Consider the following 72,089-nt stretch of genomic DNA (forward strand, 5'->3'; position numbering starts at 1 on the left):
AGAAAATCCCTCTTTATGTAGCAAAAACCCTTCTTGATTGTTGTAAGCCTTCCAGTAATACATAAACTCTATATTTAAGCTTTCTCCTTTCACCACTCATCTTCTACCTTAGAAACATCAACCAACCACCATGCTCAACCACTACCAAGGTCTCTTACAAATCATTCTCCTAAATCTCGGCCTAACTACACCAAAACAAATTATGCCATCTCATTTGCTAAACCTTTCGTTCTTTAGCTCTCACACCTCAAGCTCTCATGCCAAGCCTATTTGTTGTAACTCCAAGTATTTGTTAGTTTAACAAATCTTCCTCAAAGCTATCAGAAACACTTCATAAGGGAAAGAAATATTCAACTACTGCGGGAAGCACCTCAACAGCCGTGAGAAGCACCTCAATAGTTGTGGGGAGCACTTCATTAGGGTGGGGTGGATCAAAGTAAATGTTGATGGGCCATTCAAGGCTACAGGCCATGCAAGTTATGGTGGTGTATTTCAAGATTCTCAAGGTATTGCTTTGGGTGCTTTTGTGTCATCCATGAATTTTTGTAGTTCAATTGCAGCTGAGGTTCTTGCTATAATTGAGGTTATTCAAGTTGCCTGGGTGTGTGAATGGCATCACACTTGGTTGGAGACGGACTCAACTACAGTGATTCACTACTTAAACTTTCCTAGTTCTATTATTCCTTGTTATTTGCATGTTGATTGGAGCAATTGCTTGTGGCAGATTAGGCATATGCATGTTTTTGTTTCCCATATTTTTCGCGAGGGCAACTATGTAGTCGATGCCTTCGCTAACTTTGGTGCAGATCACGATGCATATTACTGGGAGTCCAACGTTCCTTCATGTGCAGTGTCTACTTATATTCATGATCTTTCTGCTTCTACCAACTATCGTTTCAGATGATTTTTTTTCATATGTATTCTTTGTAAGTGGGGTTCCCGTATTGTGTTACTTGGTATGTTATTTCCATCAATGAGGTTTGGCTTTATGTCCCCCTCATTTGTATTTCTATTTTTATCTTAATAACATTATGGGGTTGATTAAAATAAATATAAAAAAAAAACAAACTAAAAAATGGGGAACGTGAAAGTTTTGGCTCGCCTCTTTAATTTCATATGCCCATCAAAGCTTTCAACACAAAACCCCCTAACATAAATGGCGACTTGACTAGGGACTAGGCCATTACTCTTACAGTGGCTCCCTTCCTTCACAAATTTTTGATGAACAAGCTACCAAGAAAATTAAAGATAAGAGCACCTCCCTTTCAGTTTTGTTTTGGTAATTTCTTTTTCCAAACAATCATATGCAAATATTTCTTTCAATGTCCCTTTTATCTGTAACTTAGATCTATATTGCCAAGCTAATTGCAATCTTATGAAAGAGTTAATGGGTGCTTGATTATATCAATGCTTTCATGGCACTGAGGTGCCGAAAAACTCCAAAACAAGCTTCATAACCAATTTTATATCCAAGTGATATAGAATCTTCATGCTAATCAAATTAAAGAAGTTCACGAAAAAGTCAAGGCATACAAGGGAACGAGAGGAAGTTAGCGATTACATATGCCTCTTCAAAATCGTGAGCTGCATGCCTCATCATCATGATGTTGTTATAGTGAACCAACTAGAAGAATTGAAAGATAAGGGTCTTCTCTCTTTAATTTTATTTTAGCTATCTCCTCTTTGCAACGACTATGCGCTTCAATTTTTCTCTTATTCTATTTTAGATTCTCATATTCATGCAAAATAAAATCTTACGAGAAAAATCACAGGGTTTTGCCAAATTGACACTTTCATCTTAATCAAGGTTTCCTTTTGAGACATCACCATGACGCTGCCCGTCCTTGATGTTTCATGTGCTATCGCTGAAGTCCGTTGAACTAGGGCCATTACTACCGGTGTTTCTGCTTATTACTTCCCACCATCCAAAGACTCACTAATTTCCTTGTCACGCTTTTGTAAACTGTTATATTTATGCTTGCTTATATTTTGTTAACTTTTTATGGAACACTGCACAAGCATATTGATTATAATTTCTTGACGAGTACTAGTTCTTATCTCATGTAGACTTGAAATGACTACAGCTACTGATTCAAATGAAACAAATTCATAAAATCAAGAATAACATGCTTAAATAAGATTGAATTAGACTGAGCTAATTTTAGAATTCTAGTTGTGTCGTTCCATCGACGTGCTCGTGCGTTTTCCGGTGACATGGTATTTGTCATATACTTGCTTTTCTTCGGAATGCTTTGAGCCTCGTTCTCACAAACTGAGGAAATAAGGCACGTGAAAGTTTTTGCTTGCCTCTTTGTCTCATTTACTTTTCATTTAGTTTGATTGAAGAGCAGAAAAGGTTATGGGAAAAGAATCCTTGCAGTATCTTTTTCCTGGAGATCCGGAGGATTCCGTGATCATGACCGTTCATCGTACATCTTGCGGTCAGAAATCATTTTAAATTTAAAATTTAAAATTAAATACAAATAGTACCTAATGAAAGCTGACCGCATAATATACGATGAACGGTCACGATCACGATCACAGAATCTCCCGGATTCCTTAAAAAATAATCCGACAATCATCCTTTTCCAAGGTAATGTACTATCGTATAGGGAATTGTTGCTGTGCATTTGATTTGAGATTGAAAATTAAATGACACAGACGACCCTATAAAGTCACCAAGGACGACTGAATTCACTAAGGGGGCGTTTGTTTGCCCTCACTAAGTGGGACTGGACTAGACTGGACTAGCTGTTAGTCCAATACTGTGTTTGTTCCATGCTGGGACTAACATTAATGAGACTAAAGGAGACTAGCATGGACAAAACCCTTCACTAAGAGGTCTTAGTGAGACCCCCCAATAACCATGGGACTAGCTAAGACTATCCTCTCTCGTCCTCGTCATGCTCAACAACCACTCCCGATAGACTCCTCGTCATCTCCGGTCACCTCGATCATAATAAAATATTAATAATTTATATATTAAATAATATAATATTAGAATTTGTTATTATCTAGTTTTTTAGTCTAACACTGCATCAAACGCTTCACTAAGTTAGTCCAGCTTAGTCTAGTCTAAGCCAGTCCAGCTTAGTCCTTGAAGCTAGTCCAGTCCGAGATAGTCCGGCGCAACAAACGCCCCCTAATAGTAATAAGTAAGTTGTATTAAAAGTTTTGGAATACGATCGATAAAGATGTAGTGACGGTGGTACATAAGAAGATTTAATACCACTTTCATGGAAGCGATTATGGGAAGATGATCGTTACTAGATGGTCACGTAATAATGCGTCACATGTTGCTTTTGTGCATTGTGGTTAGGGAAAGTCGTAGCTTTATGTAGTATCACTTTGAGTTCAAGCCTACTACCCAATTGACATACTTGATACGAGTGCGAATGTACATAGCTGCTTTTTTAAGGCTCTCATTTTAAGGATCTGTGAGTCCTTATTTGGATACTATAAGATTAATCTAAGAACTCATATGAAAAAAGAGCTAACATGTTCTCAAAATGAGGACCTTAGGAGAGTAGTTTTGTGTGAATGTAGCTAATTCCTATGAACTAATTTTTTTTTTTCAAATGATAGGATAGTCAACACTCCTTCATATAAATTACCAGAAAGAAGATTCGAATATGAGACCTTGGTACAAGGGCTAAGGCTCTTTACCAATTGGACTACAAGTTACTTGCATCGAATGAATTAACATCAAATTGATGGGGAAAAATCATGTTTAAAATCATAGTTGTTATTAACACTCTAGAAAAGTCTCATAAGACTCTTTGGGCATAATTCTATTCTATTAAGAAAACCCTCCTTGTCAACTTTTTTCCCATTTTTTTTTTCAATTTTGCCCTCACTTTTGATACAAACGATTGACAAAATGATGGCAAAATAGTAATTTTATACATTTTGACAAAATGACAATCATATTCCTATTTTTCCTATTTTACCCTCTTTTTTTTTTAGAAAATGACAATCATATATTTATTTTTCCAATTTTACTCTCACTTTTGATACACAATATTTATATAAGGAGGACAAAACAGTAATTATGTAATATTAAAAAAATATGCACTTAATAAGAGAAATTGTTTACACACAAAGTATATGCTCTCTGCTAATAACACTTTAAGATAAGCTCATAACAACACGCTTTAGATTCTGGCTTTTGAAGGTTTCCCCAAATACAAATTCCTTCTCTAATATTTTGTCTTCCATTTTGAACAAAAAAATATTCTTCTGTCTCTGTTCAATAAATAAAGAAAAAATTTATAGCAATGATCTTTCAATATTAACTCAATTAGAGCAATGGTCATTTAACTAAAAATTCACAACTATTGGTCCCTTAACTTTTCAAAACGTCTAGCTATATGGTCTTTTGCGTCAACTCCGTTAGAAATTCCGTCATAATGAGTCATGTTGAAAGAATCATTGCTACAATTGGATTAAAATTGAGTGTCTATTGTTTCAATTGGGTTAAAAGAGTGGATCCAACAATATTTCTTTGTAAATTTGTAAGGTTTAAATAGCAGATGACGTGTTGCATAAAATAGCAGAGATGGTAGTCCAAATAACAAATAACAAAAGCCAAAATACTTGAAAAAGAAAAAGAAAAAGAAAGGAGGAAAAGAAATGGCTCTCACTCTGATCTTCACCTCACACTCCTCTCTCCTCTCCAAAACCCTCATCAATTCCCCATCCTCATTTCCAACCCCTAATTCTCAATCTCTCTCTCTCCTCTCCCCAAACCCTAAACATAAGCTCCCCTCCCTCCGCCTACGTTCCTCTCTTTCCGACGACACCCCCACCGATGGCGACCGCCCCACCAATATCACCGACGAGTGGGGCGAGAAGACCGACCCCGAGCTGGAGCCGCTGTCCAAAATCTCCGAATCGGACCCTCCGCAGAATGAGGACGAGTGGGGAGGCGGAGGAGATGAGGTTGTGGAAGTTGGGAATGGAAGTGCAGCCAAAGCTGAGGTTGCGATTGAGGAGAAGGTGGACACTAAGCTTACTGAGCTCAGGAGGGGTTTGGTAGACACGGTCTATGGGACTGAATTTGGGTTTCGGGCTGGGTCTGAGGTGAGAGCGGAGGTTATGGAGTTCGTAAGTCAGTTGGAGGCGGCAAATCCCAACCCGGCTCCGACGGAGAATCTGGGCCTTCTTGATGGCAACTGGGTTTTGCTGTAAGTTCAATTTTTGTGTTATACTATTAGTGCACGCATAAAACTAAAATTACCGACACTTAGATGGATTTTAATTTTCAAATGACATTTTTGAACTCAATAACACAATTCTTTAGAAATGATATGAAATTTGCATGTGGCCAAATTGCCATTTGACTCATACAGAGTTCGTTATACAAATTTGAAGTCGTTTTGGAAAGATTAGTGAAACATGGTTAACAAAGAAATGCATTTCCTATGACCAGTGTATTTTTGCTTACCACCCTTAAGTGGTGGTCGCATTGATTGTTGTTAGATGACTTAGATATCGAGATTTGTGTTATACTCAAGGAAGAAAATATCGGTAATATCGGAAATATCGGTAGTCCGAAAACACGGAAATATCGATGGAAATATCGGGATAATATCGATATCGATAAAAATTACATGGAAACCACGAAAATTGTAAGAAAAACTTGGAAATTTTTATTGAAACTTTGCAGGATGTTTATTTAGTCAATTATCTATTAGTTTATCACAAAAAATTGGAAGGAAATGCATTGCATGATGGATTTAACTGATTTAAGTTGATTATATAGCGAGCTGACAAACATTGTGAGTGTAGAAAATATGTAGTAATTAATGAAAGAAATTTAAGCACACCAATTGGGGCTTATTGCGGCAAGTTTTTTAGATATGACATCGCATCAAGTCGTCTTTTGTGTTAATTTGTAATCTTAACTGGTTTTGTTGTGTTGTGTCAATTAGTTAAATTAAGCGGTACATCCAATTGGGGCTTATAAACATTTTAATTCTCTTTAAAAATCTAAGGGCATTTAATAAGGATTTTAAGTGATTCTTTAAAGTTTAAGGGGTATTCGATCATGATTTTTAAGAAATTCATACATTCCAAATGTATTCATTTAGAAATTGATTCGAAGAGATTTTTAAAAAGTTGGGAAACTCGAAAAAATTAGAAATATTTCACATAATATTTTAAACATTCTCAAATCGCTTCCTGAAAATTTGAGGGAATTCACTTAAAATTTTACATAAAAGTTTTAAAAATTATTAAACTTCATCAAAATTCATAAATTTTTAAATCTATTATAATCTTTAAAATCAGAATGGAGTAAAAAATTTGGGGCCTGAAACTTGGTTAAATCCCTAAAGTGCCAATTGAAAAGCGTAAGAAGAGAAGACAGAGAGAACAAGAGGCTCCCCGTCTTCCTTTGTGCTAGTAATCCATGGCGTCAACGAGTCAACGATCCCTCCTCCTCATCGCCCTCCTCTCCCTCTTCGCAATCTCCGCCACCGCATCAAGGCCCTGCAAAACCCTCTTCGTTTCCTCCTACTCCTTCTCCCTCCGCCGCCTCCCCTCCTCCTCTTCCTCCTCCGGCTTCATCACCATCGTCACCGAGATTAGCCAGATCCGCCCCGTCCACCTCCACCCCACCCGCTTCGACGACGGCTTTGTCCCACACCCTCACCACCACGACGCCAGCGAGAAGCGAACATCGGCACCCATTCTCCTCCTCCCCACGGAGCCTGCCCCGCCGGCGCCGCGCTCGCCTCCGTCTCTGTTCCACGTCTGCTTCAACCCAAGACCACGCCTGCTTCGCCGTGGGGACAGACCACGAGTTGTGACTTCGACAACGGCAGGGGAATCGGCAACGACAGGGGAATCGGCGTCGTTGAGGCGCAGATCTTGGGTTTGAGCATGGATTGCAGAGAGATCTGGGCAGCTGGGGGACGACGACGACGGATCCACGACGATTTTTCGATAATATCGAAAATATCGCGATATTATCGATAATATCGATAATATCGCGATATTTTGACGATAATGATACGGATATGTGGGAAAATATCGGTACCTCAGAAAAACGATAATATCGGCGAAATATCGCCGATATTATCGATATTTAATACCATGGTTATACTCATGTAACGGCAATCAATGTCTGGTGGTGCTTACACCGCCTGGGGGTGATACAAATACTCGTTCTTCTTTAAATATGAGATGACATGTGCATTTCTATAAAAGTGGTATGTGACATATCCAAGAGTTTTCTTATGGAAATTTGAAGTCATTTTAAAAATGAATTAAATAAAATTTGTAAAGAAAAAAAGGGTGCAGTTACGGGAGTGTATAAGAAGTGGGCTGTTGGTGTATGTGGATAGGCAAGATGAAGTAAAAGGGTTAGGGCTGTTGGCGAATGTGGATAAAAGAGTGTACAATAGCTGATTAGTCATCATTATTAGGGCTGGTTTGGTATTGCTGGGCTTTGAAAAAAAGCTGCTTCTGCTATGTTGTGAGAATAAGCAACTGTGAAATAAAGCAGCAAAGTGTTTGGTAAACTTTTTTGTAAAAGTACTACAACAACAACAACAACAACAACAACAAAGCCTTTTCCCACTAAGTGGGGTCGGCTATATGAATCCTAGAACGCCATTGCGCTCGGTTTTGTGTCATGTCATCCGTTAGATCCAAGTACTCTAAGTCTTTTCTTAGAGTCTCTTCCAAAGTTTTCCTAGGTCTTCCTCTACCCCTTCGGCCCTGAACCTCTGTCCCGTAGTCACATCTTCGAACCGGAGTGTCAGTCGGCCTTCTTTGCACATGTCCAAATCACCGGAGCCGATTTTCTCTCATCTTTCCTACAATTTCGGCTACTCCTACTTTACCTCGGATATCCTCATTCCCAATCTTATCCTTTCTCGTGTGCCCACACATCCCACGAAGCATCCTCATCTCCGCTACACCCATTTTGTGTACGTGTTGATGCTTCACCGCCCAACATTCTGTGCCATACAACATCGCTGGCCTTATTGCCATCCTATAAAATTTTCCCTTGAGCTTCAGTGGCCTACGACGGTCACACAACACGCCGGATGCGCTCTTACACTTCATCCATCCAGCTCGTATTCTATGGTTGAGATTTCCATCTAATTCTCCGTTCTCTTGCAAGATAGATCCTAGGTAGCGAAAACGGTCGCTTTTTGTGATCTTCGCTAGATTGCTCCGGTCATTAGTGTGAATAAGTATATAAATGGATAGAGATAGGAAAGCAAACACAAGATGTACGTGGTTCACCCAGATTGGCTACGTCCACGGAATAGAAGAGTTCTCATTAATTGTGAAGGGTTTACACAAGTACATAGGTTCAAGCTCTCCTTTAGTGAGTACAAGTGAATGATTTAGTACAAATGACATTAGGAAATATTGTGGGAGAATGATCTCGTAATCACGAAACTTCTAAGTATCGGAGTGTGGTGTCGTCTTGACTTGCCTTATCTGTCTCATAGGTAGATGTGGCATCTTCTCTGGAAGTACTTTTCCTCCATCCAGGGGTGGTATCTTTAACTGGTGGAGATGCACAAGGTAATGTATCAATTTCACTTGAAGCTTACTTGTAGTTTCAGGCTTGGTCAAGCGCGATACAAACCATGTAGTAGGAGTCCCCCAAGTCGCCGAGCTAGGGGGTCTGCTGAAAGAGGTGACAGACAAGGTAAGCAATCAGAGCTCCGACTGATTGTTCACCTTCTCCCCATCTTGCAACAGCATGAAGGATAAAGAGAAGAAAAATGAGAAGAGATGATATGAGATACTTTTGCTTTTGAAGAAGTAACTTTCCACAGGCTTATTCTTGAACTGAGCTGGAGGGTTTTCTGGTTTCCTCCAGAGTATAAGGCCGACTGAAGAATTTGAGGGTCAAAACAAGTCCATCAAATCTAGAGTACGTTCCACCCTGCTGATATGGGATACTTTTGCTTTTGACAGAGTAATGGATGTATCGGCACGTGTGCTGTTACGCTTGTCTCCACATGCTTCCTTGTATCCTTCGCACTTGCCCTATCTGTTCCTCAAGCAGATGCGGAATCTTCCTTGGAAACATAAGATGTTGAAGATGAGTACTCGAGAGCAATGCCAGGTAAGTAATCAGGTAAGGGGTTCCAGGCAGTCAGTTCCTGGCTGGAAGCTTGATTCCAAGTGCTGACTGATTGCTCTCTTTCTCCTTGTCTTGCAGGTAAAAACAAGGCCAAAGGAAAAGATAGGGAAAAAGCATGATATGGGATACTCTTGCTTTTAACCCTGATGATATGAGATATTCTTGCTCTAGTATAGCTTGTTTGCAGAGGTATTATCGGGGGGAAAGAAAGCTGAATATTTCGAAAGGCTTCGTTGGGAGTGCCCTCTCAGATATGATGAAGGGTTGAGCATTTTTGCAGGTCTGCCTGTCCGTTGGGGATGGAGGTTGACATATATAGGCGTCTCCCTAACAACAAGTAGTAATGCTATTCCTTTACCCTGCTTGGTCATAGCACGGTAGTGGGAGCTGTCAGTTTCACATGTTTTAACTCTGTCAGAGCACTTTGAAAAAGTGGTCTGTGGTATCTGGCTCTCGAGATTCGGAGAACGATGCCTCTTCGATTTTTGAGAAAGCAATCATGCTGGGGGTCTGGCTCTCGAGATTCGGAGGGCGGTGCCTCTTCGATTTTGGAGCAAGCAATCTTGTTGGGAGTGTTGTCTCGAATTTGAGTAAAGGTTGGGCATGTTTGCTAGTCTACCTTGCCACGAAGCACAAAGGTTGACACACAGGGACTTTCCAATTATCCAGCAATGGTACTGTTCCTTTACCCTCTCTTCGATTTTGAGAAAGTAGTCATGTTGGGAGTCTGGCTCTCGAGATTCGGAGGACGGTGCCTCTTCGATTTTGGAGCAAGCAATCTTGTTGGGAGTGTTTTCTCGAATGTGAGTAAAGGTTGGGCATGTTTGCTAGTCTACCTTGCCACGAAGCACAGAGGTTGACACACAGGGACTTTCCAATTATCCAGCAGTGGTACTGTTCCTTTACCCTTGTGGGTAATATTATGGTAGCTAGACCTTCAAAATTTATGTGTCTAAACTTTGTTAGTGCTGTTTCTTTGCTATTCTTTTACCTTTCTTGGTCAGAGCGATGTAGTGGGAGCTGCAAGCTTCACGTGCTCAACTTTGGCAGAGAACTTTGACAAAGTTATCTGTGGTACCCATGAGCTATTGTTGCGTGTGGGAAGTGGGTAATTGAACAGTAAGATTCATGTGCTTTCTACTTCACTAGAAATCTTCGACAGAATGCCCATAATTTCTGCAAAGCTGAGTGTGCGTGTGACAGGTGCTGACAAGGCTAGAAAAGTAGGTGCCTCTTCGATTTCTGAGATCGGCCCTCGTGGTCTCTGAGCAGCCCAGCTTTTGAGAAAGCGAGCACCTCTTCGATTGATTCGGAGAACGATGCCTCATCGATTTTTGAGAAAACAATCATGCTGGGGGTTTGGCTCTCGAAGATTCGGGGAGCAGTGTCTCTTCGATTTTTGAGAAAGTAATCATGTTGGGAGTCTGGCTCTCGAGATTCGGAAGGCGGTGCCTCTTCGATTTTGGAGCAAGCAATCTTGTTGGGAGTGTTTTCTCGAATGTGAGTAAAGGTTGGGCATGTTTGCTAGTCTACCTTGCCACGAAGCACAGAGGTTGACACACAGGGACTTTCCAATTATCCAGCAGTGGTACTGTTCCTTTACCCTTGTGGGTAATAATATGGTAGCTAGACCTTCAAAATTTATGGGTCTAAACTTTGTTAGTGCTGTTTCTTTGCTATTCTTTTACCCTTCTTGGTCAGAGCGATGTAGTGGGAGCTGCAAGCTTCACGTGCTCAACTTTGGCAGAGAACTTTGGCAAAGTTATCTGTGGTACCCATGAGCTATTGTTGCGTGTGGGAAGTGGGTGATTGAACAGTAAGATTCATGTGTTTTCTACTTCCCCAGAAGTCTTCGACAGAATGCCCATAATTTCCGCAAAGCTGAGTGTGCGTGTGACAGGTGCTGACAAGGCTGGAAAAATAGGTGCCTCTTCGATTTCTGAGATCGGCCCTCGTGGTCTCTGGGGAGCCCAGCTTTTGAGAAAGCGAGCGCCTCTTCGATTTCTGAGATCGGCCTTCGTGGTCTTTGAGCAGCCCAACTTTTGAGAAAGCAAAAGCCTCTTCGATTTCTGAGATCAACCCTCGTGATCTCTAAGCAGCTCAGCTTTTGAGAAAGCAAACGCCTCTTCGATTTCTGAGCAGGCGCCTCTTCGATTTCTGAAGCTCCGTCGAGTGCAGATTTTTATAGGGGCTGGCATTAAGTTCTAAAGCACACTTGAATCTCCACCAGTAGAAGCTTCATTCTTGCACTTCTAAGATCTTGATTTGTCCGACCTCTTCTCTCTTCAACACCTTTGAAAATGTCTGGCCCCTCCGACCGTCGTTTTGACTTGAACCTTGTTGAAGAGGCAGCCCCGCCTTCTCCAGACAACATATGGCGCCCATCCTTCGTCTCCCCTACTGGTCCTCTTACCGTTGGGGATTCCGTGATGAAGAATGATATGGCCGCTGCGGTGGTGGCCAGGAACCTTCTCACTCCCAAAGATAACAGACTACTTTCCAAACGGTCTGATGAGTTAGCTGTTAAGGATTCGCTGGCTCTCAGTGTTCAGTGTGCAGGTTCTGTGTCTAATATGGCCCAACGCCTATTTGCTCGAACCCGCCAAGTTGAATCATTGGCGGCTGAAGTGATGAGTCTCAAACAGGAGATTAGAGGGCTCAAGCATGAGAATAAACAGTTGCACCGGCTCGCACATGACTATGCTAAACTATAAAAAAAAGTTGAAGCTGAATGTTTACCAAATACAAAAAAGCTCCCAGCTTTTTTTTATACCCACTTTTTTCAGAATCACCTTAGTACCAAACTAGGCCTTAGTCAATGTCTCCATCATGTCATAGAGCTTTTTTTTATACCCACTTTTTTCAGAATCACCTTAGTACCAAACTAGGCCTTAGTCAATGTCTCCATCATGTCATAGTTTGGTTAAGCTAAAAATATGATCATGCATGCTATAAATTTGTTAGGCTGATCGTTACCTGCATAAGTTTTCATAAAACATTTTACACACTTGACATGTAGGCGTTGGAGTTGGAACTGATTATCTTAAGTTTATTTCAAATTTCATTTTAATACAGTAATAGAACGTGCTTCTCTTTCTTGCTGTTTTTCACTATGCTGATTCGGTTTTCGGTTGGACTTGAAAATCATATTGAAATTGTGTTTCTTATAGGTGTCGCAACAATTTGAGTTGCTGATCTTTTAGTTTGTGATTTGGTGGTTTCCGCATTGGGTGCAAAGAAATTAGGCATGAAAGTCCTTGGTCGTTGCATCTCTTTACAAAACGTTAGAAAAATAGGTTTTGTTTTTCTCCTCCTTTTCCATAGTGGTGTAATGGTCATCCTTCAAAACACCCCATTAGTTTTATAGGAAATTTGATTTAATTCAACAAATAATTTTGTATTTTGTCATAGGTCAATTGAATTAATTCTCCTCTTGGACTAAGGTATAAAAAGCAATTTTCCTCTCAAACTAAAGTCAATACCACTTGCTTAAATTTCTGTTCATTCAACTTTCTCTTCGTTTGATTGACTATGCTATTGTTATTGACCTTTCCTCTCTAATCTTATTGGTATGGAGGGAGGAATCATCCAAGATTTTTTTTTTTTTTTTTTTTTTTAAATAACAGTCATGCTCCTCTGAGGTTGTTGGTTTAAGTACTAGTTTGCTCTTAAAGAAGGTTTCTGATTTTTGTGGTGCTCTCTTCCACCAATTGAACCTTTCAAATGATGTCCAAAGTTGTGGCATAGTAGGGTTACTCTTCAAATGTGTATTGTAATGTGCTTTAACTCTATTTATTTTCTTGTTTTTGGTCTTCCATTTTTCTAACTGAATTCCAGTTTAACGTTTGTCATGTGAAATATATGTATATATAAAGACATTTGTGTCAGTTTGTTGTCCTTAATCTTTCATCTCTTTTAAATATTAAGTGAAGTTACAACTTTAAGATTTCATTACTACCCTTTTCAACTTCAATTTTTTTCTGTTTTGGATGACCCTAACAGCCTTGCGTGCATCCAAAACTGAACCAAGAGTCAGTGGACAAGTTAGTTGGAAGCTGACGTATCTACACGTGTGGTAGCTACCAAATGTATCTGAAACAATGTGTTACCATTGATGGAAACATTTCTATAACTGGTTGCTTTTCACCTTGATGTCTTGAAACAATTTGATGATTGTCCTTTTGAAAGATTGAAAGATTGAATGGTTCATGGTTTTCTGTTTCTCTTTTACCCTTAAAATCATGGAGCAATGTAATTCCCCGTTCTCTGAAGTAGTACTTTGGCATAAAACAGAGAGTTTCTATTTCTTTGATCTTGTTTATCTGTTTTCATCCCTATAAATCAGGTACACTGCATCTTCCGAGCTGTTGCCACTTCTGGCAACAGGTAGTACACCCTTTTTGAAGGTAAATAAAATAACCCAAGCGATCAACCCAAGCAGCTTGACTATTTTGAACTCCACCACGTTGTCCAGCCCTTTCGCTAGTTTCTCATTCAGCGCATCTGCTAGTTTTGAAGTTAGAAGTCCTTCAAGAATCCAGGTATCACTTGCACTCGAAATCAGACTGAATAACATGAAGTTATTACATGGGTAGAGATGTGTACCAGAACCTTACTGGTTTACTTCTGTACATACTCAGGTTGAATTCAAGGAAGGCAGCTTTCAGCCTCCGGAGATTAAGTCAAGCTTTGATCTCCCGCAAGAAGTGGATGTATTTGGGCAGAAAGTCAATTTATTGCCCGTCCAGCAAACTCTCAGTCCTTTGCAGGATGCTGTTGCAGGTATCTCTAGGACTATTTCTGGTCAGCCACCGCTTAAGGTTTCCATTCCAGGTGAGCGGACGAAGTCTTGGCTTGTTATTACATACCTTGATGAGGATCTCCGGATCTCAAGGGGGGATGGTGGTCTTTTTGTGCTTGCTAGAGAAGGGAGCGCGCTTTTATATCAGTAACGTGGTACATTCAGTTCGGTTGTGTAATGGATACGAGGTCATATACGTATAGTCACGTTTTTTTTTGTCTAATTCGTGTACGAAAGGAAAATGATGGTATATTTATGATGTAGCTTCCGCTTCCAGTTTGCATTGCTTAGAGGCCAACGATAAAAACGCAAAATAAGGAATAGCTTGAGTCCTCGACTAATAAGGTGAAGCAAAACAAATATAGTGAGCTATTTTGTTCAGGGATTTTTATTCGTATCAAATATTTAAATATAATAAATAAATCCTCTTAACAAACTAGCGGAAGATTAAGCAAAGAGGAAACTGAGAGAAAAGTTTAGAGAGTGTATAAACTGTTTTCATTACTTTGTGAAAGGTAGAATACAACTATTATCTCTCTAACTATAGTAACTAGAAAACTTAATGACCAAGTAATCTTCTAACTACCAAAAGATACAAGATTGTGACACATGTACATCTAGGATTATGACAGATGTTCAAGTACATTCTTACACTTAATACTCTCCCTCAATCTCAAGTGGGAAACCCCAGCTTGAGATTGAAACAATGTTGCAAGAACAGTGGACCATGTAAGCCTTTAGTCAAGATATATACAACCTGATTCGAAGTAGAAATATATTCAACAAGTAAATCACATTTCTGAACCCGTTCACGAACGAAATGGAAATCCATATCAAGGTGGTTGATCTTGGTATGAAACACATGATTAGAGCACAAAGCTAAAGTAGAAACATTATTGCAGTGTAAGATTGGAGGAGAAGGCAAGAAAACATGCAAGTCCTTGAGAATTAAATGAATCCACGCCACATCAGCAGTTGCATTTGCCAAGGCTTTATTCAGCTTCAGTAGAACTCTTGGAAACACTCCATTGTTTCTTCAATTGCCAGGACACTGGATTTTGGCCTAAGAAGACAACATTACCTGTGGTTAACCTCCTGGTATTGATATCAAAGGCCCAATCAGCATCACGATATGTTGTTAAGTCCATAGAGTCTGTAGCAGAGAATGTAATACCACACTGCAATGTTCCCTGTAAGTACCTTAAGATTCTTTTGACCAAAAACAAATGTGTATATGTAGGAGTAGCCATAAATTGGCAAGCATAGTTAACTACATAGGCTATATCAAGTCTAGTAAAGGTAAGGTACTGAAGAGCACCTACCAAACTTCTAAATATAGTAGGGTCAGCCAAAGGTATCCCTTCATCCTTCAAAAGCTAAGTGTGGTTTGCAGGGAGTAGAACATGGTTAACATGACTCCATAGATGCTTTCTTGAGTAAATCCTTCACATACTTTGATTGAGAAATGAATAGATCCCCATTATTCTTGTAAATGACCTGAAGACCTAGAAAGAAAGTTAAAGGACCCATGTCCTTCATATCAAAAACTTCACCTAATTTATCAATAACTGATAGGAGCATATTTATGCGACTGAGTTAACTTGTTCTCATGCATTTATGTTGTTATTCCTTAGTTGTTTTAGTGTTTAAAGTCATTTTCGTGCAATTTTAGGTTCTAAGGACAAAGTATGCAATAAGGTGCATTTTGGTGCATTTTGGAGCAGTTTTGGGCTTGGAATTGATAGCACATGCATGGAGCAAAGTGGTTGGACGAAATTAAAGATCTAAAGAAGCTAGGAATGTGCCAAGGAGAGGAAGAAAATAAATAGAGGACCAAGGAAGACAAGGAAACCACCAAGAAAGAGGAAAGACTAGTCAAACTTGCCTTATCTTGTCTTTATCTTTTCTAATCTAAATTACCAAAGATTCAGTCACACGAAAGGTTTCTAAATACTTTGGGACATTTCATTACATATTCTACAAGTCCTAAACTTGCCTTAAAAGTCCAAGCCATATCATCCTTCACCATTTCTCTTCCTTGCCGTGCAAGGGAGCCATCCCTTTCCTATTTTCTGCCATAAATCATTCCAATTCCCACCCATGCCGTGCATCATCACCTTTGTCCCCTCCATCATTTCAGATTTCATGCATAATTACATTGAATCATTACACTCAATTGCTACACCATTCCTTGTTCCCTCCATCATTTCAGATTTCATGCATCATTGCACTCAATTGCTACACCACTCCATGTTCCCCTCTATTGCCATGCACTTCCTCTATAAAAGGAAGTGTGTGTAACATAAATTTAGTTCAGTTTTTGCTTGATCATTCATCGCAATTTCAATACAACCTTCATCCAAACACATCCATTCATCTTTACATCCATTCCTCCATATAAACAAACCTTCAAACACTCACCAACACCTTGTGCCGTAGCAAAGGAAGGGAAGGAAAGTGTTTGGACATGCTTGCTGTCTAACTTGGATCGTTGGAGCGTTTAGGTGTTTTCTTTCTTTTGTTTCTAATGTTTAAATTCATTTCCTTTCGTTTTGTTGTAAATATGAGTAGCTAAACCCCTCTTGGCTAGAGGTGATTTCAATGCCATGATTATGTGTGCAATATAATTTGATAAATTCCAGTTATGAACTCTTGAATCATGAATGCAATTGGCTTAACTATTTGATTGATAACTTATTTGTATTTGTTAATTAAGGGTCGACACTTAATTGGCATGCATAAATCCGTTGCTAGAATATAAGGAAGTTTCACATAATCGTTACAAACTTATATTCACATGTAGTGAAGGTCGCTTATAAACGATCGCGTTAAGTTCAATTCCTAGCATAAGCGACATGATGTCATAGTTGCAAGTGCTTTGTCAATGCTTATGATTTTCATTAAACGTAATGATCTTTGATTGTATCTCTACTATGATGTCATGTGGGGAACTTTTGAAGAATATTTTGGGTTGTCGAATGATGTCATCCAATCCAATAAAACAAGGAAAATCTGAGAGTTAACTAGTGATGTCACGGTTAATTTGGAGCATTATTGTTCATAATTCAATGAAGTAGTAACTGGAAATCGAGTTATTTGCATACATGTCATGTGTGGAGAAAAAGCCTCTAGCTATCCCATCCATCATCTTATTTCTCAAAATTATTTTACAATCTGTCTAGTTTTTCATACTTGTTTGTTTGTTTCAACTTCATCCAAATCAAAACCCCCTTTTTAGTTTCTTGTTTTAAAGTGTTTCAAATCTATTTTAACTTGTGTTTTGAAGTGTTTTGATTCAAGTGAAAGTCAATTTTCGTCCAAAGTCATTCCTAGTGTCTAGTTTAAGTTTATTTGGTTGTTTTAAGCTGTTTTGAGTATTTTAAGTTTGCTTTGAGTCTTGTGAGTCTTGTTAAGTGTTTTTAAGTTTAGTTTTATGTTTTTGAGTCAGTTTAGAGGTTATTAGCAAGCCCTCCTAATCCCCGGTCCAGAACGATCCTTACTTATACTTGTACTACAATTGTCAAAAGAGGGTTAAATTTGTGTGTTAAGTTAATTTTCGCATCAATAACCTCCTGTACTAAACCAGTATTTGATCCAGTGATGATAATATCATCAACAAAGAGAAGTAGAATCACAACTTCACTATCCTAAGCCTTAATAAACAAGCTAGTGTCTGAATTAGAAACCACAAAGCCTAAATTTGGCAAATAATTAGTGAATTTAGCATTCCAAGCTCTTGGAGCTTGTTTAAGTCCATAGAGAGACTTCACAAGCTTACAAACATACTGAGAATGAACTGAATCTTGGAAACCCTGAGGCTGCTTCATAAAAACTTCTTCTTGTAAATCTCCATGAAGAAAAGCGTTTTTGACATCTAATAGTCTTAATGGCCAATTCTTTGATGCAACAATAGCCAGAACAATTCGAACTGTTGTGTGTCTTACCACTAGGCTAAAAGTATCATCATAATCTAGCCTATGCTCCTACTATAACCTTGAGTAACTAAGCGAGCCTTATACCTAGAAATGTTTCCATGTTGATCCTTTTTGACTTTGTAAACCCACTTACTACCAATGATGTTCTTGTTAGTAGGTGGTAGAACTTCTACAATGCAGTAAACTCTTCAACCATTGCATTCCTCCAATGATCATGAATAACAACTAATCTAAAGGAAGTAAGCTCCACAAAATCTTGAATACTTAAAACAACAGTATAACCCTTAATATCAGATGAAGCATTGGCAGATAACTGAGAACAATTAGAAGTTGTAGCAACAAAAGAGTTATAATTTTTCCTTACAATGGGACCTAACTTAAGTCTTGTTAGCATAGGATGATGAGATGCAATTATTGGAGAAAGAAAAGCAGCAGAATCAGCAGAAGTGACAACATAAGCGTTACTATTATTAGGAGAGAGATGTACCTCAAGGTGTGCAAGACTTTGGACAAGCAACAAAGTATGTGAGCTTTGAGAAAAAGTATGTTGTGGGAAGGCTTGTAGTGAAGAACTAGTATCAAAACCATTATTCAGATTTCTTGAAGAAGAAATCTCCTGTGAATATATTGCAAACTCCCTATGTTGTGCAAAAACTAAAGAACTCAAATCAGTCATGAGCTGGGACTGAAATTGAACTGTTATTCCTCTCATAGGACTGCTGTGAATTATAGACATGTGGAACAACAATAAGAATTAAAATAGGATGGTGCACTGAAGAATAAGACTGTTGTGAAGATGCAACTTTAGGAGTGCACTAAGAATAAGAACTACTATGAAGACTGTTTAATCATGCGCAACATGTCTGGAGATGAATAACCTCTTTTTATCTCTATGATAGCATACAACTCCTTTGTAACCTAAGGCATATCCCAAAAATGTACATTGATCAATTCTAGCATCCAATTTGCTAGAAGTATAGGGCCTAAGATATGGATAAACTACTGTACCAAATATTTAAGCCCTTTCAACTCTAATAGAATTCCAAACAACTTAAGAAATGGAGACTGCAGACCAAAACCTTTACAAGGCATTTTATTGATGAGAAACACAGCATGAGTCCAAAAATTATATGGCAAATGGGCAGTAGACAACAAAGTAACAGCAGTCTCTATAAAATGTATATGTTTCCTCTCAACCACTCCATTTTGCTGAGGAATGTAAGGGTAAGAGACTAAGTGTAGAATACCATTGGAAGCAAGAAAATTATTGAAATTCAAACTCATGTACTCACCACCACCATCTGATTGAAAATACTTCACATTTGCTTGAAAATGGTTCTTAATGAAAGCATGAAATTGCTCGAAAACAGACTAAACTTGAAATTTATGGCACAATGAAAAAATCCATGTAAATTTGGAGAAGTCATCAATGAAACTAACATAGTATTTATATCTTTCAAGTGATACAACTGGTGATGGCCCAAACATCACTACTTATCCTTTTAAAGGGTTTTACAGACACATGTGAACTAGAAGAAAACATTTGTCTAGACATCTTGCCACTGAGACAAAACTTGCATACATGTTTCTCTACATCAACTTTATAAGAAATCTTGGATACATAAAGCATACTATGTAAGATCTCATTACCAGGATGACATAGTCTATGATGCCACAATGAAGCCTTGATTACTTGCCCAAGAAAAGCAGTTGGTGGTGTCTGCAACAACTTATTATAGTTGAAAAATACCTGTTTTGGAATGTAATACAAGCCCCCATTACTTTGTCCTCTCATTAATATTGTCTTTGTTGCCTTGTCCTGCATCTAAAAGCCAAATTCGTTAAGGATGACATAACAATTATTATCTTTGCATAGTGTATAAACTGACAATAACTTGAAGCTAAATGAGGAACATGTAAGACAGTTAACAAATGCAATGGTTTTGAAGTAGTGGAAATAAAGTTTGAACTAGTATTTTTCACTGGGGACGCTTTCCATTTCCCACTATTATCTTTTGATCTCCCTCAAAAAGTGTGACCAAGTTTAAGTCAGCCATATCTCCCGTCATATGGTGTGTAGCACCTATGTTCATGATCCAAGCATGATTAGCATTGAAATCAGAAAATGCACTTGCATTCATGGCAGTGAGTGATAGAGGTGGATTAGCACCTTGGAAAGCATAGTTCCTCATGTGATAACAATTGAGTGCTACATGACTTCGTTGTCCACAAATCTGACACTCTGGAATTGAACCACCATAGACAGGTTGTTGTTCATTTCTGTAAAAACAGTTTGGTGCAGTGTGTCCACGTTTGCTGCAAATTTGACACTCAGGTATGACATTAGATCTCTGACCATTATTGCCATTCAAGTTAGACCAAAAATTACTAGAAGAACCTCCACTAGATGAACCATTCTTAGATTGATAACTACCTGAGGAACCAGAAAAGCCTCCATTGCTTCCATTGCCACCATTATACCCTGCATTGTTCCAAGGTCTATAATTGTTTCTTGGACCATTAAAACCCCCAAATTTTTTATTTCCACCTGCATTGCCATTGTAATTATTCCCAGCAATGCCATTGTAGTTGTACCCTGAAGATCTTTGATACTGACCAACAAAGCCAACATTGCCATTGAAGTTAGAACCGTTCTGAGTTAAAAGACCTCCATAATGTACTTGTCTATTTGCTCCAGTGTTGGATGATTCACCCTGATAGAAATGTCTCTTATTTCCATTGTTGGAAGACTCCCCTACACAATACATACCTGACATTGGAAACTAAATAAAATAAGGTAACTCTTCTGCAGTCCTCTCAGCACTTAGCAGTTGTGCACGAAACTCCTTAAGAGTAATAAGTGATTCTTGAGCCACAATGACAGTTCTAATCATATTATATTCTGCAAGTAATCCAGCTAATGCAGCCACAATCAAATCATTCTTAGAAATGTTTTCTCTTGCAGCAAGTAACTGATCTTTAAGATGCTTGAGTCTGAGAAGATAATTTTCAATACAATCAGTCCCCTTTTTGATGGTATGAAGCTCAATTTTCAGATGATTAATTCTTATCCTAGAGACAATAGCATATCGATCATACAAATGTGTACATGCTTCATAAGCTGTTTTACTCCCAACTACATATTCAATAGCCTCATCTCCCAATATTGCAATTAGAAGACTTAGTAAAACCTTGTATGTCTTAATCCATTGTCTATATGCATCAGTAATCTCCTTAGTAACACCAGCATCAAATGAAATCACATATTTAGGAGGACATACATTTATACCATCAAAGTAATCAAACAAATCATATCCTTCTAACACATAACAAAACTGAAAATACCACTTAGCAAAGTTATCTTATTGTAAACACAGAGTAAGCATTCCATGTAATCCATCATTCTTCAAATGTGTAGATGCCATATCAACAAGTACAATATAATGCTGAATCAGAGAAACAATTTTACAGTAATAGGCTTTGTGCCACACAACTCATAATCTGCAACAAATCAGAGAGCTTCATGCTTGAAAATCTTCAAACAAAAGAGCTTTATTCCCTAATTTTACCAAATTTCAAGATTTTAACAATTTCAAGAAGCTTTGTGCTTAATTGCTTCTTGCAATCACCAATTTTAACAATCCACATATAGAAAACTCATCACAACAACAATTCATATAGCTTCGTGTCAAAATTTTCAAGAATTCAATAACTAAGGGCTTCGTGCCTAAAAAATTGCAACAAGTTTCAGATCTACAACTATTACTTCGATTGTAGATAGAGAAAAACACTTTTGGAAAGAAAAACTTGATCCCTGTCACCGAGCACCGCCATTAACACCGATCACCGCCATTGTTGCAAAAAAAGAGATGCAAACTTGCAGAAACTTTCAGCGAGACTCCAAAATTCTTCCTGTTCTCTCCTCCAAGCTCAGGATCCTCTGAAACCTAAGCTCCGGATACCATCTTAACAAACCAATGGAAGATTAAGCAAAGAGGAAACTGAGAGAAAAGTTTAGAGATAGAAAGTGTATAAACTATTTTCATTACTTTGTGAAAGATAGATTACAATTGTTATCTCTCTAACTATATATAGTAACTAGAAAACTTAATGACTAAGTAATCTTCTAACTACCAAAAGATACAAGATTGTAACACATGTACATCCAGGATTATGACAGTTGTTCAATTACATTCTTACACTTAATAAATCCCACCAACCAAGACTCAACCTGTAACCAACCAAATCCAATTATCTGAATCAACCTCCCACCATAAGTAAACGGAAGTGATCGTCCCTCTCTTCATTTATGGTGCCTTTAAATTCAACAGTCAAAGTTGAATTACGAATATAAACAAACATGAATTGAAGTGAGAAAAAATGAGTGCGGAAATCATTTTTTATTAATGATTGCAGTATATTTTGAAGGAGAAGCCCAAAGTATGACAATTTACATAAAACATATTTATCACTATTGTGTCATTTCGGTTTAATAACACAATGATATACATAAGTTTAACCAAATCCCAATCCCAAAGCACACCAACCCAACTTGTTTGAAAAGTCCTTGATAGCAAAGATTGACGTGCGCGGGTGCGTAATTCCCGCCTTTTCACAGCATTTTATAAAACTCAAAAAAGAAGAAAACAATTGGTTTCCTTTCTGTCTTCATATATTTATTTGTATATTTTGATCTGTGCCTTGTGTTTCTTGTTTTACTAATTGATTGTGGGTGATCATATATTGGAACTGATCCGATATTTGGGTCAAGACTCTGAGTCAAGATCAGCAATTGATTCCACCGAAAAAGGAAGAGAAAAAGTCCGACATTCAAGGAGATGTTGGATCCAATCTTCACACAAATCATCACAACCACAATCCCAACAGTGTGAATTCAATAGCACATCATCATCGCCTTCTTCGATTTAGATTCAAATCGAGAGAGCTGCAATTTCGTTTTATCTCATTTGGATTCGCATTGTTTCTTATACAAGTGATATTGTACACTAAATTCATCTAAACTACGGGTGGAGGGGGACTCGAACTTGAGTAGTTGGTCATGAGCAACAAGCAGCCAGTGAAGCTAGACTACGAAAAAATCGCAGACCTGCGTGAAATATTCCGGCCGTTTGATCGAAACAACTATGGAAGCCTAACACAGCTGGAACTGGGGTCGCTTCTTTGCTCGTTGGTCGATGCCTTGATCCAGAAGGCAGACACAAACAACAATGGCCTCGTGAAGTTTTTGGAATTCATAGGGCTGGTAGCACCGGAGCTTTTATCGGCCAAGTCTCCTTACACAGACGATCAGCTGAGACAATTGTTTCAGATGTTTAATAGGCACGGCAATGGATTCATCACAGTAACTGAGCTGGCACACTCCATGGTGAAACTGGATCACGCTCTTACGACAGAGGAGTTGACAGGGATTATCAAGGAGGCTGATACGGATGAGGATGGAAGAATCAATTTCCATGAGTTTTCTCATGCCATTACTTCAGTTGCTTTTGATAGTTCTTGGTCATAGATTGTTAGAAATGACCATTATCCTTGATCCCTCCACCTCCACTAGTCGATTCATTTTCGCAACTTCATCCATCCAACATGGTAAGTGTTAGAGAAACCAGTCCAGATTCATCACCTTGATTTCTCCACCATGGTTTTCTGCACTTGTAATTATCATTAGCCTAATTATAGATAATAGCATAATTAAGCACTAGACTTGATACAGATAATCATCATTGTATATAACCTAGGATTGTAAACTCTCAAGTGTTCATAATTCTACATTGTATCATCCCTTCTTTCCTTCTCGCGGAGTCTTTTCGGTCCTCTTTGTCAGCCATCATGACTTCTCCTTCCTCCTCTACTTCCGCCATTGTCTCCTCTGTTTCCCTCACCTCTCCCTCTCAACGCCCGAGAAATTCTCAAACTAGACGAACACAACTACCTTCCCTAGCTCCGGCAAATCATCATTGTATATAGTTGCTTTTTACTAATCGATTCTTTGCAACATTGATTTTGTTTATCCATTTTTATGTTCATTGAGAAGAAGCAATTATGAAGGCTTGATTGTTTGAAAAATAGGTGCAAGCCATTGCTTTCGATCAGGAAAGAGTTTGCTAGAACTATTGTATTATTTGACTTTGTTTAGTGCTTCAAAGAAGAAAGTAGAGACAATTAATTCTTTTTTTTTTTTTAGTACATCAATATTTTTACACTAAGAGGAGGGGGAGTTTAGCAAAGTCACACAATGGGTAGCTTAATTTGGTATTCAATTCACTATCCACGAGATTCGAACCTAAGACCTCTCACTTCCAAGTGAAAAGAAATACCATCAAACCGTAGTACTGAGTGGCGACAATTAATTCTTATTAGAATAAGACTCTGTCACTAATTCAATAGCTCATGTACAATTCTTTAAGTTCGTCTAACTATTCAAATTCTTTTCTATTTTTAGCACACTAATACATTCAATAATGATGTGATGTACAACTCCTTCAATTTATAAGAGCTATGGCCTATTATGTAAAGTTGCAATTGGTTTATTGAATCATAATACACTTAGTTATTTAGTAAAGATTATATTCTCTATTTTTTAAACACATGCAAACATCTTAAGGAGCGTGTCGAGCCCGTGATTAAAAAAAATCTTTCGCATGCGCGTGAGCTCGTGTAGCCTTCACTATCTCTTCTTTGGAAAAAAAAAGAAAAAAAATCAAGACAACCATTTTATACACCCTTCACCGAATAGGACCAAGATTGAGGCCACGTTTGTTGACAGCTTGGATTGGCGACGACTTATGTGACCTCACCGTCAACATTTGGACAATCGATAGCCTCACAACCTCCATCTTAGAGAGCTTGTTGGGCGCTCTCCATGTGATCCTAGTGAGGCGGAAAACGGCGATCTCTGCCTTAAGATAATGTCACTATGCAAAAAGTATTTTGACAACTTTTTTATAACTATTATTAAATTATTAAGCTCACATCAGCACATAACAATTTTTTTTACAGAATTGTGCGGAAGGTCCACATTAATTTACAACACCTATTTTCAAGGACAACATTGATTGATTTTCAATTTCATGAGCATCTTGATGGTGTGCATCATTTTCAGAAACCATTTGTGGTAAAAAACCCTTAAATCTTGTGGAACCCATTTATATACCTAATTAGCATATAACAGAATTTTTGACAAATTTAAGACGAAGGGCCACATTGATTTATGACACCCTATTTCATGGACTATATTGATCAATTTTCAATTTCAGAAACCATCTTGAAAGTGTGGGTAAATTTAAAGGACTATTTTGTGATAAAAACTCAATTTTTATTCCATTTTTTTGTCCTAATAATTAAATAAAATTATTAGATTGTCTTTGGTTAGAGGTCGCACTTGGTGTGATGGCAAGTGCCTTCGCCCATGAGCGGTAGGTCTCGGGTTCGAGACTTGGGAGCAGCCTCTCCATAAATGGGGGTAAGGCTAGCCGACATTCACCTCTCCCAGACCCTGCGTAAAGCGGGGGCCTTGTGCACTGGGTACGACCTTTTATTAGATTGTCTTTGGTTAAAATTTAATGTTTTCAAGTCACTTTCATTTGTTTTCTTAATAAAAAAATCTTCAATCTTTTTTAGTAAATTTCATTTCATAGTTATTTCTTTACAAACAACTCAACTAAAAATATAAGAATTCCCATAACAAAAGGAGATGATATTTCGACGCTACAGAACGATTGTAAATCGATTGTCCTAAAATGGTAGAGGCTCTAGTATATACTAGTGATTGGCTTAGGGCGAATGAAATAAACTTCCACAAGGAACCAACATAAGATATGCTTCAATTTTACAAGGAATGGAAGAAGTGAAATCAAGTAAGATATGCTTTAATTTTTTTTTAGTAAATTTGTTATTAAATGGTTTTCAACTTTAATTCTTTTTGCTATAAATATGTTTTCTTTGTTTGTAATGTAGGCTTGACACAAGCTCAATCATCTACAAATTCAATGCCTCCTCCAAAAGCTTTGGCCTCTCTAGATTGAAGAATTGATCAATGAATTTCACTTTTTGAAGTTTAGTTACAATTTCATTTGGTTTGAAACTTTAACTTCTATTTGGATTGTTAACTTCTATTTGTTTTAGTTCGTAACTTCTATTTGGATTGTAAGCTTAATTTCCATCATGAATCTTAATCCATCATTTGAATTATTGTGTGTGTGAATTGTGAATGATGAATAATAGATTAATTTAGGCTACAATGTATGAGATAAAGGTACCAAAAAACAAAGTTTTGCCCTTGAATTGGGTTAAAAAACAAAAACAGATTGTCCCAAATCAAAGTGGCAATTACCATTGTCATACCATGTCAACCGAACTATTTGACAATGCCGAACTTCAGTGTACCGAAAGTTTGGTACAGTAATGGTATTATATTTTGCCAAACCGAAAGTTTGGTACGGTAATTGGTACGAGAGTTTTGGTACGGTAATCGTACAGAACCCACCCCTATATTTCATGGACTATATTGATCGATTTTCAATTTCAGGAACCATCTTGAAGGTGTGGGTAAATTTAAAGGATTATTTCGTGATAACAACTCAATTAGATTGCCTTTGATTAAAATTCAATGTTTTCAAGTTTTTTTCATTAGTTTTATTAATTTAAAAAATAAAGAAACCTCAATTTTTTTGAGTAAATTTTATTTCATAGTTATTTCTTTACAATCAAATAAACAAAAAATATAAGAATTCCCATAACAAAAGGAGATGATATTTCGCCGCTTCAGAGCGATTGTAAATCGATTGTTCTTTTTCCTTTTTCTGATTAATGTAAACAAATACACGAGGGCGTCTCTGAGATGCTCAAATTGCAACATATGAAATATGACATCCTTAGAAAACAGTATTATGTAACTCAGCTTTCACAAGCTATCATCGCAACGATCTATGAAACATTCCGAAATCACTACCCCCTTCAACATACGTGAAACATTGTGGGTTATCGATTCCACTCCGATCCAAGACACCAAACAATACCTTAATGTAAGACGATGACTATAAGGATTTAACACTTGGATTCGCCTCCAAAGAAATAAATCATGCTTTCTTCTTCTTGGATTTTAACATGACATATCCAATGAAAATGCACAAAAAGCAGAGAAGCACCATGCCAGCAAATACAGGTAATAGTATGGCATACTCTTGTGGGAGGAAATACCGGTGGATGAAGTGATCGTTGTTTACAAACGGCTGAGTATATCAACAACAGACGGCATCAGACAGGTTAATCAAGTGTAGGAAGCAATAAAGCATTCGATTTGAGAGAAGAAGTACAACTGACCAGGATAATGACCCAAAATGTGTAATAGGTGAATATCGACAAACTGATGTAGGATAACAGAAATCCAACGGCCTTGTCCGCCAATTCCATTGTGATGATGTTTGTGGCTTCTGCTACCTGCAATTAAAAAGAAAACGAGAATCGCCATCTTCTTATCAAGTAGAAAACACTCTTAATAACCAATTGCATCGCATTCATATCCGTCCAGAATTGGCATCTTCTTAAAAGTAGAAAACACTTCCAAGTTTCAACAAACAATAACATGATATTTATATCCGCCGATAAACCAACTTGAAAACGAGTATTGGAACCCCAATGGAGGGTAGATTTTACAGTATCAGTATCGCCATAAGCAGTAGTAATTCACAATCTCCATAAACACTAATATTCCAGATAAACAAGAGATTCATAACTCCAACTCTAACAATCTTTAGATCTTTCATACCATGATATGAGGAACATGAAAGAAAGCGACAGGATTGCATAAAATTCTGAGGAAAAATTAAAAAAGCAATTAACAAAACAACCAAGGTTCTATCATTCCAGGGCAAACGCTCAATTGCATAATCAACCAACATTAATTTGGCGAAATTAGAGATGAATTGAATTCCTGAGTTCCTAAATCCCTAAATTAGACATCAATAAACGAAAAAGCTTAATTCTTAAATCCCTAAATTAAACACGAGTTACAAACGAAGAAGAAAAGGCAAACCTGTAAATTGGGGAGAGGGAGGATACGACTGAGCTCACGAGACACCGGGGAAACCCTTCACACAGATGCCATGGCCAATTTGCCATCCTACAGCCCTCAATTTTTCATTTTCTTTACTTCACCTTTCGGCCCAAAATCTCCTAGGCCCACGGCCCACCTCAAACTTGCTACATACATCACCCCTATATTTTCTTTTTCTTTTTTCCGACCAAATAATCTTTACTAATTAATTAAATCCTCTTTGTCAATCAAAAGATGGTGAAAAGACAAATTAGTCTTCTATTACACAAAAAAATGATGGGCAATAATGTAATTTCATAGGTCCAAATTTTATTATTTTTTATTGAAGCATCACCTACAGATGATGTTAAAATACCTCCAATATTAAAAAATATATTTAAAAAATAAAAATTGAAAACAAAAACCTCCCACTCCCCCCCCCCCGATCTCTCTCTCTCTCTCTCTCTCCTTCACATTTTCTAAAAAAAATGTGTTCATACACACAAAGTGTGTAGGCAAATGCTAGTATTATTTACACTAAGAGAGAAAAGTAGAGTTAACTTCACATTAAGCTTGTAATAATGTAGTTCAAATTCGCCTTTAGCGAAAATCGAACTTAAAATTTCTCACTTACAAATAAAAAAGAATACCATTAAACTGTAGTACTAAGTGGCACATCACACGATATTTGACAAGTAATTTTTGCATGCTCTTTTCTACTCATGCAACCATTTCTTTGTTATATCTGTGAAATTTCGAACAAGCAAAACAGCTTGTGCTTTAATGGACTAGGATTCTCTCCCCTCCTCTTTCCATCCTCTTCCATCCCCTCCTCTTACATTCTCTATTTTGCCTTTCTTTTTCTATAAAAAAAAATTAATATAAGATGTTAACGTGGCTTAATCATGACCGTTCAAATTAGAGGGGAGGAAAAAAAAGAGAGGAAAGAATCCTTCTCCCATTTCATATCAAGATGTATAAGTCATTTAATATTAAAGTTTTGAAGGCACGCGTATTCAAGAAATTGTGGGACATCACTAAAATCAATCTTAACATAATAAATATAGATAGGAGTTGACGACCACCTTAGACCATCTCCAAATAAAATGTCAAATCTTACGCAGAATGTACAATTAAAGTTGAAGGCAGGAATAAACTCCAACATATATGTCAATCTTACGTGGATTGCCATATGAATTTCCATATGTCAAATTTGACATATGAGAAAATGTGATGTCAAATAATTTTTAATTATTTTATTGTGTAGGTCTCACTAATGCACCAATTATAGATATTAAAATTTTATTTTAATTGATTTCTTTTTTAAAATGGGTCCTAGTATCATTTATAACAAAAAAACACATGGGTTGGAGGAAGAGAAAATTTGATATTGCCATGTTAGCTATCAAATTAACATATGACGTTTATCTTTTGACATCTATATTAGAGGTGCTCTTGGTTGCTGACAAAATGGCGCCGTGATTCTTTCTTCTTACCTTCAAATCCTAGTCAAAATTAATTCTTTGGTAGGAGCACTTTGTGATGTCAAAAGTTACCGTTAAAACTACACGTGACATTTGGAGACATCGGTTAAAGATGCACATTAGATATGAATTATTCTATCTTGTCCATCCCAATCGGATACAAAAAAAGTTCGAATTGAGTCATGTCTTGTGCACCAAACGTACCCTTTTAAAGTTCAGGGTTAGGCTTTCCGAGCTTCAATCCTAAAGCTTAGAAAATAAACTCTAACAAGAAAATAATGTCGTCCGTCGGGCCAATTAATCAACAAATATAACAAGAAAATGAGAACTAGCTGAGCTGACTATGGTCAGAACTTATTGCAGAGCAACATTCATTGATTAACTTCTCCTTTATTTAATTACAAAATCATCTCATCGTGTCACTCGATGATACCACCTATCCCGAAAAACAAACAAAGAGAACAAGGAACAACAACCAAAACAAAGAGTATCTTGTAGTTTGTTTCAGAAAAAAGAAAGACCAAAAAATTATCTGAAAGCAGATTTTGAAGAGACAACAGTCCGATCAACTTCAGAGGAACCGTATCACATCCTCAAAACCTTTCGCTCCTTAATCCCATCTCAAGATTGTTTGGCGTCTACGAAAACACAAAGGGGAAGTACATCGTTTCCATCATTTTTGCAGCATCCACTGCATTATGTCCTTTCGTATAACTCCTCCAAACCCCCCCGTACTGTTGTTCGATCTTAATGCTTGAGGTGCGTTCATGCATAAGTGGCGGTAGTGGGTCATATTCCCCGAAGGTTTCCGTGATCTCATCATCATTGTAATTGGAGGCAACGGTTTAGACCACATATTTGTCATTGTTGAAAACATATGTCTGTCAGATTCCTGATTTCTGGTTATCTGGGTGCTTCCAGGAGTTTTGAGCTGGGAGGAGTCCACCTGCTTTGTAATACTCGTGCTAGAGTTAGAACCAGCGGGAGGTTTGTCCAAGGGACCCCGAATCTCAGCTTCAGGTTTCATCCGATCGAGCCAACGCAGGATCTGGTTACCAAGATTTCTACCAACTTCTATGTCTCGTTCCTGTATGTTCTTGTGAACCTTGACAGCTACATCAAACACAGCACGTGTTCTCCTTTGAAAGAAAGAAAAACACAGTGGCTGCAGCAGTTATAAACTAATAGCAAAAATGACAAGCAGTCATTATTTAGCAAACAACTATTGCAACAGGGTAGTGCTATTCACACACCTCTTTTTTACCTCCCACGAACCCTTGTTAATTTTTGTCCATTGATCTTCTTCAATTCACCCGATCTGACTGTCGGAAATTGAGAGGGGTGTGTGAGAGGTAAAAATGAGTGGATAGCACCACCCTTGCAATATCACAGCAAGTAAGAAAAGAAACTCAACAGTAGCAACAAAAAAACATCACTGATCAATAACCACAAATCCTACTGCTAACTAAACACCGCACTGATCAAGTCTCTAACACTAAATATCTACTGGTGAGTAGTGTGTTTGTGCCAACTACTCAAATTAACCATCCAGGATAACCAAACGCTTATCAAATCTTTTTGCCTAATGGATAAAAAAAACACTGATCAAAGGTGGGAAAGCTGCATTATATGAAAATTGATAGTATCAAATAAATACTATGCAGGCTTCAAAGATGTTAGCAACCTTGAAGAGTTCGATGCAACAAAAAATGGATGGCAGAACGCCCCCATATCCTATTATTCGGTTCATAAAACAGTTCGTTGTAAAATAAGCAATGCTTTACTGACTTGCCCAACAGCAATGAATCCATCACTGAGGTCTGAAACAATAGAGAAATAAATCACTGCCCATTCACAGCTAATTTCATGACATAATAAGATGGCCTAATTGAATAAATGGTCCTCGTGGTAATGTGGTAGTTGGAAGGTAACCCCCGTGGTAAAAAAAAAATATGGATTTAAACGCTTTTGGTGAAGTCCGTTAGGATTTAAGCCAAAAAAAATATATATATATATTCAGTTGATTCTCCATTAACCCATTACCCATGGCTCCACACTCAACAACCAAGCTTCCTCCGCCGCCACCATTGAGTCTTTTGACTGACAATGTAAACACCAAGGATGATCTGAGGCTTCTCACTGATGACAGTCTACTTACCCAGATCAAGGACGGGTTTAATGATGGAAAGGATCTTGTGGTGATTGTCATGTATGCCATGGGAAAGGAGCAGAGGCCTCAAGGACATTGGTCCGAAGAATTAACTATGATGTTGTTTAATTAATTAATTTTTATTTGATTATAATTAAGGAGTGTCTTACACCATCGATGCACAAGCCAGAATTTCATATGTTTCGGGAACAATTGGACAGGACATGCTTCTCAAGTAATTAGCAAAATCAGGGAAGCATGCAGAGCTGCTCAGAATTGATTCAGGATATAAGCACCAGTTCTACGAAGCTAAACCTGTTGCTAATTACAGAAGTGGCGACGCAAAGAAGATTGAAAGCTGTAACTAGCGAAATCACATACAACTTTTTCTAATCAATTTTTAAAGAAAATAATACAAAAATCACATGTATTACAAGTCTTTATCAATTTTAATGATTGATAGAAATCACAATATTTCAAAAGTAAAAACTAATTAAAAAAAAAAGGAAATAGAAATACCTGTGAGCAAATTCACGGATCTTAGGGTGGTTAGGGCCGATGAGGCGGCGCTGAATCTTGAGGGCGAGTCTGTAAGTGCGACGGAGCCCTAAGAAATAGGCGGTGGCTAATGTGATCTCCCATAGCACCATTTTTTGAATTTTTTATCGATTCTTTGTCGCTGCTTCTGAGTTTCCTTTCGCTGATCTTTTGGTTTTGATTTTAGGCGAGCTTTCTCGCGGGGCCGCCACAAATTTCGATCCCCCTAGTTTTCCCTCTGCTTCGCGTCACCGAAATAAAGCGTCATCGTGTACGTGGGGATGCTCACTGCCTTTCGATCTCGAGTCCGGATCCTCATCAGATCCTCTTTTGTAAGGATCGAAATCTATGAATTGTGTTTGTTATATCTTAAACTTAAAAATTATTTTAAAATAAACATAAACAGTACGTGATAAAAGCATGATGTACAATGAACAAACACGATACACAAATCTTTAAAATTTTCACCAAATGATCCGGAGAGGATCCTGTTGGTTTGATCTCAACCGTTGGTTTCATCAAATCGGTTTGGTTGGGCTGATGGGCTCTTTTTATACATTAGAGGCCCAAAAGAGTGATTGAAACTTCAAGCCCACACTCAACATTCCAAGTTTTTATTTGTTAAGCACAGCCCTGTTTTTGTAAAAATTGAGTAAAATTGCATGTAGGGATGGGGAAACCGAAAAACCAAATGAAAACAATTTGGCTGACCAACCTAGTCAAACACATGTCACTTAGTATTACGGTTTAGTGATATTCCTCTTTATTTGTAAGTAAGAGGTTTTAGGTTCGATTCTCACCAAAGGCGAATTTGAACCACATTATTGCTAACTTATTATGAATTTCAGCCCACTCCCCACCCCTTAGTTTGTTAAAAAAAAACCTAACCGGTTCAGGTCAGTCTGGTTCTCAATTTCTATTCTCCATATGGCAATGAAAGCTTTAAAAACCATTTGCTAAACAAACTAAATGCCTTTCAAGATCACTAACCTAGTGAGTTGATGAATCCATATTGTGGAAGCAAATTATTGTCAAAACGGATACCATCTGAAAACTTTCAAAGAAGATAACACGAAGATCAATTAACTAACACTAGTGTGATGTTTTCCAAAGTACCTTAAAGAGTTCTGAATTGCAAATTTCTTTTAATGACTTGGATATTTAAAAGGGAGAAGTCCTTCAGTCGTCTGCTAAATTAGGACTAGGCATGTCAGCAAGAAGAACAATATCCCTACTGGTAGAGGGGTATTCCATTGGTAGATTTCTTGCATAAAACATTTAGAGGTCATGAACTTGATCCTAGACTCGGACAAGTAAGAGCTAGTCTCAAAACATGGAGTCAGGTAGCAATGGCGGATCTACGATTTTAAACTCGGTGGGTCTCATTAAAAAGGTCAAAAAAATTATAGATAAACATAACATTGAAAAGTTAAATATCATACATTTCATTCAAAAATCATACGCAAAACAACATTGCAGATTGTAAGATCCCACATCGCCTGAGGGAGGGGAGGTGATGTGCCTTATATGTACATGCCCACCTCCATATAATGAGACACGTTTTGGGTGAAAGCCCAAGAACAAATCCGTGAATGAGTGGCCCAAAGCGGACAATATCTTACTATGCGGACTGCAATATGACAATTTGGTATCAGAGCCACTCCTCGGCCGAAAGTGTGCTGACGAGCACGTTGGGCCCTTAAAGGGGTGGATTGTAAGATCTCACATCGCCCGGGGAAGGGGAGGTGATGTGTCTTATATGTACATGTCTACCTCCCTATAAAGAGACGCGTTTTGGGTGGAAGCCCAAGAACAATTTCGTGAGGGTATGGCCCAAAGTGGACAATATTTTACTATACGGACTGAGATATGACACAAATATTTGATGCAACCCTTTCTCCACCATTTTCGTAGCAAGATCATCAACCCCTCACAATTGAGAAAATCATTATTAGAACGCATAAAATGAGTATAAATGTCAAGTTGATCTTCAAGTGCCGATCTATCTGGATCCGTGAAATCTTTAGGATACAACTGAGCAAGGCAAACAAGCTTTTCTTTATCAAAAGCTACAAATGAATCATTCAGACTCAAACATGCCGAGCAAATAAGCAATTTAGTGTTACCTTCAGTGAAGCGATCATCTAATTCTGTAAGTTGGAAATCAATGACCTAAAAAAAGAGTTCCACTTTGTAATGATGATGATTGATTTTTCTTGGAGCCTTACATAATAACTTCCATTGAATGACATATGAATCATCCATATTAGGTACCTCAATTTCATGTTCGACACAAAAAGATGATACTTTATCAACCAAAAGATCAAAATTTTCATCATTCCTCATGCAACGTAGTTGTTCTTTACATGTCTTGACTAAAGCCATTGCATTCACAATCTCTTGATCTTTCTTTTGCAATGCTTGGGACAAATCATCAGTAACTCCCAATATGGATTTCATCAAAAAGAGGAGAAACACAAACTCAAAAGATTGTATATCTTTTAATAACCTTTTTGCTTCACCAACACTATCATTGTAGGAGTCTTCAACAATCATGTCAAACACATCCACCACATATGAGAACATTGTAATCAAACTAATCAAAGTACCATAATGTGAATTTCATCGTGCATCCGTAGCACATTTGAGACTAGTTTCTTGATTTAATCCTTACTCCGTTTCAAGACACTCATTTTCAATAGCTTTCATGAGATTTTCTGTTGTTTCTCTTTAAGTGCATCACGATGCTTACATGAGCATCCAACAACATTCACCAAACTATTAGTCAAAGTGAAAAAATGGCAACATCGAAGTTTTTCTTTGCTACGAAAACAAGAACTAATTGTAGTTGATGAGCAAAACAATGAACATAGAATGCACAACTTTCTTCATCCAAATTTTTTTTAAGGCCATTGAAATCACCTTTCATATTACTCTCGCCATTATAACCTTGACCTCGTAGGTTGGAGTAGCTCAAATCATGTAGTTTCAAGAATTCTTCAATGGACTCCTTTAGTTTACTTGAAGTTGTTTCAGTAACATGTTGGACTCTCACGAACCTTTCAATTACTTGACCTTTGTTGTCCACATAACGCAAAATCACCGTCATTTGCTCCTTTGTTGAGACGTCATGTGATTCATCTACCATATAGAAAATAATTTACTCTCTTTCACTTCCTTCATAATAGCCTTAATGGTTTCGAAAGCACATGAATTGACAATATATTTTTGAATTGAAAGAGCTATTAGCTTGAGATTTCCCGAAGCATTTTCTAACACAACTTCCTTTATTTTCTCATCATGATCCGTAAGGAATTGCAAGAGCTCTAAATAATTCCCCCTATTATTTGAAGTGTCACTTTCATCGTGGCCACGAAAAGGAAGACCTTGTCGCAACTAGAACTTAATGCAATCTAGTGATGCATTCAAGCAACGACGATATTTCATACACTTCTTATTGTTTGATCACAACTGCTTCAAGATGTGTCTTTTGGTTCATTAGATAACTAGCTGCTTCTCTAGCTTTACTGTGGACACTACCAATAGGAGCAACATGTTTGTCAAAGCATTCTTTTGCATTCATTCATTTCTTAAAGCCTACTCCAGTGAAAACATCACTTTCTAATTGTGAAAGGTTGATTTTAAAGATATACCAATGAAGACAAAATGCCACATCTTTAGATATACTATACTCCAACCAATCATATTCTTCAAACCACAAAACAACAAATCGCCGCTTTTTCTTTGCATGCAAAGTGTATGGGAACTCATGCTTTGAAGGCCTACAAGGTCCCATTTGCAAATATGCTCTTCGGACCTCATCTTGAATATTAAGAGGATAGTCCTTCATTCGAATTCTTTTTCCTAGGTCTCTCTCAAGATTATTAAAATCAATGTCACACTCATTTTGTCTTGAGCTCGAACTACCGGAACAAATAGATGGTCCTATTGGCTTTGGCTTGAAAAATCTTTCCATATTTCTTATTTATAAACTACACATTTAACAAAAAACACAAAACATGTACCAATTAACCAATAAACAATTCCATCTAAATTCTAATGATCAAATGAGTATAAACATAAAACATATCAACAATCATATCAATAATAGACTAAAAATCTCCAATATCTAATATAATTTCATTGAGATTAGATTAGAAAACCAAAAAACTTACTTAAATTGTGAACCAAATAGTGGTAGCCTAGAGATTTGGAACAAGTGGAGATATACTATTGGAGTAATAAAATTAGAATTTTAGGGTTTTGAAATCTAGGGAGTTGGGGATTGGAATTTGGGTGAATATGTTAAAGCTGGGCATTAGGGGAAGCAGAAGAGGGTAGGACAATGGGAAAATATATGGGGTTGGGGTTAGGATTTAAAAAATAAATAAAACATTGGACAAAACACTATGGTTTTGAAATCTAGGGAGTTAGGGATTGGAATTTGGGTGAATATGTTAAAGCTGGGCATTGGGGGAAGCAGAAGAGGGTAGGATAATGGGAAAAGATGTGGGGTTGGGGCTGGGATTTAAAAATAAATAAAACATTGGACAAAACACTATCGTTTTGGGGCAATTGTTAAAAGGGGATTTTCTTTCTTCTTCGCACACGGTTGTCTTTTCCGAGAAGAAGATGTCGCTGCAACCTGCAACCTGCACTGCACAGACCTCGTGTTCGAGTATGAGGGGTCCCTGAAAATTTCTAGTAGCAATTTAGGGTCGTCGAGGGGCCCTCGGATCTCCCAAGTCCCTCTGTAGATCTACTATTGTTGGGTAGGAAAACATTTAACCTTAGCTGCGACTAGGTAATTGACCAGTCCTCTAAAATGTGGAGTGACATTTGCTTGTGGGCCAAGTAGTCTACTGGAAAGCTTGGCGAAGGATTTGGGCCTTGAGGCCTAATAGTTGTTGATTTAGCCATTCTTCAGTAGGCTAGTCTACTTAACTCACCAGGGTTGAGATGAAGGAACAAATTTGTTTATTTGAAGATCATTTGAGTAACACATGCCTAAAAATTAATATTAAAGGCAAAAACTAGATTAAATGGACTTAAAAATTCAATATATTGGCCATGATGTTCAAGGCCTAGTGAGTGGTGAACCAAAATTTAAACCTAAAGAAAAGAGGAAGGAAATGACAATTTTTTTATACCTTTGAACAACACTAGGCTTTCACAAAATTTTAACTCAAGTGAGGGCCTTCAATCTTTGTTCCTTTGCTCCTTGTGTTGTGTTGAATACAATCTCCAAGTTTCAAAACGATGGAACCTCTAAACCAATTCCTTGGAGTACATATATATGGCTTTGGGGAAGATTGTGCTAGTCGTCAATCTTCTTCTAATGTTAACATTATCTCAACCAATCCATTGGAGTACATAAATGGGCTTAAGGGTTGTTTAGGTTTTGTGAGAAAGGAAACAATAGGCCTTTGGGGTCCAAGAATTTTAGCACTTACTAAGCTAATAGATTGTGCATAAATTTTTCTTTTATAAATTTTATTTTACCACCTCAACTTTGGGTCACATAATAAACTCATACCTCATCTTTTGAACATTGGAATGTCATACATCAATTTATGAATTCGTTGCAATGTCAGACCTTCATTTGTAAATCCGTCAAATTGACCGTTAAGTGATGATTATGGAGCAAAAAAATATACAGAAAATCCTGGAGATGACAGGTAAACTTTTATCCACAAGAGACGAGAATGCCCTCATTTAATTGGTGTGGCCCACTTTTGTTTAACTTGTAGTTCAACCATTAAGAAGACTTGAGCTGCTGACTACGACTTCTCCAAACTCTCCTGCCCATATCAAGGAAAAAAGTCAAATGTATTAAAGATAGGCTTAATAACCAAATAATATCATTAAAGATTTCCTTATTGACGACCAACTCAATCAAGCAAAGAATCACCATCAAATCCAATCAAGGATTCCACGAAATAATTCCAAGATATTTATTAATTAAATAATATGTTCGAGATTATTCCTCAACTATCTTTAAGATATCCCAACATCTTAAAGATATTATCCTAGACCAAATGGACGTGGACATATGGCATGGCAATCCCTACACATGTGACCGACCATCTCCCTATAAACACCTCATTCTCTACCAAATTCTGGTAAAGCTTTGCTATGCAATTAAGTCCTAAATTATCTCTCTTTTTAGAGAAATTGACTTAGGCATCGGAGATCCATTGGCCGACTCCTCTAGCAGTCTTTGGGTATGTGGCTTTGGTCTTTGATCAAAGGTGTTTAATTATTTTGTAGGAACAATTCATCATGTTTAAAAACATCGGATATTTTCTACAACAAATTGGTGCTTTCATTAAGACCCTAATTTAATTCTCATTTGAAGGCTTTCGCAATTTCTTTTGAAATTTTCCCCACCTTGAATATTCTAACGCTCCCAATCTTTGAATTTTAAATTCTTTTGATTCGTCCTTGGAGAAAGGATAAAATGGTTACAAATTTGAAACCACGACAAATGGAACACCCTATGTACTTGGACATGGACCAGAGAATGGAGACCCTGATGTGGCCCTCCACCGCCGTTTTTCATGGCTAAACTATGGGACTGGGGGACCCTTGTCGCCCCCATGAAGCACCACAATAGCCAACCGAGGGAGCCAGATAGCCCAAGCCCACTTGTAGGAGGCCCAATGCAAGAAACAGCTCCAATAGTAGCCACAACTTGTAGAAGCTCAGATGGTAGGCCAAACCTCGCAAGCCATGGTGCAAGCCCATGACAGGCTGACCCAAGCCATGCAGGCAGCCTAAATCTATTAATAACTCAAATTTATTTCGTGGGGTGTATTCAATTGGGATTTTGAGGTATTTTAATTGATTTATAAATTCATAGATTTTGATGAAGTTTAATTGATTTGTAAAGGCTTCATGTAAACTTTTGATTCAATTCCCTTGAAATATCAGGGGAATATGTGAGATTTGTGATTGCTTAAATACACTAAAAAATCTCTCCAATTCCCTCAAATTTCTCAACTTTTTAAACTTTGTTAATATCAATTCCCAATTTAGTGAACTTAAAATGTTATAAATTATTTTAAAATTTTAATTGAATACACTTTGAATTTTAATGAATCACTCAAAGATCCTAATTGAATACACTATATTTATTAAAAAAATTAAAATTTCAATCAAATATTGCTAAATTTTTATTAAAAAAAAATTAAAATATCTCAAAATTCGAACGAGACTACTTGACATGAGCGAAATTTTATCGATAATTCTTTTATTTTGTTTTAAAGAAAACAAAGAATAGAAACAAAAAGAAAAAGAAAGTTTTTAGGGTAAATTACATATTACCCCTCAGGTTTGAGGTTTATTACAACCCCATATAACATCTTTAAAACATTTCACTTTCATACTGATAGGAGCATATTTATACGACTTAGTTAGCTTGTTTTCTTGCTTTTAATTAGCTAAACTATGATAATTATAGTGTTTAAAGTTATTTTCGTGCAATTTCAGGTTTTAGTGTCAAAGTATGCAAAAAGAAGCAATTTGGAACATTCTAGAGCATTTTTGGGCCAAGATTGGATTGTGCAAGCATGGAGGCATGAGGATGGACAAATTTGAAGACAAAAGAGGCTATGAACATGCTAAAAATCTAGTGAAACAAATATAAGTTGCAAGAAGGGATAAATTTCTAGAAGGATTGACCAAAACTTCACTCAAAACCAAGAAATTCTTCAATGCCGTGGGCATTGATTCACTTTCACCAGAAATTTGAGTGATGATGCAATGCTTAAATCACCATGACATGTGAGTGGATGATGCAATGCTTAACTCACCATGACATGTGAATGGATGACTCAATACCTAACCCACCAACAATTCCCACTCTTTGCCATGCTCACCTACTCAATTCCACCAAAATTTTGTGTTAAACAAGTCCATCCTTTTCCTATAAATACCATGGCAGCAACCTCATTCAAATCATCCAGAAATTAACCATTCTCCAAGTCTTCCCTTGCCTCTCCTTACATATCTAAACCTTCCCCATCCATTCCTCCATATAACCAACCATTCAACCACCATAACCACCTTGTGCCGCCACCATTGAAGGAAAGGAGAGGTCAGAGGCAAAGGGGCTTAGAGTGAGAAAAGGCAAGGAGAAACTGACGGGAGCAACACAGAGAGCAAAGTTTCACTCCATTTTTCTTGGTTTTATCTTCTCAAACCCATGTTTTACTTTTGGTTTAATTTGAAAATAATGTGTAACTAAATTTATTTTGGCTAGAGGTTAATTCAAAGCCATGAATATATTTGTAATATGAATTGATTACCTTCAGTTGTGATTTCTGAGTTGTGATTTAATTTGCTTAACTGCTTGATTGATAACTTATTTTTGTATATCGATTAAGAATGCATACTTAATTTACATGCATGAATTTGATGCTAGAATATAAGTGAATTTCACCTAATCGTTATGAACTTATATTCACAAGTAGTGAGGGTTGTTATCCACAATCGTGTTAAGTAAATTCTTGGCATAAGTTTCATGCAAATCATAGTAACGAGTGCCTCGTCAATGCTTATGTTTTTCATAGAACTTAATGATTCTTACTTGTATCTCTATTATGCAATTCATGTAGGGAACTTGTAGGGAATGTTTTGGGTTGTCGTATGCAATCATCCAACCCAATAACTTGTGGAAAAACTGAGGGTTAATTAGTGCAATTCACGGTTAATTTGGGGCGTTGAGATTTACAATTTATTGAAAGAACAACTGAAAATCAATTTAGGTTGCATATGTGTCATGTGTGGAGAAGAACCCTCTAGCTAGTCCGTCACCTATCCTTTCACCTTAATTTCATGCTTTTGTCAATTCTGTAATTTATTTAAGTTTAATTTACTTCTCGTCAAAACCAAACCCCCCCATTATTAAATTATATTATTTAGTTAGTGTTCATTGTTGTTAGTCTTTTAATTCAATTTCCGTCCATTTTAGTTCCTAGTGTCTAATTTGATTGTTTTCATTATTTTGAGTCATTCTAAGTGTGTTTCGAGTTATTAGAGTTTTTAGCCTAGTTTTGTGTCCTTGAGTCTTGTTTAATATTTTTAAATTAATTTAGAATAGATTAGCAATCCCTCCTAATCCCCGGCCTAGAACGATACCCTACTTACATCTATACTACAATTGTCAAAAAGAGGGTTTAATTTTGTGTGTTAACTTATTTCTCACATCACATACCTTACGTACTATTTTATTTCAAAATAATACCTTAGTTAGATTTTTCATCCATTAATCTGTTAAATATTGACGTGGCTGCCAAATGTGTGCCACGTGGCAAAAAAAATAATTTTTTATTTTTTATTTAAAAAAAAAACCTTAGAAAACGCAGAACCCACCCCCACAACCTCTCCCCACCCTCTTCTCCCTCCTAAGCCTTCCAACCACCTCCCTCTCCTCCACTCTCTTCACCTCCCCTCCCATCCAAAAACCCACCCCACCCCCACCTTCCCCGAGCCCTTTCTCCTCTTCACCCCCACCCCCTCCCCACCCTCCCTAGGCACCCACTCCCGCACTATCACCCACCTTATTCCCTCCTCTACACACCCCACTCCTTAAATCCACACTCATTCCTCCCATTTTCACCTCACGAACTCGGCGATGGCGGCGTAGACGGGATCTGGGTTTTTTTTTTCTTCTGGTTTTAGGTAGGGGTTAGGGGAAGAAGATGAAGATGGGGGAGAAGAGAGGGGAGGGGGAAGGGGGAAGACGAACTGAAGGGTTTTTTTTTATTTTTATTTTTGGTGGGTTGCAGGAGGAAGAAGATGAAGATGGGGGAGAAGAGAGGAGGAGGAGGAGGAGGGGGGAAGATAAACTTAAGGTTTTTATTTTATTTTATTTTATTTTTTTCGTGGGTTGCAGGGGGAAGAAGATGAAGATGGGAAGAAGAGAGGAGGAGGAGGGAAGACGAACTGAAGGGTTATTATTATTATTTTTTTTTGTGGTTTGCAGGGGGAAGAAGATGAAGATGGGGGAGAAGAGAGGAGGAGGAGGAGGAGGAGGAGGAGGAAAGGGGGAAGGTGGGTCTGCGTGGGCCGTGGGGGGATAAGGTTTTTGGGTTTGGGGGTTGCATGGAGGTGTGTTTCAGTTTTTGTTTTTGGTTTTTTTTTTAAAAAAAAAAAAAGTTTTGGTCACGTGGCACACATTTGGCAGCCATGTAACACACATTTGACAGCCACGTCAGCATTTAACGAATTAATGGATGGAAAATCTAACGGATGTATTATTTTGAAATAAAATAGTACGTGAGGTATGAAAGTGAAATATTTTAAAAATATTGTATGAGGTTGTAATAAATCCCAAACATAAGAGGTTATTATGTAATTTACACAAGTTTTTATTTAAAAATTCCACATTAGAGTCGTACATTACACACAAGGCCACAGCTCACTAATCATTTCTTATCTTTCTCTTTCGCTTTCTCTCTCTGTAGTTCTCTCCGTCCGTGAGTCTCTGACCATGCAAAGACAGTCACTGGGCGGGTCACCGGCGTCGAAGCTCCACCAGACACACGGCGGACCCAACGACCAGACCCTCACCGTCGTTGACTCCCCCAACCGCAATAAGGACCTTTCAGTCTTTTCTACCACCGCTTCCACCTCCTCCTCCTCCTCCTCAATCTCTGCTGCCTACCAAGACGACGAGGATCACAAAGCATCGAAGCCTCACCGTCTGTCGTCACCGCCGCCCATCGCACCACACAAATCCATCCACGTCATCCCCGTCCTCACTCTCCTCTGCTTCCTCATCCTCTTCCTCTTCTCCCACATCCCCTCCCAATCAGGTACACTCTTAATCAGTCAACGGCTCTTTGCTCGTCTCTTCCTCATTTGAATTCCAATCGTGACCGTCCGTTTTGTTCTCCTTCAGATTTGGCTCAGTTCAATGGCTTCACTAAACTGCCTGGATCGGCGAAACGCGTAGGTACGCAATGCAGATAAAATCATTCTCAATCACTCAATCCTGACCGTCGGTTTTTCATTTCTTAAATTTGTTTTTTTTGCTTTTTTTTTTTGTTTTGTAGTTTCTGCCGACAGCGAAATCGATGACATCGGGCGATTTATTGACATCCGGAAGAGCGATGTTTTGGCTATCCGAAGCCTCCGGAATTTGCAGGACACCCAAACCCAAAAACTCGTCCCCAGATCTCGCTCTCATCGAAAAATCGCCGATTTTTAAGCCGCATTTGCTGGTTCTTTTCTCTGCTGTAATCTCTACGCCGCTACTGTACTGCACTCTCTCCGTCGGTGGTAACCTACGGATGAACTCGCACGTGCCTCACCGTCAGCATCTGTTCGCACGTGCGTCTCCGCTTGCAGAACGGAGGCTTAAGGCTTAAGGCTTTCGTTTTCTTTTATTTTTTTATTTATTTTTAAATAATTTTGGTGTAAAAATATTACATAAGCGCTTGCGTCGCTTAATTTATAGAAAGATTTCGAACAGAGAAATAACGTAATTATATTACTTACTGTTGTTATTTATTTTTTATTAATTTTTTTAATCATCTGAGTGTGCTGTATGTATTTTTTAAATTTCTTTAATACAAAAAGTTTAAATTTCATATAAAATTAGACAAAATTTAGGTTAAAATTAACAGATATTGTTAATATTTCTAACATATTTGTTCAATATAAGAAAGATTTTTATATTTCGTTTTGATTATCTTAAAAATTTATTTTAAATTTTTATCATTTCGCAGCCGATTTTGTTATCGGAATTCAAGATATTCGTTAATATTTTTACAAATTGAAAAAAAAAAAAAAAAAACGTAAACTTGCGCTTGGTGGAGTATGTTCCCAGTGGACCGTTTTCCAGCTAGAAAAATGTACTATGTCTTGGGTGGTGGGGGTGGGAATCAGGTGCGGTTGGCATAATTTGCAACCGCCGTTAACACCGTTATCATATTGTGGTGACTGTTTTGGTCACGGAATTCAATAATTGAACTCATGCAAATCATTGAGCCTGGTACTATTACACGTGTCAATAATTTTTTATGTTTTGTACTTTGTAACTGTTATCTACCTTTGTGTAAAATAAAACGGTCGGATAATCAAGAAGACAAATCTTATGCGTGACTTTTCAATGTGAATTGCCTAGGTGGATATGGACCCGGCTTCTCTGCCATTTCAGTTTTTATACATTTTTATCTTCTTCTATTTTATGCGATCATGGTTAAACAACGTTAATATTTTATATTAATTTTTTTATAGAGATAATAAGATAAAAAAACAATAATGATATAAAATGTTGATGTGGCTTAATCGTGACCGCACAAATAGGAGGGGATGAGAGTGTATGGGAACTAGGCGATGAATAGGCGACAAATATTATATGTGTGTCAATCACCTACATAGTCTAATAGGCGATGAATATTACTAGTTAACATGATTTTATTATATGTCACAATCACTTACATAGTTTAATAGGCGATGAATATTACTAGTTAACATGATTTTATTATATGTGTGTCAATCACCTACATAGTTTAATAAGCGTTGAATCAGTTTATCACAAAAAATCTTGATATTATTTGTAATGAAATCATTCATTTATGAATAGCGATATGAAATTGTATTCGTCAACATTATTGTCTAAGAGTTTTCACAACTCACATCCAAATTATGTAGTCGAGTTCAAATGAATAATTTAATCTACTACGTGGGACACTTGCCTACTGTAAGCTTTTAATTTATTTGATTTTATTTGTGATTCTAGGAAGATAAAATGCTTTATAACAAGAGCACTTCTCAATAATAATAATAATAATAATAATAATAATAATAATAATAATAATAATAAAAAGGAAAGCACTTGAAGGTTACCTATATGGAAGACAGTAGACACTATAATAAAAGTAAAAATGATACAATACAAAGAGGTGTCCTCAACCAATAAATAGTATATGACAAACATTAAAGCGTCACCTTCAAATTAGTTTGGGTTTTTCTTTTGGCCAGGAGATCCTTTGTAGAAGGACTCCACTGCCATGCGACCTGATTATGGGACAAACTCGGTCGATGCATCTGCAATGGCTCCCATCCTCTTACTCTAATTTAGAATTTGTTGAAAAAAATAAGTTTTAATTGCTATATTTTAATCATAAGAAATGAATAAATTATCATGCGTTTAACACACAAAACTTAATGTATATAACATTAATAAAAATGCAAAATGATCATGAAAATGGATTAGAAAAACTTGGAAACTCAGCTGATGCAAATGGTACACATTCTATCTTTAAGATAAGCCTACGTCCCACTACGTTGCTCATGATTGATAGACGCTTGTCTCCTAAGATTAAAATAATTCCAAAAAAATTCATGAAGACAACATGTGGACTTTATCTAAAAGAAGACGAGATTGCTCTCATTGAATAGGAAGGGCACGCAAATAGTCACATGCGCAGCTCAGCATCCCTAGAAGTTCAAGTAGCAAACTACAACTGCTCAAAACTCCCATGCTCGTGGCATGGAAAAGTTAAGGGCATTAAATATAGGATTAACTACTAAACCCTATCTTGAATACATTCCCAATTGAATATCATCTCAATCAAGTAAGGAATCCTTATTATTTGCAATCAGGAATACTTTCATCATCATCCCAGATATTATCTCCTAATTAATATCTTGGGAATATTATTTCCTCATTCATCCTATGGATGCCAAAACCTTGGCCAATGGGAACTCGTCACATGTAGGGTTTTCGCCCTACACCTAAGCCGACCACCTCCCTCTAAATACCTCATCTCTACCAAACTTTGGTAAGCTTTTTGCTACGTATACAAGCCCTAAACACTCATTATTTTCAAAGAATAACTTAGGCATAGGAGATCCATTTGCCAAACTCCACACCTCGTGAACGCGAGGCTTTAGGCTTTGATTAAAGGTGTTGATTGTTGTGGAGCCAAAAATAATCACAAGGCGACATGTGGATTTTTGGACAAAAGAGGAAAAAAATATCCTTGAGGTACAACAGGATTCCTACGCCCGAGCAGTGGGCAATCATCCTTCAACCAAATCAAAAGTGCCCAAAATAGGTAACAATTCAAAACTTATCTCATCAAATCCCTTCTACAAGGTAACTCCCAAAACCTATTTCATTACATATGTATTTTACCTCTTTCTCCATTTTTTAGCTAATCAATTAGATATTTATTTTAATCATTCCATAACCTTCAAAACATTCCATATAAATTGAGTTAATTGGCTAATTAATGGATTTATTCCTAATTAATCCATTAATTACCAATTAAATCGCCTATTAACCACAAAAATACAATAAAAAACATCCCAAAGGGCCGGCCACCTTTTCTTCAAATAGGACCAGCCATGCCCTATATAAGCTACCCCATTTTCTCTAAAAACCTAAGTCCACACTCTTACAAAACTCTAAAAACTCTCTAAACACTTTTCTCTCTAAATTCTAACTTTGGCATCGGAGGTTCTTCGGCCAAAGCCCCCCATTCATCGTGGGCGCATGAGGCTCTTGGCCTTGACCCTAAGGTGTTAATTGTTTTGTAGGTGCAATTTTGTCCAAGAAGAAGGAGACGGAAATTTGCATCCATAAATTGGTGCTTTCATTGAGAGAAGAGTTACACACTCGTAGAAGACTCCCCCATCAAAAGGTTTTTCTATTTTCTTGTCCATTTGTAGATTTTTCGTACGTGCTTATTAACAGAATTTTTTATTTGCAAAGATTCTTTGATAAAACGTAAAAGAGAAATACAATGGCTAGAAATTTAGAAAATTCCACAAGTGAAAATTCCAATATTCAAGAAATGGGACCACGGCGATCCACGAGGTTAAATGTGATCATAGGAGTGGCACCATCGCTACGGGGCTCCATCATGGCAACCACCGCGGTGGCCACCACGGTCAACACTACTCGCGGCGAGGTCCATGGCATCGCTACAATGGCCCGAGTTGTGCCATCCAAGCTTGCACGGGCCCAAGCCTAAGCCGTGACATCCAAAGCCCATGGCACCAAAGCCACGACCCAAGCTTTGCACTCGCATGCATCATGCATCGAGTTGCCTGCTCCCATGACCAAGCTTGCTCCCACGACCCAGCCTGCTCCAATGGCCTCTCAAGCAGCCCAAGTCAGCCCAAGACTATCTCAACCATCCGGACCGAGCTGGGGGCATTTTCACCATATTTCTCCATAGCTTTGACATTTCCCAACTCAAATCTCGTGCCTGGAGTCTACCATCCTTCCATTGCTCAAGGAGGCACATTCTTTCCAAGCATTTCCAATCCAAATGGCGAGCAACACTTGTCCCGTCAAGTCATAGAGTTGACAAGCGCCCTTGCACAATAAACGACTTTGGTGAATCAGCTCCTACAACGCATTGAAATCCAATGTGCCCCAGACGAGGTGTCCCACACTAGGACAAGGGCAGATGAAGAGCCTCTGCGGTAGTGCTCTGGCAAGCAGCCACTCGACCAACCACGAAACGAGCATTCAGGCAGCATACATTCCCAATTGGGCCCCATGAGATAGTGTATACTCTCGTCTTAGTGCGCGAAAGAGTGTGCACTCTCGACTAGGCCCACGGGTAAGTATTCATTCATGGTTGGGACCACATTCCGATAATCAACATGAGCAGCCTTCTAGGCAAAGCGTTCATTCGCGGCTAGGCTCGCAATGAGCATTCTCCACATCACATCGGAGCAGATAACATGACGGACGGAGAGAAGTAGTCACTCAATCTTGATCAAGTTCAACCGGCAGCCTGCATAGAATTCCCTTGCCAACCAGGGATAGATTACATGCACTGCCATCGCGGCATGAACAAGCCAAAAGCATGGAAGAGCAGCCTAGACCAGCAGGACAAGACCGGGGATAGCCAAGAGCTCCGCTACCTCAGCAAAGGTAAATCCAAGAAGAAGTAAAGAGACTCTTTAACGAACGATTGCGTGATTTTCAACGCAACGAAGTGGCCTATGAGGCACTAAAGCAGGATATGACAAATATAAGTAGATCACCCTTCAAGGACGAGATCGAGCAGGCAGAGCCTCCACATAAGTTTAGCATGCCACATTTTAGCTTTCCAAAAATGACTCCCAGTAGACCACCTACTGTTTGATGAAATAATCATGAAAGAAGATCTAACTCTAGCAGACTCATTTGCTCTAGTAGAGAAGCATGCACTTTGGGACGAGGCTCGCCGAGCAGAGAAGGCACTTAAGCAGCCTCGAAAAGAGTCAGTAGTGGCTCAAAGGAAAGAGGACGAGAGACATTCAAACAAAAGCAGGCATGATGCCAAGTGTAGGGGCCGACCCATGAATAAAGAAAGCCTGACGACCAAGAACTATTCTAAGTTCTTAATTCCGATCCACCAAATCATTCACGACATCAAGAACGAGCCATGGTTCAAACTGCCGAAACAATCAAAGGGGGATACTTCCAAGTTGGATAACACCAAGTATTGCGCATTCCACTGAGGTCCTGGTCACATAACTGATGACTGCTACACTTGGAAGAACTACCTAGAAAAGCTCGTGAAAGAAGGCAAGGTTGACAGATACTTTGACAAGCCAGCTGCGTAACCTAGAAGGAACGCAGACAACAACAATTCAAATTAATGGCATCTTTGCCGAATCTGAGCACTTACGGGCCACTAACAATTCAAAAAAAAGAGGAAGATTCAATAGGCTCTACTAGTCTCACAAGTCCAAGCAGTCGACATTCAACCTGGACCCATCATTGGCTTCACCGAGCAAGATGTAGAAGGCGTTGACTTTCCACATGATAACGCACTAGCGGTATCTGTCCAACTAGCCCATGCTATAGTCGACAGAATAATGGTCGACAATGGAAGTGCAGTCAACCTACTTCAACTTTCAGTCATTCAGAAGATGGGCCTGGAAAACATAATCATACGCCGAGCAGAGGTACTCACTAGATTCAATAGGCATACCTCAACTGCCATCGACCATATCACACTTGACGTGAAAACATCTCCTGTTGTCTTAAAGCAGACGTTCACGATCGTAAGCGACCGATCTCCCTATAATGGGATTCTTAGGAGACCTTGGCTGATCAAGCTCGACGCCTTCACTTCCGTCAAGTACCAAAAAATCTGATTCCGTATCCTAGGAGATGGAGTCGGAGAGATAAAGTCTGTCCAGGCCGTATCTCGACGATACACTCTGCAAGTATTGAAAGAATCAAAGAAGACGACCTTGACTCCCGTAGAGGCTACTGAGATCCAAAAGGATGAAGAAGCTACCAAATAGCAATTATAGCAAGCAGATTGAGAAGATGGCGCCCAAACAGATGAGATAGGATGAAAACCCGAAGAGAACTCCGATGACATCATTCATGATCCCCAACAGCCGGAAATGAAGGCTAGAATCAGATCACGTCTAAACCCAGTTGAGAATGAAGAACTCATAACTTTCCTTAGGGAAAACCGAGATGGTTTTGCATGGTCACAGTCTGACATGCCTGGTATCAATCCTGAGGTAGCCTACCACAAGCTGTACGTCAATCCTGCTACCAAACCGGTGATCCAAAAGAGGAGACATTTCACACCCGAACGAGTGGCAATCATTGAGGTGGAAATTGACAAGCTATTGGAGGCTGAATTCATAGAAGAGGTAGCACATTCAGCATGGCTTGCTAACGTCGTGCTAGTCATGAAAAAATAGAATGGTAAATGGAGGGTTTGTGTAGATTACATTGACCTCAACAAGGCATGCCCAAAAGATCCTTATCTTGTCCCTCGAATCGATTTATTGGTAGATTCAACTTTTGGGAACCAATTGCTCAGTTTCTTGGACGCATACTCAGGCTACAACCAAATGGCCATGTATGAACTCGATAAGGAGAAAACCACGTTCGTAAACGAGCGAGGTACCTAGTGCTACAAAGTTATGCCCTTTGGCCTCAAGAACGCGTAAGCCATTTACCAAAGGTTAGTAAACATGATGTTCAAAAAGCAAATTGGGGTAACCATGGAGGTATATGTCGACACATAATGGTAAAGGGCAAGTAGTGGTCAGATCATATCCGCAACTTGACAGAAACTTTCAGCATCCTCATAAAGTACAAGATGAAGCTCAACCACACCAAATGCACATTTGGGGTATTTTCAGGCCGATTCCTAGGGTACTTAGTAACCTAACGAGGAATAGTAGCACATCCTAAGCAAATCCGAGCGATCCTAGAGATAAAGTCTCTAACCACCTTGAATGAGATCCTAAGCTTAACCGGACGAGCGACAGCCTTCAACCTCTTCTTCTCGTGATCCACCGATTGATGCAAGCCCTTTTTCAAACCTATAAAGAGGGCACAGCGAGACAAGTGGGATGAAGAGTGCGAAAGAGCCAAAAATAATCACAAGGCGACATGTGGATTTTTGGACAAAAGAGGAAAAAAATACCCTTGAGGTACAACGGGATTCTTACGCGCCAGTAGTGGATAATCATCATTCAACCAAATCAAAAGTGCCCAAAATAGGTAAAAATTCAAAATTTATCTCATCAAATCCCTTCTACAAGGTAACTCCCAAAACCTATTTCATTCCATATCTTTTTTACCTCTTTCTCCCTTTTTTAGCTAATCAATTAGCTATTTATTTTAATCATTCCATAACCTTCAAAACATTCCATATAAATTGAGTTAATTGGTTAATTAATGGATTTATTCCTAATTAATCCATTAATTACCAATTAAATCACCTATTAACCACAAAATACACTCAAAAACATCCCAAAAGGCCGGCCACCTTTTCTCCAAAGGGGACCAGCCATGCCCTATATAAGCTACCCCATTTTCTCTAAAAACCGAAGTCCACACGCTTGCAAAACTCCAAAAACTCTCTAAACACTTTTCTTTCTAAATTCTAACTTTGGCATCGGAGGTTCTTTGGCCAAAACCTCCCCCATTCATCGTGGGCATGTAAGGCTATTGGCCTTGACCCTAAGGTGTTAATTGTTTTATAGGTGCGATTTTGTCCAAGAACAAGGAGACGGAAATTTGAATCCACAATTGTTTTGTAGTTATAAATTCTTCGAGACTGAAGACGGTGGATTTTTTCTATCACAAATTGGTACTTTCATTGAGAGCTTGATTCAAACTTTCGAAGAAGGCTCTCATATTCACGTTTCAAATTTATCCATTATATAGTTAAATTTTCCCACACGTTCCCATTCCTAGAATTTTTTTTATAAGTTCTTTGAACAGCCCTGGGGAAGAAATACAATGACGGGAAATTTTGAAACCACGACGAACAGAACATCCTATGTTTAGATATTGATCGGAAGATGGAGATCGCAATGTGGTCCCACGCAAACGCTCATCGAGGCTCACCACGGCAAAGGTAGCAGCCCCACCACCACGGGGTGCCACCACGGTCATGCCAGTAGCTAAAGCAGCCCACGGTACACCCCTTGCCCACGGTAAAGAAGCAGTAGTAGTTGTAGCCTAGAAGTTGCAGGCCAAGGTGCCAAAGGCAAGCCAAACTTAAGCCCCAGTCGAGGTCAAAGTGGTTGCTTCAACAGTGCAAGCCCATGAGGGGTGAGCATCAACCCATAGGTTAGATAGGGCCCATACCATTGGATTTATTTGGTGCAAGGCCCTAAACATCTTAGTAAATATAGCCGAGATACTCATTGCTTCGGTTAGCTCCACTGCTACTTGCAAATGATACCTTCCCTTGCTTCCTGAAAATGCAATATTTGCAAAAGTATTAGTCAAACAATCCTTGTGGGGAATGACCTTGCATGAGCGATTATACTATAATTTACTAGTATTTTTGCAAGTATTTTATGTGATTTTAACTCTATTTGCGCAGGTACTAAAAATCATATCACAGGTGGTTGGATTTCCAATGGCTATTTTTCTAGGCCGTTGGATTTCTAAAGGTAAAAAAAATTTCAACTCTCCTCCAACGACTAAATGATGTGACACAATCTGGACCATTTGATTTTTCGATGAACGGTCCACGTTCTTCAGCTTTAAAAAAATGAAAAATACAAAAATGCTGTCGTTGGTCACATGTCACAATCTGGACTGTTGGATTTTAATTTTTTTTTGTAATCCAACGATCCAGATTAATTAAGTTAATAAAAAGTATAAAAAATTAATTAAAAATCCAATTTTTTTTTAAAAAAATTATAATTTTTCTTCTATAAATACCTAACCATTATCTTCCAGCTTACACCACATTTCAATATTTTCAAATACTTTTAACCAATCTTTCTCTCAAAAGTTTTCATATACTTTGGTTTTGCAAAAAAAAAAAAAAAGGCTAATGATCCAGGTTCTAATTGGTCGATCATTTAAGATGTTACGTTGTGCTCTAGGTTGGTTCAAGCTACTCAAAGTTGTTGGAGAACACTCAACCAATCGCTTACTTCTTGGAGAGACACCCTGGCCTTAGCCAATTCTAATATTCAAAGTAGCAAAATCATGTGACAATATATTATTTTTTTAGTTTGTATTATACCCAAATTGACATTAACTACTTTGACTATAAATTTTTCTTCTCCCGCATTTTGTAGACTCTTCAAGTATAAGCTTGGTACAATGCAAAAAACAAAAAAAATCATTTTACCAGTGTGAATTTTGTACACACTTCCCGCATTTTGTACACACTTCTGCAAATGCTCCATTTGAAATCACTCACAAGATAGTATTAATATTTTGATCAGAAAGGAGACCCATAACACTAAAAGTATCATTCTTTTGCACAAAGTTATGTATCATGGTTGCAAATAGCAATCATGATTTTGTTGAACAAATGTCCTTGCATTCTAAAACAACGTCTAAAGTACGCATCAGGGTATGCACTTGAGACAAAATAATCGTCCAAGAGATCCTTACTTCGTTGTTTCCTCCTTCTATTTACGAAACACTTGGGCTTACAGATCTCACTCACAACTTGCATGACATGACGGGAATGTGAGGCTCTTTTGCTTCTTGCTTCATCATCTCTCATTCTACATTGTTCACCCTCTTCCTCTTCCATTTCTTCCACCTCATTTTCTCCCTCTTGGAGATCGAACATTTCTTCTTCTTGCTCAAACAATTCTTTCCCTTGCTCAATGATTTCCCACAAGATCCTCGAAGAATACAATGTAAGAACTCAAGATTTATAAACTATTAAGAAGGATTTTGATTTTGATGTGTGATTTCTTAGGATGGGTGGTGGGTTATATGGAGGAAAAAAAAAGGATGAGGTTGTAAATAATGCCACGTGGCTGGCTGTGATTGGTTAAAAATCGTATTGAATATATCCTTAAGGATACTAAACAGATAGTGATACGTGGCACGATGAGATTGATTAAAAATCTTATCGGAAATCTATCCTCAACGATTCTAAACAGGTAGCGACATGCGGCGCGACGGAATTAGTTAAAAATCTATTCACAAAAATTGTATTGTCGGATAATGACACATGGCATGATGAGATCAGTTAAAAATCCGATTTGAAATTAAAAATAAAATTATTTTTTATTATTTTATAAAATAATAGATACTATTATTTTAGTACGAATTGCTTGAGCTATTCAGTTTAGGGGTGGAGATGCACTTGGGCAGTTACTGTTCATTTATTGGGATTGAGTTGCCTATTGCCCAATGGTGCCTTACTACACTGGAACTGCTCTTAGGATGGGCTTGCTTTGGCTAAGTTCAGTTTGTGATTGCTTAAATTATTTTAAAAAAAGCTTATTAAAAAATTTATAATTTCAAATGCGTTTGACAAAACAGAAGAAAAAGTGATTTTTTTTTTTTAAATTGCTATCAACGACAATTTTGATTCTTCATTGACATGCATCATATTCAGGTCAATTTCCTTTTCGTTCTCCTTTGAAGTCTTTATTTCTTTACTCCCTCCATCCTCATCATCAAGGCTTTTAAGGACAACATTCATAACTCCCGATAAAATTGAGAGTGTTATTAGACATTAGTTAAATTGGTGTCACGCCTCAAACCCGGGGTCGGTAATAAAAACTCCAACCTGAATCCAAAACGTGAGTTAAAAACTAAATAAATAAAAGGAAATTGAAACGGGTTGGAAAATAAATTTCTTCTTATAAAATAACTTATGATTCGTAAACAAATCAATAACTCTTTACAATTCTAAAGTAAAAACAGATGAATAAACTTTCTCTACTCCAATCTAATCCATCTCATCATGCCTACCCTCTTGAATGTCTAATTTGTAAACCTGCATAATAATAGAGGGATGAACTTCAACAGCTCAGTAGGGACATAACCTAATCACAGTAAATTGATAATATTAAATTAAGTATCATGAAATCATATAGCCAAATATCAAATTATTATTGATAATAATGCATGTATGCAATCCAACCTCTTCAGCTACAGCCGTTAATTTATATAATAAAACACGCGGACATGCACTTCCCATACCATGCATTTTACCACTGCAGTGGTGGTTCAAATGTTCTATTATAGAAAACTAACCCCCTTACAATATCCCAAGTTCATAAACCCCTTTTGGTAGTCATCTTATCTAATTCATAGATCTCTAGCCCAAATCACCCACATCGACAATTATCCCGCCGATATCCTATTTTAATGTGCACACTGGGCTCACCTGGAACTGGTTTCACAATGAATAGATTCAACTACACAAAAGATCCTTTCTAACTACCCTCATTTCTCGAATTCCAATGTCACGCCCAGATCCCGACATATGTCCAGGATCAATAGGTGACAGAAGACTGTAGGGGGATGCCAGGAAATACAAACTGAAATACTGAATTAAAAATAACAATAATCACAACTGTTTAAGGAAAAGTATAGGGGTAACCTAACATTCCAAGCTCTCAGAACTATGTCTGCTACCCCAAAGTTCCTTGTATCTAATAATACCTGCACAATCACCCTTACACCATCAGAATGGTGCACCGAGCAAACAACAACCTGGATAAGCCGCGAAGCTCATGTGAGTGACAATAATTCTACGTATGTGATACTATTAAAAACCAACCGTCGATTCGGTTTATCAACGTCAAATATCATATTTTATGAAATCATAATCAAGTCACTGAAAATCCCGAATGAGTCACCCAGATATCCAACGACTCATTTGAAACAAGTCACAAAAGCTCACAACCATAAACTCATACAACATAATGAAAAGTAGGGCTAGGAAAACACAGTTCAGCCGAAGCCTACATCTCTGAAGCTATCTCAATCCAAACTCAATCCAAAGAATCAACAAAGCAATTAATCGGGTTTCGGACCTCTCAATGGAACCATAACACCAAACGGGATTCCAGACCACTCAACAAAATCCAACCAAGATACGATTCCGGACCACTCAACGGAATCGCGGAGTAGAAGGGATTCCAGACCTCTCAACGGAATCCGAGTGGATACGATTCTGAACCTCTCAAAAGAATCACAGAGTACAATGCATATCGAATCACTCAATGATATCTAAGCTGGATACGATTCCAGACCACTCAACAAAATTTAGACGGAGCAGGGAACATGATCACTCAACGAAACCCCATCGAATACTCAGTTCTTGATCACTCAACGAAACCAAGTGGAAGGCCAACAACCATAATGTACAACGGCTCAAAGAAACGAGATATGAATCAAGTTATTCAATCTACAAAAGCTTAACAAGTGAAATAAGTCAAAAATACTAAATTTAGAACGAATCAACGAAGCAGGAAATGAATCAATATCGAAGCAACAAATCCTCATCACAATGGGTTAACGGTCCACTACTAGCCCTCACATTTCATCACAACATGCCAATCATACAAATAAAACCATATCTCAAATATACATGTCAAATCTCATTTCATAAACATAAATTGATGGCTAAGTATTAAAAATAACAATTCAATAGAAAACATATTTATAAAACCAAGTCATATCCACACAGGATAACAATTATGAAAACAGGGTAATCACCAATATCACATGTATTAAAGTCACTCACCTGGAGTCCTCGCTAATGCATCCTAGCACAAGAATTGAGACGTCATGCACTATTGTCGCCTAAAACAAAGTACAAGTCCACATTTAGATTTCCTTCGATAATTCACCTACTCAAAAACTCCCATATGTCCCCCACAACAACATTTAATGAGAATCAAACCACCATTCAAAGGTTGGGTCCATGATCCTACGTCACTTGCTCCGTAAGATCCAACCACTATATTTTCGATTCGTAAGTTCCTAAGGTCCTTAAATATTACTTACTATAATGTATCAAAGTTTGGTGATGATCCAATGGTCGGATCGTCGATTGCTATAATGTTCGAGTGGCGGACCTTAACAAAATTTCGCCAGATTCTACAGATTTTGCAAATTTTCTAGGCAATCTTTAGAACTCCATATCTCACTCGTTTCTCACCCAAATTTGATCCATAATATACCAAAACGAAGCTAGAGAAGTGTAGAACAAGATTATACCTGCTTGGAGTCCAAATGGTGGCCAGAAAATGGCCTGAAATACGGCTGTCCGCAAGAAAACTAGTAACTCATCGGAATTTTTGGGCAAACTTTAAACGTCCATAACTTTGTCAATACTCAACCAAATTGAGTGATTTAAAACCAAAAATCATAGCTTGGAACGAGATGACTAGAGTGGGTTTTCATTGTTTTTAAGTGTTTTTAGAGTATTTTGGAGTGTTTTAGTGTGTCTTTGACAGAAAATACGAAAATTTGAAAAAAAAAATTAGAAAATGTTTTGAAAAACCCAAAAAGAATCGTTTTTGAGTTGTTTTTGTGTGTTTGTGTCTTAGGGTACCTTCCAACACAATGATAAGGATTTGGTTTTTAATTGCTTGACTGTTAAAGAAAGTTACAAACATGGATGAAAGTTTGATATGCCTTTGGTTTATGCTTGGTTGTAGTTAACGTTTACGAATTCATATGTAATCACAAAGGAAAAAAAATCAGTTTTTGTAACATGCTTGAAGGAAGAAACTCAAACTAACGCTACAACCCTCAGAGACTTGAGCCTAAACTTTGTTTGGAGAGTTATTAATCTGTGATTTCTTGTTTTCTAAAGTTGTTGCATGATCTCATTATTCTTTGCTTGGTTGCTACTTAGAATGCGTTTTATCACCTTAGTTCCAAATACTAGAACTCATGCCCGTTTCATTCAAAACTTAAAATTGAGTGCATAACATATAACAAGATGAAGTTGTTTAGTAGTTACCACCAGAGCCAAAAAGCCTTCATCCCATGCATTTGTTTTGTAGGTTTAACCCCTTTGAGCCTTAATTAGCCTATTTTCTTTGATTAGCCACATTATCCCTACCTAGCCTAGAATAGGACTATCCACACCCTTGTTCTTAATGTATAGTGGAGCATGACTTAGAAGGAATTCCTTTTGATCACATATATTGCAGAAATCAAGTGTGGGGGAAGAAATAGGGCAAGTGTAGAAAAAAAAAAGAAAAAAAAAACAGAAAGAAGAAGAAAAAGAAAACAAAAAAGTTGTGAAAGAAGTGAGAAAGAACTCACAAGTATTGGTTGTTGAAGAAGGGGTCTAAAAAGTTTGAATATGACCTTAAGTTGTACGAATCCCCTTAGTATTTCAAGTTATTTGCTGCATTCAAGAGTGAATTCTAAGTTGATTTCATTACTTTGCTTACTATTGCTTTAAGAACGTTTGTTTATCATTACCTTTCTTTGTTAGCCAATACCCTTAGCCCCGTTACAACCCCTTGACTTCTATCTTGGTTGTTATGTGTTTCAATCAGTGGAGTTTGGGATTGGTATGAGCATATGGTATCCTTGGTTCTCACGTCTAAGTAGTGGCATTCCATTCATGAGATCATATATATGTTTATGTTAATAACTCCAGAAATTGCTTTCTTTGATGGTAACATATGTGAGTGTTAGTTTTCATGTTTACATCAATCTTCTCACATATACCTAGTATAGGGAGTGTAGTCAGAAAATATGTGTGAAAATAGAGTGTATATCCGATGAGGAATTGAGGGAATTCTCTAAGGCATGTTACTACATTCAAAATGTTGTTTTAAGTGATTAAATGCGAGCTAGTAAGTGGTGACTGTGATTAAGTATGCGCTTGAGGGTAGGGATGACTAAAATCTACGTGAGTAGTGATTTTTAGCATGTCATGTTCCATTGGAAATCCCTGAGGCGAATGTTGGAAGGTTTAGGTTATGTTTTGTTTTGTTTTGTTTGTTTCATTTGTTTTGCTCGATGACTAGCAGAAGCTAAGTGTGAGGGAATTTAATAGGAGCATATTTATACGACTTAGTTAGCTTGTTTTCTTGCATTTTCATAGTTTGTTTGTGTTTATTATAGTGTTTTAAGCTATTTTCGTGTGTTTGTAGGTCCAAATGACAAAATTGACGAGAAAGTGCATTTTGAAGCATTTTGGAGCAGTTTTGGGCACTAAATGGACAACACATGTATGGCCCAAGGTGGATGGACGTTTTTGGAGTTCAAAAGGCTAGGAATCTGATAGGGAGATGAAGAAATTAAATTCAAGACAAAGAAGATAAGGAATCAGCTCAAAAAAGGAAACATTATCCAAAACGTTATCCAACCTTATCTTATCCAAACTAACCTTATCTTATCTTATCCTATCCTAATCTTATCATGCCTTAATCCTAGCTGCAAGGGGACCTAAATATATATTTCTAGAACCTATTTCTAGAAGCATTCTCTTCTAGAAATCCCAAATCAGCCACAAAACACATTGTTTATAGAATCCTTACAAAAGTGGCGCCTATTTCCTTCTAGAAGGCTTTTGCCTTGCCTTGCAAGCAATTCCCACTCCCTCCAATGTGTGCCGCACCTTTCCTCACCCAATTCCCTTTGGATTCTGATTTAATTAGCCTTGTCCCTTATGGATTTGGGTTGTGCAAACCTTTTCAAAAATTAATTGGGCCAAACCTTTTCCTTAGTGGATTTAAACCCTTGTGCCGCACCCTAGGGCCCTAATTCTCTTAGTGTGCTGATTTCTAACCCTAGTCTGATTCACCCTAGGGTTTTGCCAAGCCTATATATACATGTTTTCAACACAAATTCGTGACCACCCCTCATACCATTCAGAAACACTTTTGCCGCAACCCTAAACACCATTCTACATCAACATACATCCTTGCCACACCCTTTGGAGAAGAAGAAGATCCTTGCCGTGCATTCCTTTGATGAAAGAGGACCTTGTGCACAAGCCATCTGCATCCTTGGGAGTTCTAAGAGTTCTTTCTTCCCTCATTTCAGTTTCAATGTTTATTTCAATTTGCTTTTCAATTGCTATGAACATGTGTAACTAAGTTTTTATTAGTTAGTGGTGAATTCGAAGCCATGTACATATGTTTAATATGAATTGATTCCTTTCAGTTATTGTTTCGTAAAATATGAATGTGATTTACTTATCTAGTTGATTGATAACTTATTCTTGTGTGTTGATTAAGGAGGCCTACTTAGTTTGCATACTTGAATATGATGCTAAATTATAATGGACTTTCACCTAATCATTAGGAACTTATAATTACAAGTAGTGAAGATTGTTAGTCACAATCGTGTTAAGTAGATTCTTGGCAAGAGTATCATGCAGTTCATAGTTATAATTGCCTTGTCAATGCTTATGATTTCCATGGAACTTAATGATCTTTGAATGTATCTCTATCATGCTGTTCATATAGGGAACTTGATGAGAATAATTTGGTTGCGATGCGTTGTCCATTCAATTCAATGAATTTAGGGAAATCTGAGAGTTAATTTGTGCATTCACGATTGATTTAGGGCATTGTCGTTCATGGTTTAAAGAAACAATACTGGAAATCGATTTATGTTGCATATGTTCATGTGTGGAGAAGGATCCTCTAACTAGCCTTTCACCCTTGAATTCATCTCACTTTCGTTTTAGTTTACTTTGTTTTGTAATTTGTTTAGTTTTAATTCAATTTCGTCAAAAACCAAACCCCCTTTTCTATTTTATGTTTTTAAGTCTAGTTTAGTGTTTTAGAGTTTAATTTGAGTAAATTAGCAGCCCTAGTTAATCCCAGTTTAGAATGATCCCTACTTACATTTTTGCTACAATTGTCATCAATAGGGTTTAATTTGTGTGTCGAGTTAAATTTCACATCATATATTATAACACTTCACGAAATTTAATAAAATCAATTTCCGTAAAAGTCTGCCGTATTTCCCCTACATGGATTCCAAAGCTAAAACAAAGATCCATGTCACTACCAGAATAGTTAAGCTCCACGTACTTATCCATGTCACTACCAAAATAGTTAAGTTCCACATACTTATTCACGTCATTACTAAAATAGCTATACTTATCCACGTCAATATCGAAATAGCTAAGTTCCACATACTTGAAGAAGCTCCTTGATTGCTCCTAACACCATATTTCTTCTACTTTCTTTTATTTCCTAATCTCTCTCTAACACACACACACACACACACACATACACACACATACACACATACACACATACATACATACATACATACACACATACACACATACACACATACATACATACATACACATACATACATACATACATACGTACATACATACATACATACATACGTACATACATACATACATACATACACACACAACAACAACAACAAAGCCTTTTCCCACTAAGTGGGGTCGGCTATATGAATCCTAGAATGCCATTGTGCTTGGTTCTGTGTCATGTCTTCCGTTAGATCCAAGTACTCTAAGTCTTATCTTAGAGTCTCTTTCAAAGTTTTCATAGGTCTTCCTCTACCCCTTTGGCCCTGGACCTCTGTCCCATAGTCGTATCTTCTAACCGAAGTGTCAATAGTTTTTTTTTGCACATGTCCAAACCACCGTAATCGATTTTCTCTTATCTTTCCTTCAATTTCGGCTACTCCTACTTTACCTCAGATATCCTCATTTCTAATCTCAACTTTTCTCGTGTGCCCACACATCTAATGAAGCATCCTCATCTCCGCTGCACCAATTTTATGTATATGTTGATGCTTTACCACCCAATATTCCGTGCCATACAGCATCATTGGCCTTATTGTCGTCCTATAAAATTTTCCTTTGAGTTTCAGTGGCATACGGTGATCACACAACATGCCGGATGCATTCTTCCACTTCAACTATCCAACTTGTATTCTATGATTGATGTCGCACAACACGCTGGATACAAACCAATGTACTCTGCATGGATACAACGTGCAACGTACAAGATATAAAGATTTGGAGGAATTGAATGAATAACAATGAAGGGTTGAATGCGATTTATGGTAGACAAAGTCTGCTATAAGAAAAACAAATTGGCTGAGAAGAAACTTTAGAGCAAAACACGTGGTTGATGACATATGGGATACAAGGCCAAGTGGCAACCCATGAAAAGTTGAGTTCCTCACACGATGAAGTGTCGTAGGAAACTTGACATGTATAATGTAAGGATAGCTTAGTAAGGCTATGTGATGTCTACAAGAATCGGAGTGATACATACAAACTACATGGCTTGAATAAATAATAATAGTGAAGATAGGAAAAAGGGGTGTGATATTCACACACCCCATTTTACTTCTCACATACCTTTTTAATTTTCGATCGTCGGATCGGATGAATTGAAGAAGATCAATGGACATAAATTATCAAGGGATGTGTGAGAAGTAAAATAAAATGTATGGATGGTACACTCCTAAAAAAAATACTTGGTAGGTCACATTAGGAAAATAAATAAGGGTTTTTGAACTTTAATCCTTCAAGAAGATTAAAATTAAAAAAAAACCTGGTGTTAAATTAAATATTGATTTTAGTCCCTAATGTGTCCTTAATTCAAAATAATTAATTTGCATTTTATTTAATGTCTCCCATTAAATATTTAAATTTATTAATACACAAATTTTAATTTAGTTTTTGACCAAAAAAGAGTTTTTTAATTTATTAATTTTATTTAACATTCTTCAAATTTGAAAGACTCAATTAATGTACCTAAATGTTAGTACCGAAATGTATGTACCTAAATATATGCACCGAAATGTATTAATATTAAATTAATGTACCTAAATGTGTGTACCGAAATGTTAGTACCGAAAATGTATTATATTGAATTAATGTACCTAAATGTTTGTATCGAAATGTATGTACCGAAATGTGTGTACCTAAATGTATGCACCGAAATGTATTATAATGAATTTAATATACCTAAATGAAGAAGATAAAGTACATCGAAATATATTGTATAACAAAAATTAGTTTATCTAAATGTTCACAACAAAATATATTACGATGAATGAAATGAAAATAAAAATTATAATGAAATAAAATTAATACATTAAAAATTAGAAAGAAAAAGATAAATAATTAAAAATCAAAATATAATTAATAAATGAGGCTATTAATGTATCAAGGGACTAAAATTAGATTTTGATCTTACTCATGGTTTTAATCAAAAATTCATCTTTACCAAGGATTAAAATGAAGTTTTCTAAAATAAATACTACGATGTCTCATAATTGGCTAGCTATTTTAACTTTCGACATTGCTCATCACCTAGTTTAAAAAAAATTAACAAAACTCTTGAAGATTCTTTAAATCTTGCTTTAAACTTAGATAATCATTATTTTGATAATTCTCCGCTTTATTCAAACAATTTTGTTCCTGATAATTAGCTTTGACTTATTATTGCTTATTTTTGTCTGGACTCTTAACCCTGCTTTTTAACCAAAATAAAAAATAAATGCTCCATAAATATATCTTGGTCAACAATGAAAAGAGCCACGTCGGTCGTAATACTGAAAAGAAAAAATAAATAAAGGTAAATAATATCTTGGTCGTGACTAGTGGGGAACTACTTTTCACAAAGTTACTAACGCGCCTACAAGGGGCTTTTGAGATTGGCAGGAAATGGAACATCTCCGGATTCTTTCTCTTAATCCACTAAATTAAGAAATTTGTACCGTTGAAAATTGATTCAAAGGCTATAAATAAGAGTTTACTCTAAAAATTATAATAACTTTAGCTGTTGTACCAAAATTTTAACGGCACAGATTTTTTGATTTAGTGGATTATGAGGAAGGGATCGGAGATGATCATTTTCCTTAGAAAGCCATCTACTCCCACGAGTCATACTCCGGTGCAATTTGAGATTGAGGTGATTAAAAAAAAAGCTGAGAGTTTTTTTGTGTTTGGTAAACATTAATCTTCAGTTTTTTTTCACAGTTTTGGTTGAAAAAAAACCAAAAACAAGAAGCTGCAAAACCCAGCTTTGAAAAACCGACTTTTTTTTCACATCTGTTTTACATAAAAGTTTACCAAACACTATAATACTGCTTTTTTTTTTTCAAAAGCATTTTTACAAAAAAGTTTACTAAACACTCTACAGCTTTATTTCATAGCTGCTTATTCTTACAGCACAATAAAAACAATTTTTATTCAAAGCACAGCAATCCTAAACCAATCCTTTGTCTTCTTGTTCGTCATTACTGGAACCATGCATAGAGAGAAAAAGAGAGAGAAATGCCACAGAGATATAACTGTGGGTCCCTCTCTTCTCTCCCCCATGTTCTCCTTGACAACCTGCCTCTCTCTCTGGTGTTGTTTGGTGGATTTGCAGAAGAAGAAGAAGCTCTACCCTTTTAGCCATTAGTTTAAGCTCAGAGACTAAAATGCTTCTTACATCTTAATGCCCCCAAATTCCCTTCTTCCCTTCCAGGTATTTCATTCTCTCTCTCTCTCTAAAAATTTTTGCATTCTTTTTAGTTTCTTTTTTTTTGTATAATACTTTTCGTCCAATGTAAAATACTTACTTTCTGGTTAGTAATAGGTAGAACATTTACTCAAAGGGAAATTGATCCCTTTTCCTTTCTGGATTCATTTTCACTCTTTTTGTTTGGTGAGTGTAAATTTACTTTATCTATAAAATTTGAATCATTCTTTGTTGTACGATGTGGATTTTTTTTTCTATTTGCAGTTTGTTTGACTTTGAATTTTTCAACTATTTGGACCACCAGAGAGAGACATTGTCAGTTTATGGTTCCTATAGCTTTCCATTTTTATTAAATTTCTATTTTTTCCAAGTTGGGTTCTTGAATTTGACTGTAAATTGTGTTTATGACTCTGGAAAATGTTGAATTTGGTGTCATTTTAATCCTGCATTTGGTTCAATCTTTGATTAGTTGTTGGTTTTGAAGTATGACGGTTGGATTGCGGCGGTCTGGAGACTTTTACTGGTTCTGAAAGTGTCCTACATCACCCAAATCTCATACAAGTTGATACGTCAACCTAGTTTTGCTGATATTGTTAGCTGTGCATCTCTTAGAGTTTGTAGCAATTGGTGTTGTGTTAAATTCGGAGGAAATCGAAACTCTTTATTCGAAACAAGAAATGTCTTAGAGTAGAGTTGTATGGTGTTCTTCATATCTAACAAGTTATAGTTAGAGTGTTAGAGTGTGGTCGAGGATAAAGGAATCCGATACAAGTCAATGGAGCAAAAGGAGAGAGAAAGCTGGAAGGAATTGGTGAGAAAGATGCTTCCACCGGGTGCTTCAATCCCTGAAGATGCTGCCAATCTTGAATACTCTTTAGCTATGGAGTATGAGGGCCCTCCTGTCCCATATGATGTACCTAGGGTCAAACCCCTTGATGTTAATTCACATGGAATCCCAACCACAGATACTGTTGCCGTGAGTCTATATTTGGAATAAGGAATGTAGTGATATTTTGAGTATGTAATTGATATCCTAATATATTTAGGATATTTACTTCCTAGTTGGTAGGGGATTGTATAAGTATATATATATTCCTCTATGTGAGATGAATAATATAGAAAAACATATTCATGAAAACCCTAGAATTCTATCATGGTATCAAGAGCAGGTTCGGCCTGCCTTTGACAATCACAAACACCCAGTAAAACTCTCTCACGGTTTGAATATCAGACTGTGTTAGAAACAACCAAATTGAATCGCAGCCTTTGTAAACATCAAAGCCTGTGAAAATCTAATTAAAACCCATTCTAGAAAGTTGTGCGATGGCTGAAGAACATAAGGCAAGCTTGATTCCCGTGCATACCGTGTCCAACCAAGGCGAATCTACCAACATCAATGCCATTCCTTTCGGGTATCGGTTGAGTGACTCGAACTTTAAAGTATGGTCGAAGATGATGAAGGTTCATGCTTCAGGGTTCGGCAAGCTAGGGTATCTAACAGGGAAAATTCCGATGGTCGAGGAAGATGATCCGGGATATGCAAAGTGGTCAATTGAAGATGCTATTGTGAGAGGATGGTTGTTAAAAACTATGGAACCGCATCTACTTGGTCTCTTTATCGACCTACCCACAGCAAAAGATATTTGGGAGAGTGTCACCCAGATGTTTTATGATGGTTCTGATGAGTCGCAATATTATGAACTCCGATGTAAGGCTACACGGACCAGACAAGATGGTCGCCCAGTTAATCTGTACTTCACTGAATTAAAGGGTGTATGGCAAGATCTTGACAAAAGACGTCCTCTTCGTATGGTTTGTGGAGCAGATTTGAGAACTCGTAAAGAGGAAATTGCAAAGGATAGGGTGTACGATTTTCTTGCTGGGTTAGACAGTGGTTTCGATCAAGTACGGAGTGAGATTCTAAGGATAAAGCCTATCCCTGGAATCGAGGAATGTTTTAATCTAGTACGACGTGAAGCTCAGCGGCAGGCCACTATGATGGGAACAAAGAGCATCACGGCAGGACCTTCTATGGCTATGGCAACTAAAGTACAAAGTTATCGTTCACCATCATTTGGAAACTCTCGGTCATCACGTACGCATGAGGATATTGATAAAGATAAACTCCATTGCAATCACTGTAATGGAACTCGACACATGGAGGAAACCTGTTTTGAAATTCATGGTTACCCAGAATGGTACTGGGAAAGGAAGAAAGAATTAAAAGCTAAGGGGAATAAACGTACCTCGGGTCAGGTTCGTGTGGCAGCTACTGGACAGGGGATGACAGCACATGTAAGTGGCCACGTTGGGCCCAAAACCCAACAAGACAAGGCAGGTAGCAGCGGCATTGCAGCTGTAGCCGCAGGCCAACCGAGGCCCAATGTGTCACACCTGGCCACGACAGAAGCCCAATCAGCAGGCCGAGTCTTGGAAGCAACATCCAAAATTGATGACTCCGGTCCATTATTATCTCTCATCAACCAAATTTCAATGCATGAAAACTCGGAAGACTCAGGTAAAATCGGTACTGTTTTAATATTGTCTACCAAGAGGGATACTGGTTGGATAATTGACTCTGGAGCTACAGATCATATGACTTACGACACATCATTATTTTATCATATGACGACACCTTCTAAAGAGGATGTCATCACAGCCAATGGTGATATTGCTCCTGTCACGGGAGCTGGTTCTATTTCCCTTACTCCATCTTTGTCTATTCACAATGCACTACTTGTTCCATCGTTGTCCAATCATTTACTATCTGTTGGTCAAGTTACTGAGCAATTAGATTGTGTTGTGTTAATGTTTCCCACTTTTTGTCTACTTCAGGATATCCAGACTCGGGCGATAATTGGGCGTGGTACTAAGAGGAGAGGGTTATACTATGTGGATGATGTGTCCGCAAGCAGAGTGAACCAAGTGCGCAGTAGCCAGTCAAACAAGGATAAGACAATCTGGTTATGGCATCGTCGTTTGGGCCATGCCTCTTTTGGTTATTTAAAAAGATTACTTTCGTCTTTATTTTGTGGCATTTCAGACTCTGATTTTCAGTGTAAGGATTGCATTCTGGCAAAAAGCCACCGTACTTCTTATCATTTGAGTTTAAATAAAAGAACAGTGCCGTTTGAGTTAGTCCATTCTGATGTATGGGGACCTTCTCCAGTTGCTACTATTCATGGTGTTCGTTGGTTTATTATCTTTGTTGATGATTGCACCAGAATGACATGGCTTTATAATCTGAAACATAAAAGTGAGGTTGGGAAAAATTTTCAACAATTTTATCACATGGTTGAAAATCAATACTCTCTTCCTCTTAAGGTTCTCCGATCAGATAATGGTGGCGAATATCTCAGTACTGAACTCTCTCAATTTTTCCAAGATCATGGCATTCTTCACGAGACTTCTTGTCCACACACCCCACAACAAAATGGGGTCGCTGAACGCAAAAATCGACATATTCTGGAAACCACTCGAGCACTTCTCATTGGTGCTCACGCCCCTCACTCTTATTGGGTAGAAGCTGTTAAATATGCAGTTTATTTGATGAATCCAATGCCCACCAGAATACACAATTTCCGCACTCCTACGGAGGTATTTGCTGACCATGTGACATTAACCTCTTCCCTTCAGTTGTTACCCCGTATTATTGGGTGTGTGGCCTATGTACATCTCCACAAAAATCAACGTAGCAAGTTGGACCCATGTGTAGTTCGATGTATTTTTTTGGGATTTACTGGCCAACAAAAAGGGTACCGGTGTTACCACCCACCCACCAAGCATACCTATATCACCATGGATGTTACGTTTTCCGAGCATGAGATGTTCTTTGTCACTGATCACACCAACTATAACCTTCAGGGGGAGCTAAATACACATGAAGATTACAGTTGGATTGATCTCCCTACTGGGCAGCCACGTGAAACCCAGCAGGATGCCTGCCACGGTACTGGGCAGCCACGTGAAACCTAGCAGAATGCTTGCCACGCGAACAGCCAGCAAGGCCGACTTCTGCCTTCTGGTGAAATCCACGGGCCTGAACCCATTAGTGTAGGTGAGGCCCCATCTTTGAAAGGTTGTGCAGCAGCCAGTGAGACCATATTTGGGAGTGGGCCTGACGGCATGGCAACAGGTGAGCAGTTTGGTGCACAGCCCAGTGCACGGTTAGAAACACCATATCAAGGCGACAGTGAACTGCAACCATTAGTTCATAGTTTGGACGACTAGTACACTTCAAGAAATAAATCCTCTCCAGTTGTACCCGTCCATGTGCCCGAGGATATCCATGAGGTAAGTTTATCTCAACCTAATGAAGCTCGTGATTTGACTAATATTGAAAGTACATATGTGTTGCCATCTAGACAAAATCGTGGGAAACCACCAGACAGGTATTCTCCTGATGGAAAAGTCCAATATGCTATTGCAAATTATGTCTCTACACATCGATTGTCTTCTAAGTATCAAGCCATGGTGAATACAATGGATGGAATCAAAATCCTAACAAGAGTGGAAGAAGCTTTGCTAGATTCTCGGTGGACAAAAGCAATGGAAGTCGGGATGGAGGCTCTACAGAAAAACAGGACTTGGAGCATAGAGTCGCTACCCCAAGGGAAAAGACTAGTGGGATGCAAATGGGTATTCACCATCAAACACAACGCAGATGGAACTATTGACAGATACAAAGCAAGGTTGGTTGCTAAGGGGTACACACAGACTTTCAGGGTAAATTATCAAGAAACATTCGCTCCGGTAGCTAAGATGAACACTATTCGTGTACTTTTGTCTTTAGTTGCTAACTTTGATTGGCCGTTGAAGCAATTTGATGTAAAAAATGCCTTTCTACATGGAGACCTGGAAGAAGAGGTTTACATGGAACTTCCACCTGGGTTTGAGGTGTCAAACAGGACAGGCAAGGTGTGTAGGTTGAGGAAAGCGCTTTATGGACTCAAACAGTCGCCGAGGGCATGGTTTGGGAGATTCACCGATGCAATGAAGAAATATGGTTACAGACAAGGAAATGCTGATCATACTTTGTTTATCAAACGAAGGGAAGGAAAGGTCACCTTGTTAATAATTTATGTGGACGACATGGTAGTTACTGGTGATGATACCGAGGAGATGAAGAAGTTACAGGGGCATCTCTCTTTAGAATTTGAGATGAAAGACTTAGGAGGCTTGAAGTACTTCTTGGGAATTGAAGTTGCTCATTCCCGTGAAGGTATTTATTTGTCACAGCGGAAGTATGTTCTGGATCTTTTGTCTGAGACTGGAATGTTGGCATGTAAACCTGCAGAAACGCCTATAGTTCAGAATCATCATCTAGCAATTTATCCTGACCAAGTTCCAGCAAACAGGGAAAGGTACCAAAGGCTAGTAGGAAGGTTGATTTACTTGTCTCTCACAAGGCCAGATATTGCATATGCAGTTAGTGTGGTGAGTCAATTCATGCACTCTCCTAGTGAGGATCACATGGCTGCAGTAATGCGAATCTTGAGTTATTTGAAAGGTGCGCCTGGAAAAGGGTTGATCTTCAAGAAGCATGGGCACTTGGAAGTAAGAGGATACATAGATGCCGATTGGGCTGGAAATGTTACTGATAGGCGCTCTACATCAGGGTACTTTACATTTGTTGCAGGTAATCTTGTAACTTGGAGGAGTAAGAAACAGAATGTGGTTGCTAGGTCCACTGCAGAGGCTGAATACCGTGGTATGGCACATGGAATTTGTGAATTGTTGTGGCTAAGAATCCTCTTAACCGAGATTGGGTTCAAACCACATGGAGCTATGTTGCTGTATTGTGATAATCAAGCGGCGAGAGAAATAGCTAATAATCCAGTTCAACATGATCGTACAAAACATGTTGAGGTGGATAGGCATTTTATTAAAGAAAAGTTGGATGTTAAATTGATTGATATTCCGTTTGTGAAGTCTGGAGATCAGTTGGCAGATGTGTTAACTCATGCCGTGTCATCAAGAGTGTTTCAGGACTCACTTAACAAGTTGGGCTTAGGTGATATCTACGCACCAACTTGAGGGGGAGTGTTGCCGTGAGTCTATATTTGGAATAAGGAATGTAGTGATATTTTGAGTATGTAATTGATATCCTAATATATTTAGGATATTTACTTCCTAGTTGGTAGGGGATTGTATAAGTATATATATATTCCTCTATGTGAGATGAATAATATAGAAAAACATATTCATGAAAACCCTAGAATTCTATCAGATACGCTATCTGAATCACAAAGATCGGTTACCAGTACCGATCCACCAGTTATTGAACCAATTCCTCTACCAGTGTCTCGTATTGCTAGTGTCACAAGTTCCCCTACTCAAAGTCCAAGGTTATCGGGAAGCTCATAATCTATAGTGTCTGTCTTGCAAAACCGGATTATTCTTCAGCCTCACCTTCAGCCTCTCCAGGTTCAGTTCATAATCCTCTAAGTACCCGTCTGAAACAACTTGCCAATGAAGTACCTTCGCCCATGAGCGGTAGGTCTCGGGTTCGAGACTTGGGAGCAGCCTCTCCATAAATGGGGGTAAGGCTAGCCGACATTCACCTCTCCCAGACCCTGCGTAAAGCGGGAGCCTTGTGCACTGGGTACGACCTTTTATCCTAATTTTGAGCCAAAAACCCAACAATCTTGTTGTACTTTTATGCGCAAATGGAGGCGAATTCTAACAGAGTACCAATATCAACATCGTAGGTGAAAGCTAAAACAAACAATCTCAAACTAACACAAGAGATTTACGTGGTTCAGCGTATATAGACTCCAAAAACCCAACAATAAAGACAGCCATAATCAATATAGACTTAGAAAATTCCAACTGAGTTTTCTAGTACATACCTTTTCCCAAATATTTCCTCTGATATTATTCTGACCTTCCCAAATCTAATTTATTGCATCATCCTAATTTTGAGCCATATTTGGGAATAAAAAGTACAACGTGTGGTATCAAAGCTTAGGGTTTCGGCTTGGGCTTTGCTTGGCAGTCACTATGAAGCCTTCTGTGTCATCGGTGAAAGTTGATATTGAAAAGTTCGACGGCAATGACTTTGGTATTTGGCAATTGAAGATGCGTGCTTTGTTAGTTCAACAAGGGCTTTTGAAAACGCTAAAGGGTGTGAAGGCTTTGCCGAATTCGTGGACTGATGAAGAAAAAAAAGACGTTATGGAGCCGGCACTTGGAGCAATCCTACTGACTTTATCGAATGAAGTCTTGCATGAAGTTAGTAGCATCAAATCTACACCGGAGTTGTGGATAAAATTGGAGAGCTTGTATATGACCAAATCCTTTGCTAAACGGTTGTATTTGAAGAAAAGTTTGCATACTCTTTGTATGGATAAAGGTACGTCAATTCATAAGCATGTTGATGAATTCAATAAACTTATGATGGATTTGAAAAGTGTGGACAACCAAATTAGTGATGAGGATTATGCGATAACTTTGTCGTGTTCTTTATCTCCTTCGTATGAACACTTTGTCGATACCATGCTATTTGGTAGAGAAAGTCTTAGTTTGGAAGATGTTAAAGTCGCTTTGAATTCTAAAGGGCTAAAGAATAAAGTGTCTGACACACAAGATGGAGCTTTGGTAGTTCAAGGAAGGAATAAGGAAATGGGCAAACTTGGAAAGAACACTTGTAGCTATTGTTATAAGGAAGGTCATTGGAAAGTAGATTGCCCTAAACTCAAGGGCAAAAAGAAGCTGTTTGATAAGTCTTTTGCTAGTGTTGATGCAAACATTGCAGAAGATTGTTGTTCTGAACTCCTCTAAATGTTATGTGAGGAGGTCGAGCTTGGTACTCAAGCTCTTTGGGTGGATTGCAATTCGCACTTTTTGTTCATATGTTCAAGCTTTTGCTTGGATTTTGTTTTGTATTTGTTAGTTTCCATAATGGAATTTGTTGGAGAAGGCGTTGGAGGAAATTTCAAGTTTGAAGACTTTTGGATTTTTTGAGTCTAGGTGGAGATCAGTTTCGAAAGAATTTGGTGCACATTTGCGTTTGTATTTCGGTATCCCAAATTTGAAAGTTTGCTAATTTCTCGCCGAGGTGGAGATTGTTGGGTTTTTGGCTCAAAATTAGGATGATGCAATAAATTAGGTTTGTGTTACCTATTTGGTTTTGGTGTCCTATTTGGGTTTGGTTTTGACTTCTTAGTTAGTTTCCTTGGTGGAGAGATTTTGTTAATTACCTATTTGATTAGGATTTGGATTTATTTCCTATTAGGATTCTTATTGTAACCTAAGTCCTATGCACTTAGGGTTAGTGTATTTAGTGTGGCTCATTTGTGTGACAAGTTGGTGAGAGTCAATTTGTGAGTTAGA

The 72,089-nt window shown here is 37.8% G+C and overlaps 6 protein-coding genes and 1 long non-coding RNA gene across 7 annotated transcripts in view; 4 read left to right on the plus strand and 3 right to left on the minus strand.

Annotated features, from left to right (window-relative positions):
- The first annotated feature begins 4,551 nt into the window (after positions 1–4,551).
- On the plus strand, positions 4,552–14,192 carry LOC114821999 (plastoglobulin-1, chloroplastic-like). Its single transcript, XM_029095782.2, has 3 exons — positions 4,552–5,186; positions 13,461–13,656; positions 13,756–14,192. Exons 1-3 carry the CDS (start codon positions 4,633–4,635, stop codon positions 14,065–14,067), a joined length of 1,062 nt encoding a protein of 353 aa, XP_028951615.1. The 5' UTR covers positions 4,552–4,632; the 3' UTR covers positions 14,068–14,192.
- Positions 14,193–20,634: 6,442 nt separating this feature from the next.
- On the minus strand, positions 20,635–21,704 carry LOC139193137 (uncharacterized). The gene is made up of 2 exons (XM_070816113.1): positions 21,680–21,704; positions 20,635–21,167 (listed from the first exon to the last, which is right to left on the minus strand). The coding sequence occupies exons 1-2, from the start codon at positions 21,702–21,704 to the stop codon at positions 20,635–20,637; spliced, it is 558 nt and encodes a 185-aa protein (XP_070672214.1).
- A 1,099-nt stretch (positions 21,705–22,803) lies between these two features.
- Positions 22,804–23,378, plus strand: LOC103442370 (probable calcium-binding protein CML18). The gene has a single exon (XM_008381153.3). The coding sequence runs from the start codon at positions 22,911–22,913 to the stop codon at positions 23,376–23,378; it is 468 nt and encodes a 155-aa protein (XP_008379375.1). The 5' UTR covers positions 22,804–22,910.
- Positions 23,379–26,617: 3,239 nt separating this feature from the next.
- Positions 26,618–28,042, minus strand: LOC103442369 (dolichol-phosphate mannose synthase subunit 2-like). The gene is made up of 3 exons (XM_008381152.4): positions 27,903–28,042; positions 27,191–27,307; positions 26,618–27,099 (listed from the first exon to the last, which is right to left on the minus strand). The coding sequence occupies exons 2-3, from the start codon at positions 27,278–27,280 to the stop codon at positions 26,947–26,949; spliced, it is 243 nt and encodes an 80-aa protein (XP_008379374.1). The 5' UTR covers positions 27,281–27,307; positions 27,903–28,042; the 3' UTR covers positions 26,618–26,946.
- Positions 28,043–29,730: 1,688 nt separating this feature from the next.
- LOC103442368 (uncharacterized) lies at positions 29,731–32,488 on the minus strand. The gene is made up of 2 exons (XM_008381151.4): positions 32,055–32,488; positions 29,731–30,525 (listed from the first exon to the last, which is right to left on the minus strand). The coding sequence occupies exons 1-2, from the start codon at positions 32,183–32,185 to the stop codon at positions 30,060–30,062; spliced, it is 597 nt and encodes a 198-aa protein (XP_008379373.1). The 5' UTR covers positions 32,186–32,488; the 3' UTR covers positions 29,731–30,059.
- A 9,728-nt stretch (positions 32,489–42,216) lies between these two features.
- On the plus strand, positions 42,217–43,572 carry LOC103442367 (uncharacterized). Its single transcript, XM_008381149.4, has 3 exons — positions 42,217–42,892; positions 42,979–43,032; positions 43,133–43,572. The coding sequence occupies exons 1-3, from the start codon at positions 42,568–42,570 to the stop codon at positions 43,285–43,287; spliced, it is 534 nt and encodes a 177-aa protein (XP_008379371.1). The 5' UTR covers positions 42,217–42,567; the 3' UTR covers positions 43,288–43,572.
- Positions 43,573–70,701: 27,129 nt separating this feature from the next.
- LOC139192866 (uncharacterized) overlaps positions 70,702–72,089 on the plus strand; it is a 4,896-nt gene continuing 3,508 nt past the window's right edge. Inside the window, exon 1 of the long non-coding RNA XR_011577357.1 lies at positions 70,702–72,089. This exon is cut by the window's right edge and continues 499 nt beyond it. This is a non-coding gene — a long non-coding RNA (uncharacterized lncRNA).

This window comes from Malus domestica, chromosome 16 (genome assembly GCF_042453785.1).
Source record: "Malus domestica chromosome 16, GDT2T_hap1".
In the NCBI taxonomy this organism is placed as follows: Eukaryota; Viridiplantae; Streptophyta; class Magnoliopsida; order Rosales; family Rosaceae; genus Malus; species Malus domestica.

Coding starts and splice junctions, on each gene's coding strand:
- LOC103442368 (XM_008381151.4), bottom strand. CDS start 32,185: ATGGTGCTATGGGAGATCACATTAGCCACCGCCTATTTCTTAGGGCTC. Junction 30,526..32,054: donor ATCCGTGAATTTGCTCACAG/GTATTTCTATTT, acceptor TTTCTTTCAAAG/GAGAACACGTGCTGTGTTTG.
- LOC103442370 (XM_008381153.3), top strand. CDS start 22,911: ATGAGCAACAAGCAGCCAGTGAAGCTAGACTACGAAAAAATCGCAGAC.
- LOC114821999 (XM_029095782.2), top strand. CDS start 4,633: ATGGCTCTCACTCTGATCTTCACCTCACACTCCTCTCTCCTCTCCAAA. Junction 5,187..13,460: donor GATGGCAACTGGGTTTTGCT/GTAAGTTCAATT, acceptor CCTATAAATCAG/GTACACTGCATCTTCCGAGC. Junction 13,657..13,755: donor GAAGTCCTTCAAGAATCCAG/GTATCACTTGCA, acceptor GTACATACTCAG/GTTGAATTCAAGGAAGGCAG.
- LOC103442369 (XM_008381152.4), bottom strand. CDS start 27,280: ATGGAATTGGCGGACAAGGCCGTTGGATTTCTGTTATCCTACATCAGT. Junction 27,100..27,190: donor CATTTTGGGTCATTATCCTG/GTCAGTTGTACT, acceptor TGATATACTCAG/CCGTTTGTAAACAACGATCA.
- LOC139193137 (XM_070816113.1), bottom strand. CDS start 21,704: ATGGCGGTGATCGGTGTTAATGGCG. Junction 21,168..21,679: donor GGTGATCGGTGTTAATGGCG/GTGCTCGGTGAC, acceptor ATGTGTTAGAAG/GATATGATTTGTTTGATTAC.
- LOC103442367 (XM_008381149.4), top strand. CDS start 42,568: ATGCAAAGACAGTCACTGGGCGGGTCACCGGCGTCGAAGCTCCACCAG. Junction 42,893..42,978: donor CCACATCCCCTCCCAATCAG/GTACACTCTTAA, acceptor GTTCTCCTTCAG/ATTTGGCTCAGTTCAATGGC. Junction 43,033..43,132: donor TGGATCGGCGAAACGCGTAG/GTACGCAATGCA, acceptor TTTGTTTTGTAG/TTTCTGCCGACAGCGAAATC.